Here is a 72,089-nt window from a genome sequence, read left to right on the forward strand (position 1 = left end):
AATGGAGGTTTTATACTTACATAAATTCATTTACTTTATGCATGAAAAAACCAATGGTTATATAAGTTTGGAACCTCTAACCACTACTCATAGATGGGAAAACATCAACTTTTTAACATATATTGGTCCTGATTTAAGGCTACGCATATACCAGTATGAAATATGGGATTTTCTAGAGACTAACAAACAAAAACAAACCATTTCATTTTCATACAAATACTATCATTAAATGCTTATGAAATCAACAGCTTAAATGTTGATCTACTCTTTCAAAACTACTTGTATGTCCCAGGGACTCAGTAATTACAGGTACTAAACAGCTTTTGAAGAAGGAACACTGTGACAATAGTTTAAATTCATATTTTGGCGTCATATTGTAATTGGTTTTGAACATGTACTCTTTTAAACAGTGTAAACTTTCAATTATATATATGATGGTTGTATTACTTTCTTTACTATGTATTCATTTATTACGTTACCACATGAAGTCATCCGCCCCTGAACGTTTCCGCCGTTCCGGTTTGGGGGTGTGACAGATTGCTATCATAGCAATGTTTATAGCGAACTAAGTATATCGAACCTCATAAGATATACAAACTATAAATGCTTAGGGACTCAAAGTCTCTGACAAAAGGTTTTGACACCTAAAATCCTTATTTCATTTAAAATAAATTACTGTTGGTCATGAAAAATACAAAATAGATGCATACAACAACATATTTTCATGATGAGAACTATAGAAAAAGTATTAAGACGAGTTGGAAACTACGATTAGTTCTCGAGATATGTAATCAAATTTGGGACGAATATAGCCTGATCAACTATATTTATCCGAAATTAGACTAACGTATATCGAGGAATGATCGTAGTGAGCAACAAGTCAAAACTTACCAACATGGACACTAGTATCAAACGTACAGTTTAAATACTATAGGAGTATTTGGTGCACACAATAGATTAATTAGTGTTACGTGTTCTCAAGTTTTTGTTCAAATCTTATAACCCTATTCTCGTATAGTCAATTGGCTGGATTTTACCCACAAGGGGACCCCTAATACCCGAACCAGTACAACAGAGGATAGGTAGAGGAGGATCCGGAAGAGGACGAAGAACCTATCGAGTTGGAAGAAGGGGACGACTCTGGTACTGTCACACCCCCGAACCAGACGGTGGAAACGTCCGAGGGCTATTGTGACTCAATTGAATACCATCACAATGAATATACATGAAACATAACATCATACAATACCAAGCATTGGAATAGTACAACTGGTGGTGTTTACATTTAATACATTGTTTCATAACATTACATTCCCAAAAAGTAAATTGTTCGATACTGAATACACAAACAACAAAACATCATTGGGTACATTTTTCCCTTCGATTTACCTGTTACCTGAGAATACAAGTATTTTGAAAAACGTCAACATATGAAATGTTGGTGAGTTCATAGGTAATGTTCGAAATATAGTGGTTTGTATTGTTTTGAAAATCACCAGAAAATCCGATATTTTCTGAAAATAACTTAGTATAAAAAGTGTGAAGATCCGTAAGTATGCTTGTTTGTTTCTATAAATGTAAAAGAGCGATTTGTAAAACTCGGTATGTAACTCGTAGGTGTATTAATTGAAAACCCTAGGAAAACCCGATGTTTTCCTAATACTTTGCATCAAAAAAAATTTGTATCATGTTATTTCGTTACGACAGGTGTATTCGTTGAGTCCCGGTGACATTGGATTAATTATGGATTGTGAATTGTTATAAACACACATTAATGAAAATGACTAGTTTACAACCATACAAACGATCCCTTAGGCATCACTCGCACAATTCACTTAATCCAAACACCCGGACTTCATGTAGCCCCACGACCGAGGAGGAAAAGAGGGTGCGAAGCCTCGATATTTTCCGTAAGTTGTTCAAGGCTATCGTGAATGCGAAGGGCCCTTAGCCCGACCCGCATTTGGTGAATTCTCGACTTTACTAGCAGCACCAGAAGGCCCTTGGGGTCCAACAGCACAAAGCCCGTAAAAGTCCTTTTACACGAAATTAGGTCATGTAAAACCCAACTACATGTAAGCGAGTTTCCTTCGGGCCTAAAGATCATGCCATTGGGCTAGCTAGGCCCAACAAACATGATTTGAAACTTTTGGGCCCAAAGATGGTGTATCGACGTCTAGTGTATTCTCACGTGTATATTGACTTCACGAATTTTCCGCGTGTGTATTGAAATTTCGTCGTGTTAGTAATTTCGGATTCATTATTGATTCGAGACCGAATCAATTTGTTTGATAACGATTTTTGGTGTTGTTGTGTATTGTGATTTGTCGGTAGTCACAATGTCAGTATTTTATCACAATGGATGTATTGATTTAAACATTGAAATTTTTCTGTTTACAACCCCTTTCTTTTGTAAATTTACCTTTTCAACCCTTTGAACAAATTAATTTCCGATTTAGTCCTTAAACCATTTTTCTTGGCATTTTAATATCAAAACTTGTTGAAATTGATATTTTTCAGCACATTTTCATTCGAAAACAGTTTTAGTCCCTCAAAATACAGTTTTCTCGGCTGTAACCTCCCTTTTTCGTAGTTTTTACATTTTTGGCCCAAATTGGAAAATTTTCGCAACTTTCGTCCTTTTTAATTATGAAAAGCATTTTTAACCTTTGAAATGGACTTGGAACACTAGTAGTCCACTGTTTTACAGAAAAACACAGTTTCAGCCCCTTAAATTGGAAAATTTCGCATATTGGGCCTTATTGGGCCGAAAATGTCATTTTTAGCCCATTATGCTTAAAAATTTCACATTTTATCCTCCAGAGAGAATATTTCCAGAAAAATACTTTATTAAGACTATTTTGACTAATTTCATCCATCAGAATTTGTATTTTGTCATTTTGGGCCCTCTAACTTTATATTTTTAGCATTTTGAGTCCAAAAATGGGATTTTTAGCCCAATGAGTTCATTTTAACCAAGTTGATTATTTTTCTAGAAATGATTTGTGTGTAGTAATATGTTTAACACTTGTTTCCTACATCCTAATGCAAATCTCGATTTTTAAGGTCTTTTGACTAGTTTCAGCACCATAATCACATATAAACATGTAAATAAGCATAGAAATCATACAAAGCATACATATACTAAAAGATCTACACATTTGCTTGTATTCCCCCACCCCCACAAAACTTATAAAACCGAAAAATAGGGGTTATGAAGCTCACCTTTGGGTGTGGTTTCGGTTGTGGAGAAGAGATGGAAGAAAATGGGATGATTTTCGGCCTAAGCAACCTTTTCTTGATGATCTCGAGTTTGAGAGGTTCTAAAACACACGATTATGATTTCATATGAGTTAAGAAGAGACTTTTGGATATAAGAAGAAGTCTAAAGTGTGGATCCAAGTTTCAACATACCTAGATGACGATTTTTGTGAAGAATTCTCCTTGTAAGGCTCTTGATTCTCGACATTTTTGATGGAGGAGGGAGGAATGCTATTCAAGACTTAGAGAGATTTGGAATGGATTTTTGTGATGTGTGTGTGTGTGTTCTTGGCCGAAACAAGAGGAGAAGAGAGAGAGAGGAGTTGAAGTGACACTCCTAGATGCATGTTGGTCCATGCCTGGAGGTATGAGGGATATAAGTGAGGTGGCACTCCATAAGTCAACTCTTCACCTTTGGATTTGGGCTTTTGGGCCGAGATTTTAAAAGGAAAGGAATGTTTTGCGCTTTAATGCCCATAAACCCAATATTAGAGTTAGTTTGGATGATTTTTGGCCAAAAAAAATATAGTACGATTTTTACACTTTGTTAGGCTAGTTTAGGTTAATTATGGTTCATAATATTTAATTTATTTCATTCTAGGCCCAATATGGCCCAAAATGTTGAAATAAATGAATGTGGGTCCAATTAGAACCCATTTAAAGGTTCTAAGCCCATGATAGTCAAATTGGAAGTTTATTGGTCCATTGGGTCCAATAAGGAAGTCCTAGTCGTAGATGGACCTAAACAAGAACTTCTAGGGTTTCCAATTGCTTGTTGACTATTTGTAATACTTGTATGGTGTATTTGATTGAAAATTTTAATGTCATAGAGTAAGCATCATACATACTCTTAAGTTTTTGATTCCACATTTTTACTTGAGTGTAGTGATTACAAGACACAAAATTTCTAGTTGTGACATCATCCCCCCGTTAGAGGGAATTTCGTCCCGAAATTCTGTTTGAAAGCTAGATTTGAGAATGCTAAAATAGGTGAGGGTACTTTTGCATCATTTGATCTTCGCGTTCCCACGTGAATTCTGGCCCACGCTTCGCGTTCCACCGTACTTTCACGATCGGGATGCGACTTTGCTTAGTACGCTTCACCTCCTTGTCCATGATTTCAACTGGTTCTTCAACGAACAGGAGATTCTCGTTGATTTCGATCTCGTCAAGGGGAATGACGATTGTTTCATCCGATAGACACTTCTTTAGATTAGAGACATGGAACACGGGGTGTACGTTGTTTAGCTATGCGGGTAGCTGTAGTTTATATGCCACTGGACCTATTCGGGCGACGATGTCAAAAGGTCTGATGTATCGTGTGTTCAGCTTTCCTCATATTCCGAAATGAATAACTCCTTTCCAGGGTGAGACTTTCAGTAGTACTCGATCCCCGACCTGAAATTCTAAGGGCTTTCGCCGTTTATCGGCGTAGCTCTTTTGTCGGTCGCGCGATGCTTGTAATCGAGCTCTGATTTGGACGATCTTTTCCGTGGTTTCATGAATGATATCCGGTCCCGTTAATGTCCTGTCCGATGTATGTGCTGTTGCTAGTTGGGTATCACCCACCTCAGCCCAGCATAACGGTGATCTACATTTATGCCCGTATAGTGCTTCGAAAGGAGCAACCTTGATGCTCGACTGGTAACTGTTGTTATATGAGAATTCTACTAAGGGTAAGTGGGTATCCCAAGACTTCCCAAAGTCTATTGCACATGTGCGGAGCATGTCTTCGAGCGTTTGAATGGTTCGCTCACTTTGACCATCCGATTGTGGATGATAAGCGGTGCTCATGTCGAGATGAGTTCCCAGTGCCTTCTGGAGAGATTGCCAAAAACGTGAAGTGAATCTACTGTCCCTATCCGAGATAATAGACACTGGTACTCCATGGAGTCTCACGATTTCTCGAATGTATAAACATGTCAATCTTTCCATCTTGTGGGATTCCTTTATGGGCAGGAAATGGGCAGATTTCATCAGTCGGTCGACTATTACCCATATGGTGTCCAGTCCATCCGACGTCTTGGGTAGCTTGGTCACGAAATCCATAGAAATCCCCTCCCATTTCCACTAAGGGATTATCGGTTGCTCTAATAATCCTGAGGGTTTCTGGTACTCCACCTTTACCTTGGCACACGTAAGGCACTTACTAACATAGGTAGAAATTTCCGCCTTCATGTTAGGCCACCAATAGTGTTGTTTAATATCCAAATACATCTTGTCTGAACCGGGGTGAATGGAGTATCGCGTCTTGTGGGCTTCCTTCATAACAACTGTAACAGCCCAAAATCTCAAGTATTGTTAAATTGCATTTTGGGGTGTTTTAAAGGAGAGACTCGGCGAGTTGGAGCCAGACTCGCCGAGTAGACTGGACTCGACGAGTCCAGATATGGACTCGGCGGGTCGACGCTGTTCAGCGGAAACCCTAGCCGTTCAGTTTTGGGTCGTATATAAGGGATCTTATGCCGTCATTGCTCGTCTTTTGGTCGATTGAGAAGAACCCTAAGTGGCTGTGGCATCTAGAGCAAGCTTGAAGGCCATTGGTGACCTTGAAGGAATTGTTGTGCAAGAAGGAGGAGGGTTTTGGCTAAAGGAACTGCAAGGAATTCGAGTTCTGAAGTTTGGGGACACAGAAGGTACATCATTCAGGTAATAGTTCGGATTACATTCTTCTGTGATTGATGTGTATATGGATTTAGGGTTTATGGAACCCATTTGATGATTAGATGGATTATTACCTTGTTACCCAAACGAATATAACCCTGTATTAGGACCCTTAGAGGTCCAGAAGATCCCAGGTCTGTGCATTTCGGGAATTGGTGAAGGTTTTGGATTGAAATCCTTATGCCTTAGGTTAACATGGGAATTATGAGTCTTGGGGTGTAGCATGAGCACCTAAATGAAGGACTTTTGTGATGGACCAGCTTAGGAGGACCAGACCTATGATTGGTCGGGACGATTCTGATCTTAGGAAGCAGTTTGATCGACTGCATGGCATGGACTCGCCGAGTCGGATGAGCAGACTCGGCGAGTAGCTTGAAGAATAGCTGGGACTCGTCGAGTTGTTCTTCAGACTCGGCGAGTGGAGTCGGGGTGGCCCCGCAATTCTTCCACGAGGAACTCGTCGAGTCAAGAGAGATACTCGACGAGTAGAAAGGGAACATCCAGGAATTTGTGAGGACGACTAGACTCGCCGAGTCGCCAGGGCACTCGCCGAGTCCAGTCGAGATGACCGTTGACCATAGTTGACCTGTGTGTGATTTCTTAGGGTCAATTAACGTGGAAGATAAAAGTATTAATAAGAGATATATTGTTATAGGGAGCTTGTAGCTCGGCGGTTCAGGTGCAAGTGATTTCAGGAGTTGCTAACTTCCAGCATCCACGAGGTGAGTCTTCTCATTATACTGTACCCGGAAGGGTTTGATTGTGTGACCGGAAGGTCGAATATGTTATGTGTTATGTATATATGCTATAAATGGAAAGTTAGTTGCAACGCGTGATATGCATGTTTATATGGGCCGGAAGGCAACGTGTTATGTGACAGAAAGGTCAGGTATGATATATGATATATGTGCTTTATGTGTTAGAGTAAACGTATTATGTGCTGTATATGTTTTTGGGCCGGAAGGCAATATGTTATGGGCCGGAAGGCAATATGTTATGGGCCGGAAGGCAATATGTTATGGGCCGGAAGGCAATATACTAAGGGCCGGAAGGCAACACGTTATGGGCCGGAAGGCGAATATCTCATGGGCCGGAAGGCATTGTGCAGCGGATCGGAAGGTCAGGGCCTGGAAAGGCGTATGTGCGTAAGGTGTATATTGGGGAACTCACTAAGCTTTGTGCTTACAGTGTTTTATGTATGTTGTTTCAGGTTCTTTTAGTAACGCGGGATGGCATCGGCTCGATTGTACACACCAAAGAAAGAGTTGTATACTGGAGGATCCTGGTTTTCTACTAAGTGAAAATGGAACTATTTTTTTTGTAATTCAAATGTGTTTGAGATTTTAAACAAGTGATTTAATATTAATTTGATTAATTAAATGAAAATTTTGCCTTGAAAATCACGGTGTTACAACAACCTCCCTAAATCCTCCGAATTTAGGGACCCAAATACGGTTCATGAAATAGTATACTCCATTCTCCTTTGCCTCTTGGTTCTTCTCCATTCCGCGCAATGCTTCGCTTGCTCTATTTTCCGTCTTCATGGCCTCTAACTGGGCTACTGCAATTTGAGTAGCTAGGTGAGATTGAATGGTTATTGATAGAGTTTTCATACGATGATTAGAGTACTCCTTCCGACTTAATGCGTCGGCTACCACGTTGGCCTTGCCTGGGTGGTACTTGATCTCACACTCGTAATCGTTTAGTAATTCAACCCATCTTCGTTGCCTCATGTTCAACTCCTTCTGGTTCAAGATGTGATGGAGACTCTTGTGGTCAGTGAAGATGGTGCACTTGGTACCGTAAAGGTAATGCCTCCAAATCTTTAGGGTAAAGACTATGGCTCCCAATTCTAGGTCATGGGTCATATAGTTTACTTCGTGCGTCTTTAGTTGGGGGGATGCGTAAGCTATCACCCTTCCACGCTGCATGAGGAAACAACCTAAGCCCTGATTTGACGCGTCACAGTAGACCACAAAATCTTCCGTTCCCTCCAGTAGTGACAGTACCGGGGCACTACATAGAGCTTGTTTCAGGGTTCGGAATGCGACTTCTTATTTGTCCCTCCATTTGAATGGTACGCTCTTTTGTGTAAGCGAGGTAAGTGGTTTGGCGATCTTAGAGAAGTTTTGAATGAATCTCCTATAGTAGCCTGCTAGACCCAAGAATTGACGGATTTCCGTGGGTGTTGTTGGGATTGCCCATCCTTCAACAGCTTTGACCATAGAGGGATCCACATGAATTCCATCTTGGCTAACTACATGACCTAGGAAGTTCATGTTGGATAAGGTGTCTAAGTCCATAACTATTTCTGGTATGTACTTGAGCCGACCCGGCATGGTCCATTTGGGTTGCATGGCACCATGCAATTGGATAGACTAAATGAGAGAAATAACACTTGGAGATTATTAATATATTATAAGTTCTAATATATTAATAATATTATTTGATTAGTTTGATCAAGAATTAATTTAGAATTAATTAAGTGATCATAAGATAACTAATTAAATATATGGGTTGATTATGTAAATCATCCATATCTTGTATAGTGGGCTTAGAGGCTCCATGGATTATCAAGTTGGGTTCCACCCATAGGATACTCCATGGATGCTCCATGGGAGTTACAAACCCATGGGTCATGGAAATAAAGAGTCATGACACATTAGGGTTTAACCCTAGATGTGTCAACACTATATAAGAAATATATTCTCCACCAAAATCGGTTACACTAGGGAAACAAGAGGGCTTGGCCGATTTCAAGAAGTGTGTGTTCTCTTATAAGTTCTTCCAAGAGCATTTGGTGTTGTGTGAAGCATTTGAGGCATCACACTTGGGGTGCTAGGCTCACAAGGTTTCAAGGAACACAAACAACAACAAGGTAAGTTATTCTATCTATTATTCAAGTTAAAATTGTTCCCCATGTATGCTAGATAGGAATATAACCTTGGAATTCAACTTTGCATGATAATTAGACAAACATGGATCCAAGGTTATTAGGGTTGCATGTACACTTAGGAAGTGTTAGAATGCTCAAAACCCATTAGTGGTATTAGAGCCTAGGCTTGTTTGCTTTTTATTTGTGCTTAAAAGTTGAAAAAAAAAGTCGAAAATCTTGCTGTCTACGAGTGAACTTGTCGAGTCTATGGGGGGACTCGTCGAGTTCACGTGTATCTTCAACCAACTCGGCGAGTAAGTTCATGCACTCGGCGAGTAGGGTCGACGGATTGCAGAATTTCGATTTTAGTTGATGGAAATGGACTAGAAACATTAGCCTAAACTGTTTTGGTACTTGAAAACTTGTTTTCATGGTGTAATGTTCTTTCTAATTCATTTACAACGAGTTATCAAAATTACAAAGTTTTAAGTGTAATTTTGATTTATGAATGTGTTCATATTCATGTTCTTGTTCTTATGATGGTTTAGATGATCATAGGAATTATTCGTAACCTATGTGGTAGATTAATTCTTGATCATAATGTGTTTTAATGGAGTCCATAACTTGTCCTCATGTTATGGAAAACCAAGAGTCACACTTGAATTAAAACCATTAAAAGAACACAAGAGTTAGAAAATGAAGAGTCTTCATTTTATTACTCTATTAAACTCATAAGTTACAAGAAATGAAAAGTTTTGAAAGTTACAAAACTTGCACTCAAGTTTTGGAACAAGTAAAGTTAAGTTAAAACTTTAGTTCCAACCCCTAGAATTTTAAAAGTTAAAATTCAACCCTTATACTTATATTATGATGATTTAATAATTATATATATATATATATATATATATATATATATATATATATATATATATATATATATGTATAAGAATAAAGTCGTCTTACCGCTAGTATGCCTCATTCACGAAGCCGGTCTATAAGGTGGGTATAAGGTTGTTGCCTATAAAATGGTGACTTAATGGGTGTCTACTCTCACCCACCGCTTGCTTGATTGGTGGAGGGTCGTTAGCTGAACGGATAAGACAAGGACTTATAAATTCTCATTCAAAGTATGATGAATATTATAAAGTAACTAAATGTTTTATAAAATTCCCAATCTTAGTTACTTTAGGAAAATGTGAATAAGGTGCTAATCCATGAAATTACACTTTACACCTTGTCTAAGTCGTTGGTGGAGCGTGTGTGGTTAATCGACACACTAACTTGGACTTAACAAGGTAGGTAAAGGGTGACTTAGGGTTTATTATAGTATCGGTGGAGCGTGTGTGGTTTACCGGCACATCGATTGAGTGATAAACTTTAAGGGTACCAAGTGATTTGCATGGTTACTTCACACCTCGTTTTGTGATCCTCGGTATCCCAATCACAAAACTTGGAGGGCACTCTCGAGATTGAAACATGCCTTTGAAAAGTTCATTGAATCTCAAAGAATCTAGGAATTTCTAAGAACCAATAAAAACCTAATATCTAATATTTCGTTTTCATGGTGGAAATTGGTGAATCATCTTTCACCTACCTTTCAAATATGGTATAGCTTAGATTACGGCATACCTCTTCTAAGTTATAATATATTGTGATTGGATCCTAGCCTTAGTATTACATTTGGGTGTTTTATTAAGGACTCTCTTATATGTATACTAAACTTGTTCTCCTCTTTCAGATGTCTTCAAATAATGCTTCTGGCTCGAATCCTAATGGCTCCTTTACTCTTATGAGTTTGTGTGGGAAAGTCACCTTTGATGGATCCAACTTCAATGAATGGATCAGAAACATCAGGATGATTACCCGCTACGAGGACAAAGAATATGTCCTTGACAAGGAGCTTAAGGAAATAGATGAGACCACTGCAACTCCCTAGGAGATCGCTAACTTTCATACACATGAAAGAGATGCTACCAAAGTGGCTTGCATCATGATGGCCACAATGACAGCTGAACTCCAAAAGTCTTATGAAGACTTCTACCCTTATGAAATGCACCAAGATTTGATGGAAAGATACCATCAAAGTGCACGACAAGAAAGGTATGAAATCATTTGCTCCATGATAACAACCATGATGAAGGACGGGGAATCCGTCACGAGCCACATGCAGAGAATGCAAAGGTATGTGGATCGATTGTTGAAGCTTAATGTGAACTTCCCTGAGGAGCTTGCAATAGATATCATTTTGCACTCCTTACCATTGTGCTATGATCAATTCCACATGACATATCACATGAATAAGGAAGAGGTCACTCTCAGCAAACTTCAGGGACTTCTCAAGACTGCAGAATCAGGTCTTAAGGGGAAGTCGGTTGCTATCACTCCTACTCCAAACTCAACTCCGGTTTTGGCAATCGGGAAAAGTCGAGGGAGGAAGAGAAAGAGATCATTGAAGGGTACCAAGGCTCAGAACCTTGATGGCTCTTCTTCAAGTGGAACCAAGAAAGGTTTCATTACTCCTTCTTCTGACCCAAAAGAGGCTGAATGCTTCTATTGCCATGAAAAAGCTCATTGGAAGCGGAACTGCCCAAAGTACCAGCAGGATGTGAAGGATGGGAAAGTCAAACCCAACCATGCAGGTATTTACACTATCATTTCTAATAACTCACCCCATTCTAATTATTGGGTCCTTGATACCGGTTGTGGTATTCATATTTGTTGTGACTTGCAGGGACTAAGAAGAAGTGAGGATGTGGAGCAAGGAAGAATAAACTTGATCATGGGGAACAGGAAGGCTTCACCTGTCACCAAGATTGGAGTTTATACTTTATCGCTAAGTAGTGGGTTTAGCTTAGATTTGAATAAATGTTCTTACTCGCCAGAAATGGCAAGAAATATTATTTCCTTTCATGCATTGTACAAACAAGGTTTCACCTTTTCATTTGATAATGAACTTGGTTCAATTAATACTTTCTTTAATAATGTTCTTTATTTTAAAGCATTACCTTGTGATGGTGTGTATGAAGCTGTGTCTGTTGTAGATAACTTAGGAAGTAATGTTTTGTGTATTGATTCTACTAATAATAATAACTTGGATAAAGCATAATTATGGCATTGTCGTCTTGGACATATAAGCAAGAAACGCATAGGCCAACTCCAAAAGGATGGAGTCTTGGAGTCGTTTGACCTAAAGTCAGATGATAGTTGTGAATCATGCTTACTTGGAAAAATGACAAAGTCACCCTTCACAGGCTCGTGTGAAAGGGGTGAAGGTTTGTTGGACCTTATACACACGGATGTGTGTGGACCATTCAAACATGCCACAAAGGGATGCTAATCGTTATTATTTGACTTTTACTGATGATTACAGTAGATATGGATATGTCTACTTAATGAAGCATAAGTCAGAGACTTTCGAGAAGTTTAAGGAATCTAAACAGGAAGTCGAGAATTAATTGGGCAGGAACATTAAGATGCTTCGATCCGATCGAGGTGGTGAGTATCTTAGTTCAGAGTTCCTCAACTATCTTAGGGAATGTGGGATTGTCTCACAATTGACACCTCCCAGGACACCGCAGTTGAATGGTGTGGCTGAGAGGCGTAATCGAACCTTGTTAGACATGGTTCGTTCCATGATGATTCGAGCTTCGCTACCAATCTCATTCTGGGGGTATGCCTTAGAGACTGCCGCCCATATCCTTAATCTAGTCCCTACAAAGAAAGTTGCCAAAACTCCTCACGAGATGTGGACTGGTAAAGTACCTAAACTAGACCACATCAAGATTTGGGGTTGCGAGGCTTTCGTGAGACATGAGACTCATGATAAGCTCTAACCTCGAAGCGAGAGGTGTATTTTCATCGGCTACCCACAGCAATCCTTTGGTTACCTCTTCTACAGACCTAGTGATAATGTGGTCTTTGTAGCAAGAAGAGGAGTTTTTCGAGAAAGAGAGTTTATAAGCCAAGGAGACAGTGGGAGGCAAATTGATCTTGAAGAAATTCAAGAGTCAAATGGTGATGGAACTTCAAACTCTAGCCCTCAACTTGAGGAGGAAACTATGATTGAGCCAATTGACGAATCTGTACCTCTGAGGCGTTCCACGAGAGTTAGGAGTGCACCTGAGCATTACTATGGATTCCATATTACTGTAGAAGGTGAGACACTTATTAGTGATGGGACACTAGTAACTCAAGATGACCCTAACAGCTACGAGGAAGCCATGGCAGGCCTCGAGTCTGCTAAATGGAAAGAGGCTATGGATAGCGAGATACAATCCATGTATGACAATCAAGTTTGGAACTTGGTTGAGAATGTACCAGGTCGTAAGACTGTAGGGTGCAAATGGGTCTTCAAGAAGAAGACCGACATGGATGGTAAAGTACACACTTATAAGGCTAGACTGGTTGCAAAGGGCTTCTCTCAAATATCTGGAGTGGATTATGATGAGACCTTTTCTCCGGTAGCCAAGATTAAGTCTATTCGGGTTCTGTTAGCCATAGCCACATTTCATGACTATGAAATTTGGCAAATGGATGTCAAAACCGCTTTCCTTAATGGAAAGTTGGCTGAAGATGTTTACATGAGTCAGCCAGAGGGTTTTGTCAGCAACGAGTACCCCAATAGAGTGTGTAAGCTTGAGAAAATCCATTTATGGATTAAAGCAAGCACCTCGCACATGGAATCTTTGCTTTGATGAAAAGTTCAAGGAATTTGGCTTTTCTAGGAGTGAAGATGAATCTTGTGTGTATGTCAAGGCTAGTGGGAGTATAGTTAGCTTCTTGGTATTGTATGTAGATGACATACTACTCATAGGAAACGACATTCCAACCCTGCAGGAAGTAAAGTCCTGGCTTGGAAAGTGTTTTGCTATGAAGGACCTTGGTGAAGCTGCCTATATTTTAGGGATAAGGATGTTGAGAGATTGGAGTAAAAGACTAATTGGACATAGTCAGAGTACCTACTTGGATAAGGTGTTGAAGAGATTTAGCATGCAGGACTCCAAGAAAGGAGAGTTACCCATCCAGAGTAACGCCAAGTTGAGTAAGACACAAAGCCCTAGCACTAAGGCTGAGATAGCAGATATGAGTCGAGTACCTTATGCTTTGGCTATAGGGTCGATCATGTATGCTATGACGTGTACTCGACCTGATGTAGCCTTTGCCTTGAGCATGGTTAGCAAATTTCAGGGGAACCCTGGCAAGGCACACTCGACTGCGGTAAAGAATATTCTCAAGTACCTACGAAGGACTAAGGACTGGGTCCTTACCCTTGGTGGGAGTGATGACTTGAGAGTTGTAGGGTATAGTGATGCTAGCTTCCAGACTGATAGGGATAATTTCCGCTCTCAGTCAGGCTGGATCTTTACCATAAATGGAGGAGCAATTTCTTGGAGGAGTTCCAAGCAAGAGACAGTGGCAGATTCTACTTGTGAATCAGAGTATATTGCAACTAGCGAGGCGGCAAAGGAGGCGTTATGGCTGAGGAACTTCATTGGAGACCTTGGAGTTGTACCAGCTATTAAAGAGCCAATGGAAATTTTCTGTGATAGTGAAAGTGCTGTTGCCTTAGCCAAGGAACCAAGGGATCACGGGAGATCCAGACACATCGACAGAAAATACCATTTCATCAGACATCGGATCGAAGAAGGACTCCTCGTGGCAAAGAGGGTATCATCATATGAGAATCCGGCAGATCCCCTCACGAAGGGATTGACTCGGGTTAAGCATCTCCAGCATGCTCGGAGCATAGGGTTGAAGGATGATATTAGATTTAGTAGTTAGATAACCTCGAAATTTGTAAAGTGTAATTGACATCTGATGATGAATAAAAGTGTTTTATTTATGAGTAAAGTGTTGCTATCTCTTGTCGATCTTTTACTGTATTTCTTTTCCATGTTTTGACTTCCAGAATAATTTTTGTTTGGTATAACATATTATTCAAACCTCCACAGTCGGTCATATGTCGGAAGTAGGTATGAATCAAGATTGTCATGTTTGGTTGTAGAGGTCTTGAACAAGGCTACAACAATCATGAGTGCTCATAAGTTCCGAGCATTGGACTCAACCCACGCTCACTGGAATCACTTCATGGAATTCTATCTCGAGTGATCGTGAGACGGTAATATCGTATAAGTCTTCAAACCTAGAGATATGATTTGTTACTTACAAGTTGGTTATGCATTGATTATACGAAAAACGCATTGGTAACTCGCTGTTATAAATCATGCTCTTGTGTGTAATTCAATGAGTGGTAGAACAAACATATGAGTCAAAGTTTATCTGTTCCTTCTTGGATTAGAAGCTGATATCTGGGCCCCTTGATGATTTTGTTTTGACCTATGTGCCGGGCCCGATCATAACTAAGTTGATGTGTTCAATGAAGTTCTTTTTCAAACAAATCGGAAATCCGGAAACAAACTGTTGGACAATAAGTAAGACATTGTTCTGTGTATTTGTCCGACTGATATCAAAGAACAGAGGATTATATGATCACTTATCTTAAATGGCGTACCATCATCTTCTCAGTTTTGAGAAACCTTGAAAAGAGCTACGATTGCCGATCGGTTCCTGAAGTCATACTTGCAGTAATAGTTATTAGACTTATCCAAGTGGGAGACTGTTGGATAAGGTGTCTAAGTCCATAACTATTTCTGGTATGTACTTGACCCGACCCAGCATAGTCCATTTGGGTTGCATGGCACCATGCAATTGGATAGACTAAATGAGAGAAATAACACTTGGAGATTATTAATATATTATAAGTTCTAATATATTAATAATATTATTTGATTAGTTTGATCAAGAATTAATTTAGAATTAATTAAGTGATCAAAAGATAACTAATTAAATATATGGGTTGATTATGTAAATCATCCATATCTTGTATAGTGGGCTAAGAGGCTCCATGGATTATCAAGCTGGGTTCCACCCATAGGATACTCCATGGATGCTCCATGGGAGTTACAAACCCATGGGTCATGGAAATGAAGAGTCATGACACATTAGGGTTTAACCCTAGATGTGTCAACACTATATAAGAAACATATTCTCCACCAAAATCGGTTACACTAGGGAAACAAGAGGGCTTGTCCGATTTCAAGAAGTGTGTGTTCTCTCATAAGTTCTTCCAAGACCATTTGGTGTTGTGTGAAGCATTTGAGGCATCACACTTGGGGTGCTAGGCTCACAAGGTTTCAAGGAACACAAACAACAACAAGGTAAGTTATTCTATCTATTATTCAAGTTAAAATTGTTCCCCATGTATGCTAGATAGGAATATAACCTTGGAATTCAACTTTGCATGATAATTAGACAAACATAGATCCAAGGTTATTAGGGTTGCATGTACACTTAGGAAGTGTGAGAATGCTCAAAACCCATCAGTTCACACTCCGGAGCCAAAACTCACACTTGGAGAGTTTTGCGTATAGCTTCTCCGATCGCATTGTTTCTAGGATTTGTCGGAGGTGTTGGCCATGCTCTTCTTCGCTTCGGGAATAGACGAGAATGTCATCAATGAAGACGATGACAAAGTTGTCTAGGAATGGTCGACAGATCTGATTCATCATATCCATAAATGCAGCAGGGGCATTTGTTAGACCGAAAGGCATTACGACAAATTCATAATGTACGTAGCGAGTTCGGAAAGTGGTTTTTGGAATATCCTCTTCCCGGACTTTAAGTTGGTGGTATCCAAACCGTAGTTCTATTTTAGAAAAATAACTAGCTCCTTGGAGCTGGTCAAATAGATCATCGATTCGTGGGAGTGGGTAGCGATTTTTAACAGTGAGTTTATTTAACTCTCTGTAATCGATGCACATTCTAAAGGATCCGTCCTTCTTTTTGACAAAGAGAATTGGAGCTCCCCATGGCGAGTAACTAGGGCGGATGAATCCCTTATCCAAGAGTTCACTGAGTTGGCTCGACAATTCCTGCATTTTAGCAGGAGCTAGCCGATAGGGTGATTTAGCGAGAGGAGTTGCTCCTGGAACGAGGTCAAATCAGAACTCCACTTGTCTCTCTGGGGGTACTCCTGGAAGATCTTCTGGAAACACGTCTGGGAACTCACATGCTATGGGAATGTCTTGAACGTTAACCTCTTCCTTGATTTTATCCACTATGTGAGCCAGGAACGCTAAATTGTTCTTTCGTAGATGTTTTTGTGCCTTGATGCACGAGATGAGGCGAAGGTTCATGCTAGGATTGTCTTCGTAAATTACTAGGGTTTCGTGATTGGGAAGGCGAAGGCAAACGGCCTTCTCATGACACATAATTTCAGCATGGTGGGGGCTTAACCAGTCCATGCCGATGATCACATCGAAACTCCTAATTGATACCGGCATTAAGTCTATTCGAAAGACGTGTTGATTAAGGGTTAGGGTACATCCGATGTAGATTTCCCCAGTGGATTTGGTTTTCCCATTGGCCATTTCCACCATAAAGGTTTCATTTAGCTTCTGGGGTTGTTGTCTTAATAAATGTTTAAACTTATTGCTTACGAAACTTCTCTCTGCTCCGGTGTCAAATAAGATGCATGCATAAGTGTGGTTTAGGGGAAACGTACCGGTAACAACAGCGGGGTCCTGAATCGCCTCTCCCTGACCCATGGTCAGCATCCTTCCTGTTCCTCCATTTCCTGGATTGTTGTTGTTAGGGTAGTCTCGGCGAAAATGCCCAGTCCTTCCACACCCATAGCAGGTGTGGCTAGGCCCTGCATTATTGCCGCCAGTGATGACGTTGTTGTTGTTGTGATTGTTGTTGTTGTTGGTTCCCTGTTGTTGGTTCTGGGGAAGGTAGGTCATGCAGTACTTTGCCGTGTGTCCCCTTCGGTTACAACTGGTGCCCTGCAACTCCTTGCATTCTCCATTGTGATGGAAACCGCACTTGTTGCACTTGGGAAGATTACCGGAATAAGGTCTGGGAGCATTTGAAGCAGCTGAGGCTGGAGCATGTGGTGTGGCTGGAACCGGTGCGGTGACGGTGTTAACCACCACTGTCTACTGCTTTTTAGAGGTCTCGGGGCCCTGACTTTCCTTCCTCTTATTGTTCTTCCCCTTCTTGCCATCACCTTCCTTCTTTCTTTTAGCCTCCGCTAGCTTCTCACCCTTCTTGTTGTTATGGTCATACAGCTTCTTTGCCAATCTTTTTGCACTGTCAAATGTTTCGGGGTTTGCAGCTATCACATTTCCTTGGATTGGTGATGTTAGTCCCTAGATGAATCGCTCAATCTTCTTTCCTTCCGAGGTGATCATACCCGGGCACAATAGAGATAGTTCACTAAATCTCGATATGTAGGCATCGATATTCACATTCTGCACAGTGAGGTTCCATAGCTCTTGCTCCATTTTCTAAATCTCACCTCGTGGGCAGTATTCAGCCATTAAAATTTCTTTCATCTCCGCCCACGACATAGAGTTGGCTACAGGGAGTGTCATGGCTTCCACATGTCCGTTCCACCAGGTGAGCGATTGATCGACAAAAGTGCAGGCCGCGAACTTCACTTTCATCTGCTCAGGACAATCGCATATCTCGAATACCGATTCCACCTTCTCGATCCATCGCTTCAGAGTGATCACTCCTCCAGTGCCGTTAAAATTTCGTGGTTTGTAATTTGTAAAGTCCTTGTAGGTACACGTTTTGGTGGGTCCTTGATTCATCCCGTTGTTCGAACTCTCGGCCTCTTCCCCGTTGCCTCCTCCGTTATTCCCTTGGTGAAGTTGTGCCATAGCTGTGGTGACCGCAACAGACACGGCCGCCTGGAATGTAGTGGAGTCAACTTCGGGTGAGGTTAGTCGAGGGTTTCCGCGAGTAGGTCGGCGAGACATCTTTCTGTCATGAAATGGAAAGATGTTGAGTGTTTGGCGTTTCTGAGAGGTTGTGACCCTACTGACTAGGTGCAAGGTACGAACTTAAACACTCCTACCATTTAACATACAATCATAGATTCTGAACACATAGGAATTTGTAATATCATAGCAAAGCAGATAAAAGTTTACTAATATTATCCGCATTTGATATATGAAAATTTTGACCGTATGAGCTTACATGAGTGACACTAGTTCGACAGCATAACGACTTTATGAGTAGTGTAGTCACTTAAATATAGAGTCGGGGTACATAGCATAGTTCCTAACGACCTACTAAGATAAGTCTATCCCTAACCGCGATGATCTGCGTCCTACATAGTGTTGGGTTTTGAGCAATCTAACACTTCCTAAGTGTGCATGCAACCCTAATAAACCTTGGATCTATGTTTTTCTAAATACATGCAAAATAATAATTTTCCAAGGTTTATAACCTATCTAACATGGCATGGGGAACATTTCAACATAAAAGAGTTAGAAGAGATTGCATACCTTTTGGTGAGTTTGGTTCTAAGGAGTTTGAGGGCCAAGCACCAATAGTGTGAATGCCTCAAATGGAATCACAAACACCACAAACTCTTGGAAAACTTTGAGAGAGTATACACCTTGTATAAAATCGGCCACACACATGCACACACACACTAGTTCACTAGCTTTCTCTTAGGCTACATTTCATGCTCCATAAGCATGCTTATATAGTGTGCATGGTTAGGGTGAAACCCTAATAACCCATGTCTTTTCCTTTCCAAGGATCCATGGGTTAAAAGCTCCATGGATCATCCATGGACTTCCACATTAGCCTAGCCCATTAACAAATGAGTATTAGTCGACACTATATAAAACAAATAGCCCATAATTTAATTAGTCTTCCTTTTAATCTCTAAATTAATTCATAATTAATTTAAGACTAAAACTAATTAAATAACGTAACTTCATATTAATATATTATAACTCATAATATATTAATAAACATATGTGTATAACTCTCATAAAATTATCCATAACAGTTTGGATGAGATGCAACCCAAATGGACCATGTCGGTCGGGTCAAGTATATACCAAATAAGTTATGGACTTAGACACCTTATCCAACAGACTCCCACTTGGATAAGTCTAATAACTGTATTTGCCTATAACTTCAGGAACCAACCAGCAATTGTAGCTCTCGAAAACTCCCTTGAACTATGAAGATTCTATTGAACTATGAAGCGCCATTTTAGATAAGTGATCACATAATCCTCTGTTCTCATGATATCAGCCGGACAAACACATGGAACTATGTCTTGCTTATTGTCTAGCAGTTGTTTCTCGATTTTCCGATTTGTTTGACGAAGAACCTCACTGAACACATCGATTTAGTTCTGACCAGGCGTGGTACATGGGTCAACACAAAATCATCGAGGGGCCCAGATATCGCTTCTATTTCTAGAAGGAACAGATAAACTTCGACTGATATGCTTGTTCTACTACTTATTGAATTGTACACAAAGGCACGTTTTATAACATCAAGTTACTGATGCGTTTACGTGCAATCAATGCATAACCAACTCATAGGTAACAACTCATATCTCTAGGTTTGAAGATTTATATGATGTTATCGTCTCACGATCACTCGAGATAAATTCCATGAAGTGATACAAGTGAGCGTGGGTTTATACCAATACTCATAACTTATGATACTCATAAATGTTGCAGCAACCATTGCCATGTCTAAACACCTTTAAGGCATATACAAACCCAATTCATGACAATCTTGATTCATACCTACTTCCGACGTATGATCGATTGTGGAGGTTTGAATAAATTAATTATTCTGGAAGTCAAAACATGCAAAACTGAAACAATAGTAAATAATTGACAATGATAGTAACACTTACTCATAAATAAATCACAAATTTTATTCATCATCAAACGTCGATTACATTTTACAAGTTTTAGGAAAACAATCTAAACTGTAAAACTAATATCGTCCCTCAGCCCGATGCGTCTCGCATGCTGAAAATGCTTAACCCTCGTCAGTCCCTTCGTAAGGGGATCTGCAGGATTTTCATCCGACAATATCTTCCTTGTCACAAGGAGTCCTTCTTCAATCTCGTGTCTTAGGAAGTGATATTTTCTGTCAATGTGTCGGGATCTGCCATGATCTCTTGGTTCCTTGGCTAAGATAACCGCACCATTGTTGTCACAGAAAATCTCTATAGGTTCCTTAATAGCTGGTACAACTCCACGGTCTCCGATGAAGTTCTTTAGCCATATCGCCTCCTTCGCTGCTTCACTCGCTGCTATATACTCTGATTCACAAGTCGAATCAGCCACCATCTCCTGCTTGGAACTCTTCCAAGAAATTGCCCCTCCATTTAAGGTAAAGATCCAGCCCGACTGAGAGCGGAAATTATCCCTATCAGTCTGAAAACCAGCATCACTATACCCTAATACTTTCAAGTCATCACTGCCACCAAGGGTAAGGATCCAATCCTTAGTCCTCCACAGGTACTTGAGAATGTTCTTTACCGCGGTCCAATGAGCCTTGCCAGGGTTCCCCTGATACCTACTGACCATGCTCAAAGCAAATGCCACATCAGGATGGGTACAAGTCATAGCATACATGATTGAGCCAACTGCGGAAGCATATGGTAATTGGCTCATCTCAGCTATGTCTGCCTCTGTACTCGGACTCTGAGTCTTACTCAGTTTGGTATTGCTTTGGATCGGTAAATCTCCTTTCTTGGAATTCTCCATGTTGAACCTTTTCAACACCTTATCCAAGTAGATACTCTGACTAAGTCCAATTAGTCTTCTACTCCTTTCTCTTAATATCCTTATCCCTAGGATATAGGTAGCCTCCCCTAGGTCCTTCATAGTAAAGCACTTCCCAAGCCAGGACTTAACCTCTTGCAAGGTTGGGATGTCATTTCCTACGAGTAGTATGTCATCCACATACAGTACCAAGAAGCTAACTATACTCCCACTAGCTCTGACATACACGCAAGACTCATCTTCGCTTCTCGAGAAGCCAAACTCTTTTACCTTCTCATCAAAACAAAAATTCCAGCTACGAGATGCTTGGTTTAATCCATAAATGGATTTCTCAAGCTTGCATACTCTGTTAGGGTACTCTGCACTGACAAAACCCTCTGGCTGATTCATGTACACATCCTCAGCCAGCTTTCCATTAAGGAAAGCGGTTTTGACATCCATTTGCCATATTTCATAATCATGAAATGCTCCAATGGCTAACATAACCCTAATAGACTTAATCTTTGCTACCGGCGAGAAGGTTTCATCATAATCAATACCTTGAGTTTGATTAAAACCCTTCGCAACCAGTTAAGCCTTATAAGTATGCACTTTTCCTTCCATGTCTGTCTTCTTCTTGAAGATCCATTTGCACCCGACTGTTTTACGGCCTGGTACATTGTCAACCAAGTTCCAAACTTGATTGTCATACATGGACTGTATCTCGCTGTCAATAGCCTCCTTCCATTTAGCAGACTCCGGGCCTGCCATGGCTTCCTTAACACTGCTAGGTTCATCTAAATTTACCAGTGTACAATCACTGATAAACGTATCACCTTCCGTAGTAATATGAAAACCATAATAAAACGAAGGTGTGTTGCTAACCCGTGTGGAACGCCTCGGAGGTACAGACTCGTCAGCTGTATCAACAGGAGTTTCCTCCTCAGGTTGATTGCTAGTGTCTGAGGTTCCTTCACCAATTGATTCTTGAATTTCTTCAAGATCAATCTGCCTCCCACTGTCTCCTTGGCTTATAAATTCTTTCTCGCGAAAGATCCCTCTTCGTGCTACAAAGACCACATTCTCACCGGGTCTGTAGAAGAGGTAACCGAAGGATTTCGGTCGGTAGCCGATGAAAATACACCTTTTACTTCGGGGTTCTATCTTATCATGAGTTTCACACCTCACGAAAGTTTCGAAACCCCAAATTTCGATGTGGTCCAAATTGGGAACCTTCCCAGTCCACATCTCATGAGGTGTTTTGGTAACCTTCTTTGTAGGGACTAGATTAAGGATATGGGCGGCAGTCTCTAAGGCATACCCCCAAAAAGAGATTGGTAACGAAACTCGACTCATCATAGAGCGAACCATGTCCAACAAGGTTCGATTACGCCTCTCAGCTACACCATTACGTTGTGGTGTCCTGGGAGGAGTCAATTGTGAGACAATCCCACACTCCTTAAGATAGTCAAGGAACTCGGTGCTAAGATACTCACCACCTCGATCGGATCGAAGCATCTTAATGTTCCTGCCGAATTGATTTTCTACTTCCTGTTTGAATTCCTTAAACCTTTCAAAGGTTTCTGACTTATGTTTGATTAAGTAGACATACCCATATCTACTAAAATCATCAATAAAAGTCACATAATACCGATTAGCATCCCTTGTGGCGGTTTTGAATGGCCCACATACATCAGTATGTATTAGGTCCAACAAACCCTCACCCCTATCACAAGTTCTAGTGAAGGGTGATTTTTTCATCTTTCCAAGTAGACAAGATTCACAATTATCATTCGATTTAAGGTCAAATGATTCCAAGACTCCACTCTTTTGGAGTTAGCCTATGCGTTTCTTGTTTACATGTCCAAGACGACAATGCCACAATGATGCTTTATCTAGGCTAGTAGAAGAATCAATATACAACACATTATTTCCTAAGTTGTCTACAATCGACACAATTTCATACACAACATCACAAGGTAATGCTTTAAAATAAAACACATTATTAAAGAAAGCATTAATACCACCACATTCATTATCAAACGAAAAGGTAAAACCATGTTTGTACAAAGCATGAAAAGAAATAATATTCCTCGCCATTTCAGACGAGTACACACATTTATTCAAATCTAATTATAACCCATTATTAAGCAACAAAGTATAAACTCCAATCTTGGAAACAGGTGAAGCCTTCCTATTCCCCATGATTAAGTTTATCTTCCCGTGCTCCACATCCTCACTTCTTCTTAGGCCCTGCAAATCAGAACATATGTGAATACCACATCCTGTATCAAGCACCCAAGAGTTAGAATATGTTGAGTAATTAGACAATATAGTGTAAATACCTGCATGGGTGGGTTTCACTTTCCCATCCTTTAGATCCTGCAAGTACTTAGGGCAGTTTCGCTTCCAGTGTGCCTTTTCATGGCAATAAAAGCATTCAGCATCCTTGGGAATGGCAGAAGGAGTGGCATAACCACTCTTGGTCTTTGATGAGGAGCCTTCAAGAGACTTTCCTTTGGTACCCTTCGAAGGGTGCTTCCTCTTCTTCCCTTTGCCTTGCCTAATAGCTAAAACAGGGGTAGATGTTGGAGTAGGAGTAGTAGAGGTAACAACCGCTTTACCCTTAAGACCAGATTTTGCGGTCTTGAAGAGTCCTTGAAGCTTGCTGAGGGTAACTTCCTCCTTGTTCATATGATATGTCATTCGAAAATGGTCATAACAAGAAGGCAAGGAGTGCAAAATGATGTCAATTGCAAACTCCTCGGGGATGTTAACATTCAGCTTCAGCAAACGGTCCACATACCTTTTCATCTTTTGCATGTGGCCCGTGACGGATTCACCGTCCTTCATGCGGGTAGTTATTATGGTGGAGATTATTTCATACCGCTCCTGACGAGCACTCTGATGGTACCTTTCCATCAGGTCTTGGTGCATCTCAAAAGGGTAGAAATCTTCATATGACTTTTGGAGCTCGGCTGTCATCGTGGCCATCATGATACATGCCACCTTAGTAGCATCTCTCTCATGAGTCATGAATTTAGCGATCTCCTCAGGAGTAGGAGTAGACTCATCAAGTTCTTTTAACTGCTTATCGAGGACATATTCTTTGTCCTCATAACGAGTAACCATCCTGATGTTCCTAATCCAATCCATGAAGTTGGAACCATCAAAGATGACCCTCCCACAAAGATTCATGAGAGAGAAAGAACCAGTTGGGTTAGAGCCTGAAGCATTAGTGTTGGAAGACATCTGAAAGAGAGTAAGTTTATATTAGATATATTGAATCCTTAATAAGACACCAAAATTTAGTATTAAGGCTAGGATCCAATCACAATATATTACACTTAGAAGAGGGATGCCGTAATCTAAGTAATAATATATTTGAAAGGTAGGTGAATGACGATTCACCAATTTCCACCATGAAAACGAAATGATTTATTAGGTTTAATTGGATTTGAAATTCCTAGATTCTTTTGAGATTCATTGAACTTTTCAATGGCATGTTTCAATCTCGATTGTGCCCTTCAAGTTTTGTGACTGGGATGCTGAGGATCACAAAACAAGGTGTGAATAACCATGCTAAGTCACTTGGTACCCTCAATATTATCACCTAATCAATGTGTCGGTTAACCACACACACTCCATTGATCTATGACAAACATTAAGTCACCATTCGTGATCGTTACTAGTCCTAGTTAGTGTGCCGGTTAACCACACACGCTCCACCAACGACTTGGTAAGGTACAAAGTGTGAATTCCATGGACTAGCACCATGTTCACATTTTCCTAAAATAACTAAGATTGGGAATTAAAAGAGTTTAGTTATTTTATAATATTCATTATACTTTTAATGATGATTTAAAGTCATTGTTCTACCCGTTCGGCTAACGACCATCCACCGATCAAGCAAGCGGTGGGTGAGAGTATACACCCATTAAGTCGTCATTTTATGGGCAACAACCTTATACCCACCTTATAGACCTGCTTCGTGAATGAGGCCTACTAACGGTTAAACGACTTATTCTTATACATATATATAATAATTAACCATTAATGTTATAAATAGTATAAGGGTTGAATTTTAACTATTAAAACTCTAAGGGTTGGAATTAAAGTTTATTAAAGTGTGTAAAACTTTACAAATTCCAAAACTTGAGGGCAAGTTTTGTAACTTTGCAAAACTCTTCATTTCATAACTTATGAATTAAAGGTTCATAAAAATGAAGACTCTTCATTTTCATGTAACTTATGTGTTTTAAGTTTGTGTTAAATAAAGGTGACCTTTGGAAATCCATAACTTGAGGACAAATTATGGACTCCATTAAAACACATAAATGATCAAGAATTAATCCTAAAGAATTCAGCAAAAAATTCCTATCATTTTCTAAATTCATAAGAACATGAACATGATCATCAAAAATTCAAGAATTATATGAACACATAAAATCATGGAATTTTGATATATGCTATTGTAAATGGATTAGAACAACCATTACACCAACTAAAATAAGTTTTATAACACCAAAACAGTTTAGGGTAATGTTTCTATTCCATTTCCAGCAGCAAAAGTCGAAAAACTGCACTCTTTCGATCCTACTCGTCGAGTGCATGAACTTACTCGACGAGTAGCTTGAAGTTTGCCTTGGACTCGTCGAGTCCCCCCAATGGACTCGACGAGTCCACCATGCAGACATCAACGATTTCGACTTTTTTCACTATTTTGCATCAAGTATCAAACAAGCAAGCCTAGTCTCTGATACCATTGTTGGGTTTTGAGCAATCTAACACTTCCTAAGTGTGCATGCAACCCTAATAAACCTTGGATCTATGTTTGTCTAAATACATGCAAAATAATAATCTTCCAAGGTTTATAACCTATCTAACATGGCATGGGGAACATTTCAACATAAAAGAGTTAGAAGAGATTACATACCTTTTGGTGAGTTTGGTTCTAAGGAGTTTGAGGGCCAAGCACCAATAGTGTGAATGCCTCAAATGGAATCACAAACACCACAAACTCTTGGAAAACTTTGAGAGAGTATACACCTTGTATAAAATCAGCCACACACATGCACACACACACTAGTTCACTAGCTTTCTCTTAGGCTACATTTCATGCTCCATAAGCATGCTTATATAGTGTGCATGGTTAGGGTGAAACCCTAATAACCCATGTATTTTTCCTTTCCAAGGATCCATGGGTTAAAAGCTCCGTGGATCATCCATGGACTTCCAGATTAGCCTAGCCCATTAACAAATGGGTATTAGCCCACACTATATAAAACAAATAGCCCATAATTTAATTAGTCTTCCTTTTAATCTCTAAATTAATTCATAATTAATTTAAGACTAAAACTAATTAAATAATGTAACTTCATATTAATATATTATAACACATAATATATTAATAAACACATGTGTCTAACTCTCATAAAATTATCCATAATAGTTTGGATGAGATGCAACCCAAATGGACCATGCCGGTCGGGTCAAGTATATACCAAATAAGTTATGGACTTAGACACCTTATCCAACACATAGTGGTGGGGTCATATGCCGAAATGTTGCACCAGTAACTAAGCCATCTCCGTCATGTCTCCAATAACCTCATCCCTCTCATGCTCAGCTCGCACTGCTCGAGCCTCCATAGCATACAACTGTTGTCGCAGTGCGGCGATCTCAACTTCGGGGGAACGGTTCTCCCTTGGGGGGTCCAATGGTGGGGCGGGGTGGTCTGGTTGCGCCTCGTTCTCACACGACGGGATGTGATCCTTGTCCCGGTCTGGCCTTCCTCGGCGTCATCGGTCTCTCCAATATCGTAGTCGGTGTCTATGTATTCGTCAGGTAGGACATCATGTGCATCCTCTGGATTCCCTTCCGGTTCGTCTTCAAGCATCCCGTGAGCCACTAGAACTTGATGGAACTGGATACCCGGCTGATCTCCCTCCATGACGACTTGGGGAAAGTATAAACTATCGTCACTCCCACGTCTATGAGGTATACTAAACAGATGTTCTCTTTATGGTGATATAGGGGTATAGTTTTAGGTTCCCTAGCTATCACGACCTGATCGGAACGTGTGTTAGTTATACTTTGAAGAGAATGTAGTTGATCAGGCTACATCCACTCCTTGGTACCACTAAGAACAGTCCTGATTTAACCAAGATAGTAGCATTATCTTGTTTGGTTCGTCGTTATGTTCCTTGTTCCTAATGCAAGCAAAGGTGTTTTATTGTTGTATTCTTACTTGTTTTGTTCAGAGTTATGTTAGTCCCTCTTTTGGTTTATAGTTGCATATCAATGTATGGTTCGATATGCTAGTTCACTATACACAGAGCTCTGATACCAACCTGTCACACCCCCGAACCAGATGGCGGAAACGTCCGAGGGCTATTGTGACTCAATTGAATACCATCACAATGAATATACATGAAACATAACATCATACAATACCAAGCATTGGAATAGTGCAACTCTTAGTGTTTACATTTAATACATTGTTTCATAAGATTACATTCCCAAAAAGTAAATTGTTCGATACTGAATAGACAAACAACAAAACATCACTGGGTAAATTTTTCCCTTCGATTTACCTGTTACCTGAGAATACAAGTATTTTGAAAAACGTCAACATATGAAATGTTGGTGAGTTCATAGGTAATGTTCGAAATATAGTGGTTTGTATTGTTTTGAAAATCACCAGAAAATCCGATATTTTCTGAAAATAACTTAGTATAAAAAGTGTGAAGATCCGTAAGTATGCTTGTTTGTTTCTATAAATGTAAAAGAGCGATTTGTAAAACTCGGTATGTAACTCGTAGGTGTATTAATTGAAAACCCTAGGAAAACCTGATGTTTTCCTAATACTTTGCATCAAATAAAATTTGGATCATGTTATTTCGTTACGACAGGTGTATTCGTTGAGTCCCGTTGACGTTGGATTAATTATGGATTGTGAATTGTTATGAACACACACTAATGAAAATGACTAGTTTACAACCATACAAACGACCCCTTAGGCGTCGCTCGCACTATTCACTTAATCCAAACACCCGGACTTCATGTAGCCCCATGACCGAGGAGGAAAAGAGGGTGTGAAGCCCCGATATTTTCCGTAAGTCGTTCAAGGCTATCGTGAATGCAAAGGGCCCTTAGCCTGACCCGCATTTGGTGAATTCTCGACTTTACTAGCAGCACCAAAAGGCCCTTGGGGTCCAACAGCACAAAGCCCGTAAAAGTCCTTTTACACGAAATTAGGTCATGTAAAACCCACCTACATGTAAGCGAGTTTCCTTCGGGCCTAAAGATCATGCCATTGGGCTAGCTAGACTCAAGAAACATGATTTGAAACTTTTGGGCCCAAAGACGGTGTATCGGCGTCTGGTGTATTCTCATGTGTGTATTGACTTCCCGAATTTTCCGCGTGTGTATTGAAATTTCGTCGTGTTAGTAATTTCGGATTCATTATTGATTCGAGACCGAATCATTTCATTTGATAACGATTTTTGGTGTTGTTGTGTATTGTGATTTGTCGGTAGTCGCAGTGTCAGTATTTTATCGCAATGGATATATTGATTTAAACATTGAAATATTTATGTTTACAGCCCCTTTCTTTTGTAAATTTACCTTTTCAACCCTTTAAACAAATTAATTTCCGATTTAGTCCTTAAACCATTTGTCTTGGCATTTTAATATCAAAACTTGTTGAAATTGATATCTTTCAGCACATTTTTAGTTGAAAACAGTTTTAGTCCCTCAAAATACAGTTTTCTCGGCTGTAACCTCCCTTTTTCGCAGTTTTTACATTTTTGGCCCAAATTGGAAAATTTTCGCAACTTTGGTCCTTTTTAATTATGAAAAGCATTTTTAACCTTTGAAATGGACTTGGAACACTATTAGTCCACTGTTTTACAGAAAAACACAGTTTCAGCCCCTCAAATTGGAAATTTTCGCATATTGGGCCTTATTGGGCCGAAAATGTCATTTTTAGCCCATTATACTTAAAAATTTCACATTTAATCCTCCAAAGAGAATATTTCCCGAAAAATACTTTATTAAGACAGTTTTGACTCATTTCATCCATCAGAATTTGTATTTTGTCAGTTTGGGCCCTTTAACTTTATATTTTTAGCATATTGAGTCCAAAAATAGGATTTTTAGCCCAATGAGTTCATTTTAACCAACTTGGTTATTTTTCTAGAAATGATTTATGTGTAGTAATATGTTTAACACTTGTTTCCTACATCCTAATGCAAATCTCGATTTTTAAGGTCTTTTGACTAGTTTCAACACCATAATCACATATAAACATGTAAATAAGCATAGAAATCATACAAAGCATACATATACTCATAGATCTACACATTTTCTTGTATTCCCGCCCCTCCCCCCCAAAAAAAACTTATAAAACCGAAAAATAGGGGGTATGAAACTCACCTTTGGGTATGGTTTCGGTTGTGGGGAAGAGATGGAAGAAAATGGGATGATTTTCGGCCTAAGCAACCTTTTCTTGATGATCTTGAGTTTGAGAGGTTCTAAGACACAAGATTATGATTTCATATAAGTTAAGAAGATATTTTTGGATATAAGAAGAAGTCTAAGGTGTGGATCCAAGTTTCAACATACCTAGATGATGATTTTTGTGAAGAATTCTTTTTGTAAGGCTCTTGATTCTCGAAATTTTTGAAGGAGGAGGGAGGAATGCTCTTCAAGACTTAGAGTGATTTGGAATGGATTTTTGTGATGTGTGTGTGTGTGTTCTCAGCCGAAACAAGATGTGAAGAGAGAGAGAGGAGTTGAAGTGACACTCCTAGATGCATGTTGGTCCATGCATGGAGGTATGAGGGATATAAGTGAGGTGGCACTCCATAATTCAACTCTTCACCTTTGGATTTGGGCTTTTGGGCCGAGATTTTAAAAGGAAGGGAAAGTTTTGGGCTTTAATGCCCCTAAGCCCAATATTAGAGTTAGTTTGGACGATTTTTGGCCCAAAAAAATATAATATGATTTTTACACTTTGTTGGGTTAGTTTTGGTTAATTATGGTTCATAATATTTAATTTATTTCATTCTAGGCCCAATATGGCCCAAAATGTTGAAATAAATGAATGTGGGTCCAATTAGAGCCCATTTAAAGGTTCTAAGCCCATGATAGTCAAATTGGAAGTTTATTGGTCCGTTGGGTCCAATAAGGAAGTCCTAATCCAAAATGGACCTAAACAAGAACTTCTAGGGTTTCCAATTGCTTGTTGACTATTTGTAATACTTGTATGGTGTATTTGATTGAAAATTTTGATGTCATAGAGTAAGCATCATACATACTCTTAAGTTTTTGATTCTACATTTTTACTTGAGTGTAGTGATTACAAGACACAAAATTTCTAGTTGTGACAGGTACAGACTCAGAACCAGAAGTAGTTGACCCTCCAGCCATTAGGAGAAACTTCCAGGGATCGGCTCCCGTTTGGGGAAGCCACCTCCACCATTGGAGCCAACAACAAGGGATACGCTCTACCTACGATATGTGTCGAAACTTCTACGACATCATGGACAGAGGTTCAGCCGACCGAGCACTTCCGGTCATGGTAGGTAAACTGGCCAACCAGTCCTATCAATCGGGGGTCCAAGCAAATCGAATCCGCGAAGTCAATGTGGAAGTACAAGTTCACAAGCCGACATCCGTCGTCTAGATATGTTGCAGAATGACACCCACCTCCGCGCCGATGTATTCCAAACACAAATGAATGCATCCCTCGCAGAGTTGAGGGAACAACAAGCTGCCTTCGATAGGTGTCTTATGGAATCAAAGCAATCAGATGCAGAGTCAAGCTCCAAGCGCAACGCACATCGCAAGTAGTACTTGTGAAAACCTCAAATTTTGTTATAAGTTAGGACCTCGGCTAAGAGTTTTACTTTCTTAAAATTCTTGTACTCGGAGACCCTTTTAAGGGTCAAATTTTTGTGATCGTTGCATCATCTATTATATAAATATAATTCGCACGCTATTATTACTACGTTGAGTATCTCGTTCAATCTTTAAAATATTATGGAAAAATCGTACACTTGTTCATATATTCAGATTTACGAATAACCTTCGTTCTTCTATCTTTGAGACTCACACTATCATCTGTTGTTGAACTATAGTAATTTAGTTCATGAGACACATACATTTTCTATATTATGGACTTCTTACCATTTTCTTTTCAATCTTTAGTTGAAGGATGCCTCCGCGTAGAAATCCGAGATGAAACAACGGTGGGGAAGCACCGATACCACCACCACCTCCACCTCCTCAATTTGATGTTCTCATTTTCCAGGCAGCAGTCACCGCAGCTGTAGCAGCTGTCATGTCAGGGATCAATACCCCTACTAGTTCAGGAGTTGGGATACATCCTTCAAACCATGGCGATACTCATGGGCAACCCCGAGAGTACACCTATAAAGACTTCACGAATGCTAAACCCTGGATGTTTAATTGAACGGGTGGTGTGATGATTTTAAGGCAGTGGATTGAAAGGACAGAATCAGTCTTTGAAATCTGCTCCTGCCCTGAGCACAACAAAGTTAAGTTTGCAACTTACACACTTACTGATAGGGATTTAACTTGGTGGAATGGCCATGTTAAGGTACTTACCCTGATAGTGGCAAACTCAATAAGCTGGGAGAGCTTGAAAATCATGCTGATGAGGGAGTACTGTCCACGAGGAGAGGTTCAAAAACTCGAGCACGAACTCTGGACTCTAGGAAGGATTGATACCGACATAGCAACTTATACCAATAGATTCTGCGATCTGGCAATCCTTTGCCCAGATATGATTGCTCCCGAGAGCAAGAAAATAGAGCGATACATTTGGGGACTGTCTCCCCAAATTCAGTCAAATGTGGTAGCTTCAAATCCTGACACTTTTGAAAGTGCCAAAGAGCTGGCACAATCGCTTATTGATCATGCAAATCATCAAAACTCAACAACTTCTGCACCAGAACCTCAAAAGGGAAACAATAATAACAACAACAACAAGACGAGAGGGTTGAATAAGGGGAAGGGTGGGTCTTCCCAAGAATCCTCAAAGAAACAACAACTGGTTGCAGTAAACGTTGGGACTGTACCTACTATCGTTCCTACAAATCTCTACCCAACAAAGCCTTATGTGGGCAACCTCCCAAGGTGCACCAAATGTAATTACCACCACCACGGACCTTGTCGGGAAATGTAGTGCTCCAACTGCAATAGAAAGGGACACACTGTCCGTTTTTGCAAGGCCCCCGTAAAGCCGATTACTTAAGTTCCCAATACTGGTGTAGGCCAAGCATGCTACGGTTGTGGCGAGGTGGGCCACTACAAAAGAAACTGCCCAAAGGTAGGGAATACTGGCGGAGTGGGACGAGTATTATCTATTGGTCACGAGGAAGCCGTAGCTAATCCTATAGTAGTTGCTGGTACGTTCCTTCTCAATAATTCATATGCATGCATCCTATTCGTGAGCCAAAACTTTATTCACTTACTTAAACATAAACCTAGCATGTTAGAAGAGTCACTCACTATAGAAATAGCAAATGAAAAAAATGGAAAACACTAACTACATATACATGGGTTGTACATTAACTTTAGACAGTCACTCTTTCCCAATCAACCTCATGCGAGTCCAAATCAAAAGTTTCAACGTCATAGTTGGCATGGATTGGTTAAGTCCTCTTCGCATTGACATCATGTGCTTTGAAAAAGCCATTCGTCTAAATCTTCCTAACACTGAAACATTAGTGATTTATGGCGACAAATCAAGTACAAACCTTCGCATCATTTCGTGCATCCAAGCTCGAAAGTGTTTACGGAAGGATTATCAGGCATTTATTGCACACATCGTCAATATGAGTCGGGAAGTAAAGGATATTAACAGGATTCCAGAGGTACGTGACTTCCCCGATATCTTTCCAGAAGAACTACCGGGATTACCACCACAACGCCAAGTTGAGTTTAGAATCGATTTAGTTCCAGGGGATACCCCTGTAGCAAAATCGCCTTATCGTCTAGTGCCAACAGAGATACAAGAACTTTCCAGTTAGCTTAACGAACTCCACTAAAAAGGATTCATTAGAACAAGTTTCTCACCTTGGGGAGCACTGGTCTTGTTTATGAAGAAAAAGACGGATCGCTTCGGATGTGCATCGACTACCGAGAGCTGAACAAACTCACTATCAAAAATCGTTACCCTCTGATTGACAACCTATTTGATCAACTTCAAGGAGCGAGCTACTTTTCAAAGATAGATCAATGATCTGGATATCACCAATTACAAGTTCTAGAGGAAGACGTTCCCAAGACAACCTTCCGAACCCGTTATGGAGACTACGAAGTTGTAGTGATGGCGTTCGGATTAACCAACGCACTAGCAGTATTCATGGACCTAATGAATAGAGTGTGTTGTCCTTACTTGGATCAGTTCGTCATCGTATTCATTGATGATATACTTATCTACTCTCGAAGTAAGGAAGAACATAGTCAATACCTACGAAGAGTCTTAGAAACAGTACGATCGGAGAAGCTCTATGAGAAGTTCTCTAAATGTGAATTTTGGATTCGAAGAGTTGAATTTTTGGGCCATGTTGTTAGAGAAAAAGGGATACATGTGGACCCCTCCAAAATTAAGGCCATTAAGAACTAGTCGACACCAAAGACACCTACAGAGATTCGTCAATTTCTATGTCTAGCCGGCTACTATCGCAGATTCATAAAGAACTTTTCTAGCATTGCAAAACCTCTTACTACATTAACCCAGAAAGGCATGGTCTTTGACTGGAAAGCAAAACAAGAGAAGGCATTCCAAACACTAAAACAAGCCTTGTGCACCGCACCGATACTATCCCTCCCCAAAGGGATAGAAGATTTTGTAGTGTATTGGGATGCATCAAATCAAGGGCTTGGTTGTTGTCACACCCCCGAACCAGACGGCGGAAACGTCCGGGGGCTATTGTGACTCAATTGAATACCATCACAATGAATATACATGAAACATAACATTATACATCACCAAGCATTGGAATAATACAACTGGTAGCGTTTACATTTAGTACATTGTTCCCTAACATTACATGCCCAAAAAGTAGATTGTTCAGTACTAATTTAACAAGCAGCAAAACGTCACTGAGTACACTTATCCCTTCGACTTATCTATTACCTGAGAATACAAGTATTTTGAAAAACGTCAACATATGAAATGTTGGTGAGTTCATAAGTAATATTTGAAATCCAATGTTTGTATCGTTTCGAAAACCACCAGAAAATCCGATATTTTCTGAAAATAGTATGGTAAAGAAAAAAAATGTGTGGATCCGTAAGTATGCTTGTTTGTTTTCTATAGATGTAAGCGTACGAGTTGTAAAATTCGGCATGAAATTCATAAATGTATTAGTTGAAAACCCTAGGAAAACCCGATGTTTTCCTATCACTTTGCTTTACTTAGTTTGTGTACCGTTGTTTCGTTGCATTAGAGGAAACCGTTGAGCTCCGGAGGCATTGAGAATACAGTGGGTGGTGAAGTGTTGTGACGTGCGTTAATGAAAACGTCCAATCAACAACCTTACAAGCGATCCTTTAGGCGTCACTCGTAATTCTTCACACAACTCAATCCTCCCGGACTTGTGTAGTCCCACGACCGGAGGGAAGAAAAGAAGGTGCGAAACCCTCGGTATTTCCCCGCGTCGTTCAAGACCATTGCAATTGCGAAGGGCCCGAAGCCCAACCCGCAATCGTGAGTTACAGACTTTACTAGCAGCACTGAAGGACCCTTGGGGACCAGCAGCATGTTTTCCATTGAAAGTCCTTTTACGTTATGTCGGATCGGTAAAACCCAACACTTCGTAAGAGAGAGGTCTTCGGGCCTTAAGATCAGGTCATTGGGCTAGCTAGGCTCAACAAACAAGATTTTACACTTTTGGGGCCCAAAGATGGTGCGTAGACGTCTGTGCACACTCGTATGTATAGTGATTTCCCAATCGTTATTAGTTGTGAATCGTAATGTCGTAATGTCATAGTGTCGTCGTGTTAGTAGTTTCGGATTGTTATTGGTTCGAGACCGAACCAATTCGTTTGACAACGAATTTTGGTATTGTAATGTATTGTATTTTGTCGATAAGCGAGGTACTAGTATTTCATTGTGTCGGGTTCGTGTTAGTTATTGTTTTGTTTGTTTTGGTATTGATTATTTACATGATTGAAATCTAAAACCCACTTTTGTAAAATGATGCTCTTGGCCCAATAAGCCAAAAATTTAGGATTAAGGCCCAATTTTTATAAGAATAACACTTTGGTCTCCATTTTGTTCAAAACTTGTTTTGATAACTATTTTGTAGTGAAAACAACATTTTGAAATCCCTTATTGTCAAAAATAACATTCTTAACTTGAGTTATGTGAAAACGCATATTTTCTGATTTTTGAACTTTTTCGACCTAGTTGTTTGAAAATTTGTAGAAAAATCATCGTAAGTCGGAAATTGGATCCGTAAACTATAAAAGTTTAGAAATCTTGTCTATTTTGTTCCAAAATTTTCTCATAATTTTTGATGGCTTCTAACAAGTGTGAAATTGTTCATCTTCACAGGTTGGTCCGAAATTATTTCAAATATGATAGGCAGTTTTGTAAAATTCGCCAAAAACTGTAGAAAAATCGTATGAAAACGTGCGAGTATTCATTTTAAAGGTATAAACCTGAACTTTATCCATGTATAACAGTTTTGAAAAATACTTCCATTTGGATGGTCAAAACAGTCCGAGATTGGACCAAAACTTTCCTGTCAAGGGCTGTTTTGTGAGTTTAGCTTATAGATCTTTGAATACAACACTCATTTTTGCTATTTCAAGTGTACAAATCCCAGATCTAAAAGTTTAAATGCATTATATGTGATAAAACATACTTTTCTCATGATTCATATGGAGATCCTAGTGATACACTTCAAGTTTCTTAACATCTTTTTAGATTAGTGAAGGAATCAACACATAATCACCAAATGTTTCAAGAAAACACACATAGTCAAGCATAAATACATAGATATACATATATGACTTGTATTCTCCCCCCAAAAACAAGTGAAAACAGAAATCAAGGGGGTATGAACTCACCTTGGGGTTTGGATTTCGGTTTTGATGAAGATAAGAAGAAGGTGGTGTAAGTTATGACTCTATTTAGCTTCTTGAAGTGATCTTCGAATCTTGATGAGTTCTAGGGAGCATGGTCACGAATTTGAGGTGGTAAGAGGAGATTTTTGAAGAGATTAAGAAGTTAAATCATAGATCTAAGTAAGAACTTACCAAAGTTAATGATCTAAATGAAGATCCTCTTGAATGTACACACCAAAACTCGAAAATTTAGAGAGGAAATGTAGGAGAGTTCTTAAGAGACTTATTGGGAGAGTTTTAGAAAGTAAGAATAATGGTGAGGAGGCCTTATGGCCATGAGTTTTGAAGAGGGGAGAGGGAGAGAGAAGGATTGCCTAGATATATGAGATATCACCTTGTTATATGTGGGGTTTTGGTGCATGGGTGACCACCATGCAATATTGAGGTGGCACTTGCTCATAATTTCCCATTTCTTCTTTTTTTTTTTTTTGTCTAGTAAACACATTGGGCCAAGAATTTGGGCTAGGAGGAAGGAGTTGAAGTGGTTTGGGCTCAATCTTGGCTTTGCTCGATTTTTATGAAGTTTAAGAATACTTTTCGGCCCATTAGGCCTTTAAGGTAGTTCGTGGCTCGAGTTGTATAACGAAACGGACATTATGGCTCAACAAAGCCTATTAGAGATGAAAATGAATTATTTTAGGCCTACATGGCCCAAAAAATCTAGTTTGATGATTGTGGTCTATTTAGAGCCCAATAAGAGAATCCTAGGCCATAGTAAACTTGAAATGGGATATCTAGGGTTTCAAACCCTTATTTGAGCATATGAGATGTATTTGAATAGGAATGGAGCATAGTATTCACTTAGAGTACAAGTTATCACACTAGGTGAATGATCGCATGAGAGTAGAATCCCCTAGCAAAAATGCTAGTTGTGACATCATCCCCCCGTTAGAGGGAATTTCGTCCCGAAATTCTTTTGAAAGATAGGTTCATGAATGAGAGAATGGGTACTTCATCTGGTCTTTGCACTTCCCATGTGAATTCCGGTCCACGCTTTGTGTTCCATCGAACCTTCACAATCGAAATATGGCTTTGTTTTGTATGCTCTACTTCCCTATCTAAAACAACTCGACTGGTTCTTTGATGAACATGAGATTCTTGTTTATTTTGATCCTTTATAAAGGAATGATAAGAATTTTTCCTGATAGGCACTTTTTCAAATTCGAGACGCTGAACACAGAGTGTACGTTGCTGAGCTCTACTGGTAGCTGCAGCCTATAAGTCTTTGGACCAATCCGAGCAAGGTTCTCGAACTGTCCGATGCATCGCGGGTCTAGTTTTATCGTTTCCTAAAGCGAATCATTCCTTTCCAAGGAGATTCCTTTAATAACACGCGATCCCCGACTTGACATCCTAATGGCTTACGCTGCTTGTCAGAATAACTCTTCGGTCGGTCTCGCGATGCTTGAAGTCAAGCTTCGATTTGGATTATCTTCTCGGTAGTTTCGCAAATGGTTTTTGGCCTCATAAGAATACTGACGAGTGATCCGCATTTATGATTATAGAGAGTTTTGAAACGAACAATCTTGATGCTCGTGCGATAATTGTTATTGTATGAGGGTTCAGCCAAGGGAAACTGGGTATTCCCTGACTTCTTGAATTCAAACACCCAAACTGATAGCATGACTTTAAGTGGTTGAATGGTTCGTTTGCCTTGGCTATTGGTTTGAAGGTGGTAAGAAACGATCATGTCTAGCTATGTTCCCATAGCCCTCGAAAGTGACTGTGAAAGTCTTGAAGTAATCCCGTTATCTCGATTCGAGATAGTAGATACCGATATCTCATGGAGTCTCACGATCTCCTTGATATAGATGCATGTAAACCTTTCTGTCTTGTTTGATTTTAGTATTAGCAGGACATAGGCAGCTTGGGTTAACCTATCGACAATCACCCAGTTAACGCCCAATTTTAACTTGCGTACCTATAAGCTTCGTCTTTCAACTTTGAGAGTTTTATCCATCCATGCAGTGACTTCTTCGCGATATTCTCCGACTTTGATGTTTTCAAGGCTGGTCGTAGATGTTGACAGTGTTTCGTTCTTGCTTCGTGGGCCGACGAGTATGTTATTGATGAGAATAATGAAAAGGCTAACTAGGAATGGTTGGGAAAACTTGGTTTGTAAGGTCCATGAATAGTGTGGGAGCATTCGTTATACCGAAGGGTATCACAATGAATTTGAAATGGCCACGACGAGTTCGGAAGGCAGTTTTTGAAATGTCGCCTTCTCGGACTCGAAGTTGATGATAACCGATGCTTAGATCTATTTTTAAAGAAGTAACGAGCTCCTTTTAGCTGGTCAAATAGATCGTCAGTCCGTGGAAGTAGGTATCGATTTTTAATAGGAAGATTATTCGATTTCCTAAAATCGATGTACCTTCGGAAAGATCTGTCTTCTTGAGAAACAAGACCGGCGCTCTCTAGGATGAGAAGCTTGGCCTAATGAATCGTTTGCGCAACAATTCTACTCAGTTGACAAGATAACTTGTGAATTTTTGGCGGGAGTCAACCTATAGGGTGAATTGGCAATTGATGTGGTTCCCGATATGAGGTTGATTCGAAATTCGACCTGTCTCTCTGGGATATTCCTGAAAAGTTCCTCAGGAAACACATTTGGAAAAATCACATGCTACTGGAATACCTTGTATGTCTACCTCTTCTTCGGTCTTGTCCACAACATGAGTGAGGAGAACATAGTTCTTCTGGTGCAGGCACTTCTGCGCCTTGATGCACGACATAGGAAGAGGATTGGCGTCAGGTTTATATATCCATGGATTATTAGAGTTTTTGTGATTAGGAAGGTGAAGGTAAACGGCCTTCTCGCGACACATAGTATCAGCACGGTGGGGGCTTAACCCAACCATGACGATTATCACATTAAAACTCCTAATATTTACTGGCATGAAACCTACTTGTAATGAATGGTTGTCTAGTGTTAAGGTGTACTTCGCATAAATACCCTAAGTTAAATCGGTTTTCCTTATTGGCCATATTCATTGAAAAGGCTTAGTTTAGCTCTGGGGATGTTGTTTTAGTAAGTGTTTGAATTTGGTACTAATCGGAACTTCGCTCAGATTTACCATTGAATGAGAGGTAAGCGAAAGATTTGTCAAGTGGGAACATACCAGTAACAACCGTTGGGTTTTGGGTTGCTTCGCCTTGACCCAAGGTCAGGACCATTTCTGATCCTTCTTCTCCTCGTTTTTTATCCCTGGGGCAATTGCGCCTGATGTGACCAGTTCTTCCACACCTATAGTAGGTGCGACTGGTCTCATCATTGGTGTTGTTGTTAGGGTTGTTGCGTTTGTTGTCGTTTTCATTTGGCCGACGACTCTGGTATGGATAAGTTCTACAGAATTTGGCGGTGTGATTCTTTCGGTTGCATTTGTTACAATACATCTCCCGGCAGGCTCCATTATGATGGAATTTGCACTGATTGCATTTTGGAAGGATTCCAACGTATAGTCTCCTGGTTGTTGGTGTAATAGGGGTCATGGTCGCATGAACAGCAACAACATGTTGCTCCCTTGAGAACCCGTGAGTGAGTTGTCCCATTCTCTTACCTCCAGACCTCAGCTTCCTGCTCTTAATTTTGGGGTTTGGGGTTCCTTGACAGGTTGTCACTTGTTGGTTTCCATGTTTGTTCCTTTGGCTGGAGTTGTCAATGCTATTCCTGCCTCCATTAGGGTTGTTTGCCTTGATCTGTGCCATAGCAGCGGCTACTGCTGACATTACAGCAACTTGAAATGTAGCAGAGTCCATTTGCAGGAGTGGTGTCTCGCGGGTGCGCTTGTTATTTTTGCGGGATGGCATTTTTCCTGATGCACATTGATAATCCAGATCGTAAGTAATGATCGTCATTCCTGGTTGTACTCTATAAGTTTTGCATCTTGTTGTATAATTCTTACTGCCTCCATCTACATCCCTATGATGTATATGCGGTAGTAGGTAATCACAGATTTGGCACGATTGTTACATCTATCCTTAGATTATATGGGTTGTTTTAGTTTCGAGATCCTTAAGTATCTAGTGGTTTCGAGGGTTCTCTTGTGCATATAATTGAGTCTTTGCAGTAATATGAAATCAATATAGCACATAATTGTTTCAGGGGTAAGTACCATCTCAGTACACGAAAGAGAGTCATGTCAAATAGTAGGGGGGGAACTAGAAAAGGCTGATCCTAATCGTGGCGGGAAGTGTCTGGTAGTGATGCTGATGAAGTGGGTGCACCTCGGAGACGAGCTGCTTGTTGCCCGATACCTCGTAGGCGTACTTCTCACACTAACCGTCTCACTCGGGAATCTCCGCTCACTTCCAATGTTTGCCTCTCATCTCTCAATAGTAAATCGCAGTTGTTCCGTTCGATTTGGGGTGTCCTGAGCTTGGTTATCAATACCTCAGGTGCGTCAGACCAAGACTGGGAGGGCCTGGTCAACGGGTCCTTTATGGCCGATGGTCGGAGAGACCTCGGTTCCTGCCCTAGTGTGGCCGTATCCCCTGCTGGTGACTCTATTTCCAAATTTCGTATGCCCAAGGGGGGGCATGGGGCCACTGGGGCCCACACGATAAGTCGGTACTCTGGCTTTTCATGGATGGTTAATGACATCAGATTCGGCATTCGAGTCATCATCATCTCTGCCCTTGGGCTCTTCCTCTTCGAGGTCCACTTATTGACTTGGCGGGTCCACCGGCGAGTTCTGCTTCGTGTTCCTTCTGCGGTTCTTCCTCTGGATCGAGCCACTCTACTGTTCCTTGACTAGGGAGATAGGGTTTTCCTGACTAATGATACTTGTCTATAGCGTATTGCACGAAGGACTATGAATACCAGGATCAAATAGCATACCAGTTACTCCTATAATCCTACAACTATTGCATAGATTTAGTTGGGGTTCCCTTTTTGGAGATTAAGGGGTATGTTTTTAGATTCCCTAATTATCACGATTTCCTCCAGACATGTGATGGTCCTACCTTGGAGGGAATGTAGTTGATTAGGCTACATCCGCTCCTTGATACAACCAAGAACAGTCTTGGATTAACCGAGATACTAGCATTATCTTGTTTGGTTCGGTGTTAGGTTCTCGTTCCTAATACAAGCAAGGGTGTTTTATTGTTATGTTTTACTTGTTTTGTTCAGAGTTATGTTAGTCCCTCTTTTGGTTTATAGTTGCATATCAATGTATGGTTAGATATGCTAGTTCACTATAAACAGAGCTCTGATACCAACCTGTCACACCCCCGAACCAGACGGCGGAAACGTTCGGGGGCTATTGTGACTCAATTGAATACCATCACAATGAATATACATGAAACATAACATTATACATCACCAAGCATTGGAATAATACAACTGGTAGCGTTTACATTTAGTACATTGTTCCCTAACATTGCATGCCCAAAAAGTAGATTGTTCGGTACTAATTTAACAAGCAGCAAAACGTCACTGAGTACACTTATCCCTTCGACTTATCTGTTACCTGAGAATACAAGTATTTTGAAAAACGTCAACATATGAAATGTTGGTGAGTTCATAAGTAATATTTGAAATCCAATGTTTGTATCGTTTCGAAAACCACCAGAAAATCCGATATTTTCTGAAAATAGTATGGTAAAGAAAAAAAATGTGTGGATCCGTAAGTATGCTTGTTTGTTTTCTATAGATGTAAGCGTACGAGTTGTAAAATTCGGCATGAAATTCGTAAATGTATTAGTTGAAAACCCTAGAAAAACCCGACGTTTTCCTATCACTTTGCTTTACTTAGTTTGTGTACCGTTGTTTCGTTGCATTAGAGGAAACCGTTGAGCTCCGGAGGCATTGAGAATACAGTGGGTGGTGAACTGTTGTGACGTGCGTTAATGAAAACGTCCAATCAACAACCTTACAAGCGATCCTTTAGGCGTCACTCGTAATTCTTCACACAACTCAATCCTCCCGGACTTGTGTAGTCCCACGACCGGAGGGAAGAAAAGAAGGTGCGAAACCCTCGGTATTTCCCCGCGTCGTTCAAGACCATTGCAATTGCGAAGGGCCCGAAGCCCAACCCGCAATCGTGAGTTACAGACTTTACTAGCAGCACTGAAGGACCCTTGGGGACCAGCAGCATGTTTGCCATTGAAAGTCCTTTTACGTTATGTCGGATCGGTAAAACCCAACACTTCGTAAGAGAGAGGTCTTCAGGCCTTAAGATCAGGTCATTGGGCTAGCTAGGCTCAACAAACAAGATTTTACACTTTTGGGGCCCAAAGATGGTGCGTAGACGTCTGTGCACACTCGTATGTATAGTGACTTCCCAATCGTTATTAGTTATGAATCGTAATGTCGTAATGTCATAGTGTCGTCGTGTTAGTAGTTTCGGATTGTTATTGGTTCGAGACAGAACCAATTCGTTTGACAACGACTTTTGGTATTGTAATGTATTGTATTTCGTCGATAAGCGAGGTACTAGTATTTCATCGTGTCGGGTTCGTGTTACTTATTGTTTTGTTTGTTTTGGTATTGATTATTTACATGATTGAAATCTAAAACCCACTTTTGTAAAATGATGCTCTTGGCCCAATAAGCCAAAAATTTAGGATTAAGGCCCAATTTTTATAAGAATAACACTTTGGTCTCCATTTTGTTCAAAACTTGTTTTGATAACTATTTTGTAGTGAAAACAACATTTTGAAATCCCTTATTGTCAAAAATAACATTCTTAACTTGAGTTATGTGAAAACGCATATTTTCTGATTTTTGAACTTTTTCGACCTAGTTGTTTGAAAATTTGTAGAAAAATCATCGTAAGTCGGAAATTGGATCCGTAAACTATAAAAGTTTAGAAATCTTGTCTATTTTGTTCCAAAATTTTCTCATAATTTTTGATGGCTTCTAACAAGTGTGAAATTGTTCATCTTCACAGGTTGGTCCGAAATTATTTCAAATATGATAGGCAGTTTTGTAAAATTCGCGAAAAACTGTAGAAAAATCGTATGAAAACGTGCGAGTAGTCATTTTAAAGGTATAAACCTGAACTTTATCCATGTAAAACAGTTTTGAAAAATACTTCCATTTGGATGGTCAAAACAGTCCGAGATTGGACCAAAACTTTCCTGTCAAGGGCTGTTTTGTGAGTTTAGCTTATAGATCTTTGAATACAACACTCATTTTTGCTATTTCAAGTGTACAAATCCCAGATCTAAAAGTTTAAATGCATTATATGTGATAAAACATACTTTTCTCATGATTCATATGGAGATCCTAGTGATACACTTCAAGTTTCTTAACATCTTTTTAGATTAGTGAAGGAATCAACACATAATCACCAAATGTTTCAAGAAAACACACATAGTCAAGCATAAATACATAGATCTACATATATGACTTGTATTCTCCCCCCAAAAACAAGTGAAAACAGAAATCAAGGGGGTATGAACTCACCTTGGGGTTTGGATTTCGGTTTTGATGAAGATAAGAAGAAGGTGGTGTAAGTTATGACTCTATTTAGCTTCTTGAAGTGATCTTCGAATCTTGATGAGTTCTAGGGAGCATGGTCACGAATTTGAGGTGGTAAGAGGAGATTTTTGAAGAGATTAAGAAGTTAAATCATAGATCTAAGTAAGAACTTACCAAAGTTAATGATCTAAATGAAGATCCTCTTGAATGTACACACCAAAACTCGAAAATTTAGAGAGGAAATGTAGGAGAGTTCTTAAGAGACTTATTGGGAGAGTTTTAGAAAGTAAGAATAATGGTGAGGAGGCCTTATGGCCATGAGTTTTGAAGAGGGGAGAGGGAGAGAGAAGGATTGCCTAGATATATGAGATATCACCTTGTTATATGTGGGGTTTTGGTGCATGGGTGACCACCATGCAATATTGAGGTGGCACTTGCTCATAATTTCCCATTTCTTCTTTTTTTTTTTTTTTTTGTCTAGTAAACACATTGGGCCAAGAATTTGGGCTAGGAGGAAGGAGTTGAAGTGGTTTGGGCTCAATCTTGGCTTTGCTCGATTTTTATGAAGTTTAAGAATACTTTTCGGCCCATTAGGCCTTTAAGGTAGTTCGTGGCTCGAGTTGTATAACGAAACGGACATTATGGCTCAACAAAGCCTATTAGAGATGAAAATGAATTATTTTAGGCCCACATGGCCCAAAAAATCTAGTTTCATGATTGTGGTCTATTTAGAGCCCAATAAGAGAATCCTAGGCCATAGTAAACTTGAAATGGGATATCTAGGGTTTCAAACCCTTATTTGAGCATATGAGATGTATTTGAATAGGAATGGAGCATAGTATTCACTTAGAGTACAAGTTATCACACTAGGTGAATGATCGCATGAGAGTAGAATCCCCTAGCAAAAATGCTAGTTGTGACAGTTGTGTTCTTATGCAACGAGGGAATGGTATTGGTTATGCCTCCCGTCAGCTTAAGACACACGAAGTAAACTATACAACATACGATCTTGAGCTAGGAGCAGTGATATTTTCTTTAAAGATCTGGATTCACTATTTGTACGGAACAAAGAGTACTATTTACACCGACCAAAAGAGCCTTCAACACATTTTCGATTAGAAGGAGCTCAACATATGACAACGAAGATGGGTCAAGTTACTCAATGATTATGAATGCGAGATTCGTTATCATCCTGGGAAGGCCAATGTAGTGGATGATGCCCTCAGTCAAAAAGAATACACTGGCCGGAGAGTCAAATCTCTGAATATGACCATCCATTGCCACTTATCCACACAAATGAAGGAGGCTCAATTGGAAGCTTTACAACCCGAGCATGTTACGGGTGAATCCCTGAGAGGAATGGAAAAGAATCTAGAAATCAAGGGTGAAGGAGCCTATTATCTCATGGACCGTATCTGGACACCGAGACATGGTGGTTTCAGGGTTGTGGTCATGACTGAAGCACACAACACAAGGTATTCCGTTCACCCAGGTTCAGATAAAATGTATTTGGATCTTAAGAAATTGTACTGGTGGCCAAACATGAAAGCAAAGATTGCTACCTTCGTGAGTAAATTTCTTACTCGTGCTAAGGTTAAGGTCGAGTAGCAGAAACCTTCAGTATTACTACAACAACCAGAGATACTGGAATGGAAATGGGAACGTATTACTATGGATTTCATAACCAAGTTGCCCAAGACAATGGGTGGGCTTCATACCATATGGGTCATCGTCGAAAGATTGACCAAATCCGTGCATTTTCTACCAGTCAAGGAGACTGAAAAGATGGAAAGGCTTACAAGAACTTACATAAGGGAAATAGTGCGATTGCATGGAGTTCCGATGTCCATTATCTTTGATAGAGATAGTAGATTTACATCAAGGTTCTGGCAGTCACTACAAAGTTCCCTAGGGACTAGACTAGACATGAGTACAGCCTACCATCCACAAACAGATGGGAAAAGTGAGAGAACGATACAAACTTTGGAAGATATCCTGACAGACCGTGTGATTGACTTTGGAAAGGCATGGGGTATTCATTTACCCCTTGTTGAATTTTCATACAACAATAGTTATCATATGAGCATAAAGGTTGCTCCATTTGAAGCCCTCTATGGCCGCAAGTGCAGATCCCCTATGTGCTGGACTGAAGTTGGCGACACACAATTAGCTAAAGGATGAGATATTGAAAACACTCTCACCGGTCTAGAAATCATACGAGAAACGACAGAGAAGATCGTTCAGATTCGTGAACGGTTGAAAGCATCTAGAGACCGACAAAAAAGCTACACTGACCAATGGAGAAAACCTTTGGAATTCCAAGTAGGAGACCGCGTTCTATTGAAAGTATCGCCGTGGAAAGGCTTAATACGCTTTGGAAAGCGTGGAAAGCTAAATCCAAGGTACATAAGGCCTTTCGATATTCTCGCCAGAATCGGCCCTGTACCTTACAAACTTAATCTACCACGTGAACTTAGTAACATACATCCAACCTGCCACGTATCGAACTTGAAAAAGTGTCTGTCCGATAGAAATCATGGACGTGATCAGATCAACGAGAGCCTCAACTTCGTAGAAGAACCGGTAGAAATCATGGACCGAGAGGTCAAACAAACAAAACAAAGTTACATACCCATCGTGAAATTCTGTTGGAACGCCAGGCGAGGACCCGAATTCACATGGGACCACGAAGATCAGATGAAACAAAAGTACCAACATCTTTTTCTTTGATCCACTTGTATCTTTCTTACTTTAAATTTCAGGACGAAATTCCCTCTAACAGGGGGATGATGTGACAACCCGATATTTCCACTCTATGTAAACGACCTAAAAATTCAAGTATTGTAACCATGTTTGTTATAATGAAATTAACTTCGAAAACAAAATATCAAAAAATCACTAATTAAATTACCTATTATGTTAGATGTCAATAAACCGTGATCGTACGTAAAAAGAGCGCCCACATCTAACTTCGTATAAGGAAGTTATGAATTTTCCAAGTTCGGCTTAGCAAGGGACAACTAAACACTCGAAACAGAGATCGAGCAACTTTTGACCGGAATGACCTAAATGAAAATCGAAGGTCTAGACAATGGTTTTTCAACCGTAAAAAGTCTGGCAAAAACAGACGTCAAATAATGAAGTTATGAATTTTTTAAGAAATTTTCTTACTGCGACCTTTTAAAAATAAATAATAAAAATAACTTCGAAATTTGCCGACAGAATCTAAACGAAAGCTGTAGAGTATAGTCTCACCTAAGCGTGCATATGAAGAACGTCGAAAACGGAGTTCGTATGAATATGATATGAAATTTTGAAGTTTATTAAATATTAAAAATATAAATTTAAATGAAAACTTCGGTATTATCCGAAGGCTGAGTCACGCCCGAGTACACCAAGCATACTCAAAGCCTTGGCCTCGGATCATCCACGTCGTACCCTATGCGAAGCTACATCCAGTCCCATCCGGGGGTCCGAGGCAGTCGAGGATGCGCACATGCGTGACGCACGGGTACGCCCAGTGTACGCCCGTACACCCCGCATACGGAGGCGGTTCACACCCCTATAAAAGGGATCCGAGGGTTCCGAAGAAAAGGGCCATTCTCTCTCATATCTCTTGCGTTTTTGCTTCGTTTTCCGTGCCCGTGCTATACCGAAGTCCCGGTCACATTGCTCAAGTCCCGAGGGTCGTTTGTGCTCTCGAGATGCCCGAGAATCTAGAGAAAATCCGCTTTCTCGAGTCGAAATTATGTCTGGTTTTCATCCCGCCTTCTCCAATCTTTCAAGTGAGTTCATACCCCTATAATTCACACTTTTAAACGTTTTATAAGTACTTTTATATGAAGTTTCATTATTCGCTTTTTATCAAAGGAATCATATGTGATTTATAACTATTATAAGGAAAAGTTTCATATGCAAATTATACCACAATAACATCTTATCTTTTGAAATAAGAAATGATTTATGTATTTATGTAAATCAGACACTCTGCTTATACTATATTTATTTGTGTCGGTTTTGGCACTACAAAAACTATACTTTTCATAACAAGTGAACATTTTCACTAGGAATTACTATACTAACAAAACGCACTTTTAGAAAACTATAATAGGTATAGTTTTACGAGAATACTATGAACTTTTACATACATGGAAATACTATTTCAAGAAGTTACTTTCATATACAAGAACAAACGAAAATTTTCACACATAAATCTGTTTTATACTATGTTTTGTGAGACATTATGTCACACCCCCGAACCAGACGGCGGAAACGTCCGAGGGCTTTCGTGACTCATTGAATACCATTACAATGCATATACATGAAACATAACATAAAACATCACCAACATTTGGAATAATACAACCGATAGTGTTTACATTCGTTACATTGTTCAAACGTTACATTCTCAAAATAACTATTCAACATCACTTAAACCACAGCAAACATCATAGAGTATAAATCATCCGTCAGCTTATCTGTTACCTAAGAATGCAAGTATTTTGAAAAACGTCAACATACGAAATGTTGGTGAGTTCATAAGTAGTGTTTGAAATCTAATGTAATGTTCGAAACCCATCAGAAAATCCGATATTTTCTAATAATAGAATAGTGTAAAAATATGTGTTGATCCATGAGTATACATGTTTGAATTCTATAAATGTAAGCGTAAGAGTTGTGAAAAATTCGACTGGTAATTCATAAGTTGTAATTGTTGAAAACCCTAGGAAAACCCGACGTTTTCCTATCACTTTGTATTACTTAGTTTGTATACCGTTGTTTCGTTTCGTTAGAGGGAAATCATTGAGCTCCCGAGGCATTGAGAATACAATGGGTGGTGAAGTGTTGTGATGTACGTTAATGAAAACGTCCAATCGACAACCTTACAAGCGATCCCCTTAGGTGTCACTCGTAATTCTTCACACAACTCGATCCTCCCGGACTTGTGTAATCCCACGACCGGAGGGAATGAGAGAAGGTGCGAAACCCTCGGTATTTCCCCGCGTCATCCAGGACAAATGCAATTGCGAAGGGCCCGAAGCCCATCCCGCAATCGTGAGTTACCGACTTTACTAGCAGCACTGAAGGACCCTTGGGGACCAGCAGCACATTTGCCATTGAAAGTCCTGTTACGTTATGTCGGATCGGTAAAACCCAACACTTCGTAAGAGAGAGAGAGAGAGATCTTCGGGCCTTAAGATCAGGTCATTGGGCTAGCTAGGCTCAACGAACGAGATTTTACACTTTTTGGGCCCCAAAGATGGTGCATAGACATCTGCGCACACTCGTATGTATAGTGAATTCTCCATCGTTATTAGTTATGAATCGAAATGTCGTAAGGTCGTCGTGTTAGTGGTTTTGGGTTTTTATTGGTTCGAGACCAAACCAATTCGTTTAACAACGTCTTTTGGTATTGTAGTGTATTGTATTTCGTCGACAAGCGTGGTATCGTCAATTGGTCAAATTGCATGTATTAACTAGCCTTAAAGATTTTCTGTTTTCAGCCCCTCCTTAATTGTAGAATTTACCCTTTTCACCCCTTTATTTAAAAACTTTCCGGTTTGGTCCTTAAATCAATTTTCTTGACATTTTTATACCAAAAATTATTGAAATAAGTATTTTCCAGCATATTTATCATAGAAAACAGTTTAAGCCCTTGAAAATACAGTTTTCTCGGTTATAGCCCCTCTTTTTCGCAACTTTTACATTTTTGACCCAATTTGGAAAATTTTTACAACTTTGGTCCCTTTTAGATTTGAAAAGCATTTTAAACCTTTGAAAAGCACATGGAACACTTATAGTCCACTGTTTTACAGAAAAATGCAGTTTTGGTCCTCCAATTTAGAAGATTTCGCATATTGGGCCTTATTGGGCCGAAAATGTCATATTTAGCCCAATAAGCTTGGAATTTATGTTTTTAACCCTCTAAATAGTATATTTTCAGAAAATACATTGTGTAAACTGTTTTGACTCATCTTACCCATCAGATTTCGAAATATTTCACTTTAGGCCCTTTAACTTTGTATTTTCAACATTTTATGTCAAAAAAAATGAGTTTTTAGCCCAAGTTAAGTGTTGTCAAGCTATTTAGCCATTTTCTTAGTATACTTTGCAATGAAGTAGTATATTTTATACCATAATAAGATATAGATCTCGGTTTTTAGCATTTCATACTAAATCTATCATCAAAATCATACAAAGCATACACATAAGCATAGAAATCAACCACAACATACACATAATGATGGATCTACACTTTTTCTTGTATTCTCCCCCACAAAAACTCATAAAAACCGAAAATAAGGGGATATGAAACTCACCTTGGGTGTTGTTTCGGTTTTGGAGAGAAGATGGAAGAAAAATGAAGTGATTTTTGGTCTTAGCACCCTTTGATGAAGATTTCGACCTCTAGGATGCAAGATCACAAGAGTGAACGAATTTAGAAGAGATTTTAATAAAATGAAGTAGCTAGATCATGGATTAGTCATCAACTTACCTTAGATGATGATTTTTGGTGATGGATTTTCCTTGTGAGCCCTTGATTCACGAAATTTTTGAAGAAGGGGGAAGGAGATGTTCTTCAAGATTTAAAGAGAGTAGGATAGATTTTTGTGAGTGTGTGTGTTGTGTTTGGCCGAGAGTGAGAGAGGAGAGAAGAAAGAAGTGATCTTGATATGATGCTTGCTTGGAAACATGAGTTATGTGCATGGAAATCCAACATATAAAAGTGAGGTGGCAACCCAAGGTCAACTCTCCCTTTTTCCTTGGGCTTGGGCCGAGAATAGGGAGAGAAGAAAGGATTTTTGGGCTTTTTGCCCCTAAGCCCAACATTAGAGGTAGTTGGGTGCTTATTGGCCTTATAAAATAAAATTGTGATTTTTATGCTTTATTAAGCTAGGTTAGGTTAAATTATGGATCAAAGCTTGTGATTTATTTCATTCTAGACCCAATATGGCCCAAAATATTGAGATAAATAAGTGTGGGTCCAATTTTTGCCCAATTAGGGTTCTAAGCCCATGATAGTCTATTTGGAAGCTTATTGGTCCATTTGGATCCAATAAGGAAGTTCTAGTCCAAAATAGACTTAACAAGAACTTCTAGGGTTTTCCAATTGTTTGATGACTACTTGTAGTACTTGTATAATGTATTTGATTGAAGTTTTTGATTCACATTAGCTTGAATGTATAGACTACATGACACAAAATTTCCAGTTGTGACATCATCCCCCCGTTAGAGGGAATTTCGTCCCGAAATTCTGTTTGAAAGCTAGATTTGAGAAAGCTAGAATAGGTGAGGGTACTTTTGCTTCATTTGGTCTTCGTTCCACCGTTAGAGTGAATTCTGGCCCACGCTTTGCGTTCCACCGTACTTTTACGATCGGGATGCGACTCTGCTTAGTACGCTTTACCTCCCTGTCCATGATTTCGATTGGTTCTTCAACAAACAGGAGTTTCTCATTGATTTCGATTTCGTCAAGAGGAGTGACGAGTGTTTCATCTGAGAGACACTTCTTCAGATTAGATACGTGAAACACGGGGTGTACACCGTTTAGCTCTGCGGGTAGTTGCAGTCTGTATGCTACTAGACCAATTCGAGCGACGATTTCGAAAGGTCCAATGTATCGCGGGTTCAACTTTCCCCGTTTTCCGAAACGTATAACCCCCTTCCAGGGCGAGACTTTTAATAGTACTCGATCACCGACCTGAAATTCTAAGGGCTTCCGTCGTTTGTCAGCATAGCTCTTTTGTCGTTCACGCGATGCTTGCAATCGAGCTCTGATTTGAATGATCTTTTCCGTGGTTTCACGGATGATCTCCGGTCCCGTTAGTGCTTTGTCCGATGCATGCATTTTTGCTAGCTGGGTGTCACCTACTTCAGCCCAACATAACGGTGATCTACATTTTCGCCCGTAAAGTGCTTCGAATGGAGCCACCTTGATGCTCGAATGGTAACTATTGTTTTATGAGAACTCTATTAAGGGTAGGTGGGTATCCCAAGACTTTCCAAAGTCTATCACGCATGCACAGAGCATATCTTCGAGTGTTTGGATAGTTCGCTCGCTTTGACCATCCGTTTGTGGGTGATAAGCGGTGCTCATATCGAGGTTTGTTCCCATCGCCTTATGGAGTGATTGCCAAAATCAGGACGTAAACCTACTGTCCCTATCCGAGATAATAGATTTTGGCACTCCATGGAGTCTCACGATTTCTCGTAGGTACAATCGCGTCAGTCTCTCCATCTTGTAGGATTCCTTGATTGGCAGGAAATGGGCAGATTTCGTTAGTCGATCGATTATTACCCATATGGTATCCAGTCCGTCCGACGGCTTGGGTAGCTTGGTGACGAAATCCATAGAAATCCCCTCCCATTTCCACTCGGGAATTTCCGGTTGCTGCAACAATCCTGAAGGTTTCTGGTATTCCACCTTTACCTTGGCGCATGTAAGGCACTTACTGACGTAGGTTGCGATTTCCGCCTTCATGTTAGGCCACCAATAGTGTTGTTTAATATCCACATACATCTTATCAAAACTGGGGTGAATGGAGTATCGCGTCTTGTGGGCTTCCATCATGACAACATCTCTAAGCCCTCCAAGTTTAGGGACCCAAATACGGTTCATGAAGTAGTATACCCCATTCTCCCTTGTTTCTAAGTTCTTTTCCATCCCGCGCAACGCCTCACTAGCTCTATTTTCCGTTTTCATGGCCTCCGACTGGACCGATGCGATTTGAGTGGCCAGATGAGATTGAATGGTTATCGAGAGAGTTTTCGTACGGCGGTTAGAGTACTCCTTCCGACTTAATGCATCAGCTACCACGTTGGCCTTGCCTGGGTGGTACTTGATCTCGCACTCATAATCGTTTAGCAACTCAACCCATCTTCGTTGCCTCATGTTTAACTCCTTTTGGTTTAAGATGTGTTGAAGGCTCTTGTGGTCTGTGAAGACGGTGCACTTTGTACCGTAAAGGTAATGCCTCCAAATTTTTAGGGCAAAGACTACAGCTCCCAAATCTAGGTCATGGGTTGTGTAGTTTACTTCATGCGTCTTTAGCTGGCGGGAGGCATAGGCTATCACTCTCCCACGTTGCATGAGAACGCAACCTAAACCCTGATTTGATGTGTTGTAGTAGACTATAAAGTCTTCCGTTCCTTCAGGCAAAGATAGTACAGGTGCGCTACAGAGAGCTTGCTTCAAGGTTCGAAATGCGATTTCTTGTTTGTCTGTCCATTTGAATGGTACGCCCTTTTGCGTAAGCGAGGTAAGTGGCTTGGCGATCTTAGAGAAGTTTTGAATGAATCTCCTATAGTAGCCTGCTAGGCCTAAGAACTGACGAATTTCGGTGGGCGTAGTCGGAGTTGCCCATCCTTCCATAGCTTTAACCTTAGAGGGATCCACATGGATTCCATCTTGGCTGATCACATGACCTAGGAAGTTCACGCTCCGCAGCCAGAACTCACACTTGGAGAGTTTGGCGTAAAGTTTCTCTGACCGTAGAGTTTCTAAGACTTGTCGGAGATGTTGGTCATGCTCTTCCTTGCTTCGAGAATAGACGAGGATGTCATCGATAAAAACAATGACAAAGTTGTCAAGAAACGGTCGGCAGATTCGATTAATTAGGTCCATAAATGCGGCAGGGGCATTCGTTAGACCGAAGGGCATTACGACAAATTCATAATGTCCGTAACGAGTTCGGAAAGCGGTTTTTGGAATATCCTCTTCCTGGACTTTGAGTTGGTGGTACCCGGACCGTAAATCTATTTTAGAAAAATAACTAGCCCCTTGGAACTGGTCAAACAGGTCATCGATTCGTGGGAGTGGGTAGCGGTTCTTGATTGTGAGTTTGTTTAACTCTCTGTAATCGATACACATTCTAAAAGATCCGTCTTTCTTTTTGACAAAGAGCACTGGGGCTCCCCATGGCGAGTAACTAGGTCGAATAAATCCCTTGTCCAAAAGTTCGCTGAGTTGGCTGGATAATTCCTGCATCTCGGCAGGAGCCAACCGATAGGGTGATTTAGCAAGAGGAGTTGCTCCTGGGATAAGGTCAATTCGAAATTCAACCTGTCTCTCTGGGGGCACTCCCGGAAGATCTTCAGGAAATACATCCGGAAATTCACATACTACGGGAATGTCTCGAACGTTAATCTCCTCCTTGGTTTTGTCCACCACATGAGCCAGGAACGCCAGATTGTTCCTTCGTAGATATTTTTGTGCCTTGACACACGAAACGAGGCGAAGGTTCATGCTAGATTTGTCTCCGTAGACCACTAGGGTTTCGTGATTTGGAAGACGAAGACGGACGGCCTTCTCATGACACATAATTTCGGCATGGTGGGGGCTTAACCAGTCCATACCGATGATCACGTCGAAAATCCTAATTGATACTGGCATTAGGTCTATTCGGAAGACGTGTTGATTAAGAGTTAGGGTACATCCGGTGTAGATTTCCCCAGTGGATTCGGTTTTCCCATTGGCCATTTCCACCATATAGGCTTTATTTAGCTTTTGGGGAAGTTGTTTTAATAAGTGTTTAAACTTATTACTTACGAAACTTCGCTCCGCTCCGAAGTCAAATAAGATGCATGCATAAGCGTGATTTAAGAGGAACGTACCGGTAACAACAGAGGGATCCTGAATAGCTTCCCCCTGACCCATGGTCATCATCCTTCCTGTTCCTCCATTTCTTAAATTGTTGTTGTTGGGACAGTGTCGGCGGACGTGTCCAGTCTTCCCGCATCCGTAGCAGGTGTGGCTAGGCCCTGCGCTGTTGCCGCTGGCATGGGCGTTGTTGTTGTTGCGAGGGTTGTTGTTGTTGATTCCCTGATTTTGGTTATGGGGAGGGTAAGCCTTGCAGTACTTTGCAGTGTGACCCCTTCGGTTGCAACTGGTGCACTGAAAATCCTTGCATTCTCCATAGTGATGGAAACCGCACTTGTTGCATTTGGGAAGATTACCGGAATAAGGTTTGGAAGTATTTGAAGTGGCTGAGGTTGGAGCATGTGGTGCGGCTGGAGCCGATGTGGTAACGGCATTAACCGCCACTGTCTGCTGTTTCTTGGAGGTGTCGGGGCCCTGGCGCCCCTTCCTCTTATTGTTCTTTCCCCTTTTGTCATCTCCTTCCTTCTTCTTCTCAGCCTCCACTGGCTTCTCTCCCTTTTTGTTATTATGGTCGTACAACCTTTTTGCCAGTCTCTTTGCACTGTCAAATGTTTCGGGGTTTGCAGCTATCACATTTCCTTGAATTGGTGATGTGAGTCCCCAGATGAATCGCTCAATCTTCTTTCCTTCAGAGGTGATCATACCCGGGCACAGCAGAGATAGTTCGCTAAATCTCGATATGTAGGCATCGATATCCGCGTTCTGCACAGTGAGGTTCCATAACTCTTGTTCCATCTTCTGTATTTCGCCTCGTGGGCAGTACTCTGCCATTAACATTTCTTTCATCTCCGTCCACGGCATAGAGTTGGCTACAGGGAGTGTCATGGATTCTACATGTCCGTTCCACCAGGTGAGTACTTGATCCTCAAAAGTGCATGCTGCGAACTTCACCTTCATGTGCTCAGGGCAGTCGCATATCTCGAATACCGACTCCACTTTTTCGATCCATCGCTTCAGAGTGATCACTCCTCCAGTGCCATTAAAAGTTTGTGGTTTGGCGTTTGTGAAGTCCTTGTAGGTACATGCCTTGGTGGATCCTTGATTCATTCCATTGTTTGAACTTCCGGCTCCTTGCCCATTGACTCCTCCATTGTTCCCTTGTTGAATTTGCGCAATCGCTGCAGTGACTGCTGCAGATACAGCTGCCTGGAAGGCGGCTGAGTCAACTTCAGGTGGGGTTGGTCCTGGGTTTCCGCGAGTAGGTCGGAGAGGCATCTTTCTGTGACAAAACGGAAAGATGTTGAGGGTATGTGGTTTCGGTGAGGTCGTGATCCTACTGACTAGGTGCATAGTACGAACTCAAACACTACTACAATTTACCAATCTATAAGATCTCAAGACATAGCAATTTATAATATCGTAATAAAACACATAGAAATTTACTAATATTATCCGCATTTGATACATGAAAATTTGGCTCATAGGAGCATACATGGATGATACTAGTTCGACAGCATAACGACACTATGAGTAGTGTGGTCACTTAAACATAGAGTCGGAGTACATAGCATATTTCCTAACGACCTACTATGATAAGTCTATCCCTAACCGCGATGATCTGCGTCCTACTATAATGGTGAAATCATATGCCGAAGTGCTGAGCTAGCAGCTGCGCCATCTCTGTCATGTCTACAATGACCTCATCCCTCTCAAGCTTTGCTCGCACGGCTCGCGCTTCCATGACGAATAGTTGTTGTCGTAAGTCGGCAATTACGGCTTCTGGGGAGCGACTCTCCTGCGAGGGATTCACTGGTGGAACGTGGGGATCCCGTTGCACTTCGCTAACAGAAGATGCGATGTGACCCGTGTCCGGGGCCTGATCCTCCTTCATGTCATCGTCGGTCTCCTCGAACTCGTAGTCGGTGTCCATGTACTCGTCTGGTTCAATGCCGTAGGCCCCCTCTTGATTCCCTTCTGGTTCGCCTTCGAGTACCCCGTGTGCCTCAGGGGCTTGGAAGAACTGAATTCCCTGATGCTCTCCCTCCATGACGACTGAGAGGAAGTATGCGAATAAGCTATCACTTTCCTATGATTCTAACGCTATGGCGCAAGCTAAACCGACATCCTCTTCTTGGTGGTAGGGGTATAGTTTTAGGTTCCCTAGCTATCTCGATCTCATCGAGACGTGTATTAGTTTTACTTTGGAGAGAATGTAGTTGATCAGGCTACATTCACTCCTTGGTATTACTAAGAACAGTCCCAATTTAACCGAGACACCAGTATTATTGTGTTTGATTCGGCGTTATGTTCTTACTCCTAATACAAGCAAGTGTATTTTATTTACTTGTTTTGTTCAGAGTTATGTTAGTCCCTCTTTTTGGTTTATAGTTGCATATCCGTGTGTGGCTAGATATGCTAGTTCACTATAAACAATGCTCTGATACCAACCTGTCACACCCCCGAACCAGACGGCGGAAACGTCCGAGGGCTTTCATGACTCATTGAATACCATTACAATGCATATACATGAAACATAACATAAAACATCACCAACATTTGGAATAATACAACCGATAGTGTTTACATTCGTTACATTGTTCAAACGTTACATTCTCAAAATAACTATTCAACATCACTTAAACCACAACAAACATCATAGAGTATAAATCATCCGTCACCTTATCTGTTACCTGAGAATACAAGTATTTTGAAAAACGTCAACATACGAAATGTTGGTGAGTTCATAAGTAGTGTTTGAAATCTAATGTAATGTTTGAAACCCATCAGAAAATCCGATATTTTCTAATAATAGAATAGTGTAAAAATATGTGTTGATCCATGAGTATGCATGTTTGAATTCTATAAATGTAAGCGTAAGAGTTGTGAAAAATTCGACCGGTAATTCATAAGTTGTAATTGTTGAAAACCCTAGGAAAACCCGACGTTTTCCTATCACTTTGTATTACTTAGTTTGTATACCGTTGTTTCGTTTCGTTAGAGGGAAATCATTGAGCTCCGGAGGCATTGAGAATACAATGGGTGGTGAAAGTGTTGTGACGTACGTTAATGAAAACGTCCAATCGACAACCTTACAAGCGATCCCCTTAGGTGTCACTCGTAATTCTTCACACAACTCGATCCTCCCGGACTTGTGTAATCCCACGACCGGAGGGAAGGAGAGAAGGTGCGAAACCCTCGGTATTTCCCCGCGTCGTCCAGGACAAATGCAATTGCGAAGGGCCCGAAGCCTATCCCGCAATCGTGAGTTACCGACTTTACTAGCAGCACTGAAGGACCCTTGGGGACCAGCAGCACGTTTTCCATTGAAAGTCCTGTTACGTTATGTCGGATCGGTAAAACCCAACACTTCGTAAGAGAGAGAGAGAGATCTTCGGGCCTTAAGATCAGGTCATTGGGCTAGCTAGGCTCAACGAACGAGATTTTACACTTTTGGGGCCCAAAGATGGTGCATAGACGTCTGCGCACACTCGTATGTATAGTGAATTCTCCATCGTTATTAGTTATGAATCGAAATGTCGTAAGGTCGTCGTGTTAGTGGTTTTGGGTTTTTATTGGTTCGAGACCGAACCAATTCGTTTAACAACGTCTTTTGGTATTGTAGTGTATTGTATTTCGTCGACAAGCGTGGTATCGTCAATTGGTCAAATTGCATGTATTAACTAGCCTTAAAGATTTTCTGTTTTCAGCCCCTCCTTAATTGTAGAATTTACCCTTTTCACCCCTTTATTTAAAAACTTTCCGGTTTGGTCCTTAAATCAATTTTCTTGACATTTTTATACCAAAAATTATTGAAATAAGTATTTTCCAGCATATTTATCATAGAAAACAGTTTAAGCCCTTGAAAATACAGTTTTCTCGGTTATAGCCCCTCTTTTTCGAAACTTTTACATTTTTGACCCAATTTGGAAAATTTTTACAACTTTGGTCCCTTTTAGATTTGAAAAGCATTTTAAACCTTTGAAAAGCACATGGAACACTTATAGTCCACTGTTTTACAGAAAAATGCGGTTTTGGTCCTCCAATTTAGAAGATTTCGCATATTGGGCCTTATTGGGCCGAAAATGTCATATTTAGCCCAATAAGCTTGGAATTTATGTTTTTAACCCTCTAAATAGTATATTTTCAGAAAATACATTGTGTAAACTGTTTTGACTCATCTTACCCATCAGATTTCGAAATATTTCACTTTAGGCCCTTTAACTTTGTATTTTCAACATTGTATGTCAAAAAAAATGAGTTTTTAGCCCAAGTTAAGTGTTGTCAAGCTATTTAGCCATTTTCTTAGTATACTTTGCAATGAAGTAGTATATTTTATACCATAATAAGATATAGATCTCGGTTTTTAGCATTTCATACTAAATCTATCATCAAAATCATACAAAGCATACACATAAGCATAGAAATCAACCACAACATACACATAATGATGGATCTACACTTTTTCTTGTATTCTCCCCCACAAAAACTCATAAAAACCGAAAATAAGGGGATATGAAACTCACCTTGGGTGTGGTTTCGGTTTTGGAGAGAAGATGGAAGAAAAATGATGTGATTTTTGGTCTTAGCACCCTTTGATGAAGATTTCGACCTCTAGGATGCAAGATCACAAGAGTGAATGAATTTAGAAGAGATTTTAATAAAATGAAGTAGCTAGATCATGGACTAGTCATCAACTTACCTTAGATGATGATTTTTGGTGATGGATTTTCCTTGTGAGCCCTTGATTCACGAAATTTTTGAAGAAGGGGGAAGGAGATGTTCTTCAAGATTTAGAGAGAGTAGGATAGATTTTTGTGAGTGTGTGTGTTGTGTTTGGCCGAGAGTGAGAGAGGAGAGAAGAAAGAAGTGATCTTGATATGATGCTTGCTTGGAAACATGAGTTATGTGCATGGAAATCCAACATATAAAAGTGAGGTGGCAACCCAAGGTCAACTCTCCCTTTTTCCTTGGGCTTGGGCCGAGAATAGGGAGAAAAGAAAGGATTTTTGGGCTTTTTTCCCCTAAGCCCAACATTAGATGTAGTTGGGTACTTATTGGCCTTATAAATTAAAATTGTGATTTTTATGCTTTATTAAGCTAGGTTAGGTTAAATTATGGATCAAAGCTTGTGATTTATTTCATTCTAGACCCAATATGGCCCAAAATATTGAGATAAATAAGTGTGGGTCCAATTTTTGCCCAATTAGGGTTCTAAGCCCATGATAGTCTATTTGGAAGCTTATTGGTCCATTTGGATCCAATAAGGAAGTTCTAGTCCAAAATAGACTTAACAAGAATTTCTAGGGTTTTCCAATTGTTTGATGACTACTTGTAGTACTTGTATAATGTATTTGATTGAAGTTTTTGATTCACATTAGCTTGAATGTATAGACTACATGACACAAAATTTCCAATTGTGACACATTAAACTTCACGTACGCTCGAGTACACATGTCAAGTCTTGTATTATATACCCGAATCCATTGGAGGGGGATTGACAACCCCGCACCCTGACTGTTAGCTACAGTACACCATTTGGGGTGACAAACGTCAGAACATTCCAATGCCTGAAGAACGTTGTGTATAGGCATTCCTTGTCAATAGCATCGTTATAAAACTCACATAGAGTATTAAAAACACATTGATTTACGGGGTTTTTCAGATATAATGGAGGTTTTATACGTACATAAATTTATTTACATTATGCATGAAAAACCTAATTGTTATATAAGTTTGGAACTTCTAACAACTACTCATAGATGGGAAAACATCAACTTTTAAACATATATTGGTCTTGATTTAAAGCTACGCACATACTAGTAGGAAATATGGGATTTTCTTGAGACTAACAAGCAAAAACAAACCATTTCATTTTCATATAAATACTATCATTAAATGCTTATGAAACTCACCGGCTTAAATGCTGATCTTCTCTTTCAAAACTACTTGTATGTCCCACGGACTCAGTAATTACAGGTACTAAACAACTTTTGAAGAAGGAATGCTATGGCACTAGTTTAAATTCATATTTTGGCATCATATTGTAATTGGTTTTGAACATGTACTCTTTTAAACAATGTAAACTTTCAATTATATATATGATGGTTGTATTACTTTCTTTACTATGTATTCATTTGTTACGTTACCACATGAAGTCTGAAGGGCCATGTAAATGGTTTGGGCTCGGCTTAGCATGTGATGTGTTTTGTTTTTTGTCTGTAATTTCACTTTTATGTTAATTTGAACTTTGTTGTGTTTACTACCGTAAACACGTTTATGGCCGTAAACGTGTTTACGGCCGCAAACTCAGTTTGCGGTATAGATGGGTATATATAGTGTAGGAGGTTGTCTTTTGGGGGGTTGGTTGCTCTACAAGTTTACAGTCACTCTTGAGTTGTACCTGATGATTTCTTGTGTTTAATTGTGTGCAAGCTCAATTCATTCATCTTACTGTGTTACTCTTGATTCATGTTTGTTTCATTATCAGTTTTAGATCCAGAATCGGACCTAACAATTGGTATCAGAGCAGTAAACTGGTATCAAACTCATCCGATCGAGATTTTTCATGTTCAAGCTGTTGTTTTCGTTAATTGGTTATTGGATTTTGTGTTCTGAGCTTTGAAGAAACATCTTCCGTCTGAAAAATACGAGTTTTAAAGGCTGATTGACAGTTTACTGCCAACCGTAAACTCTGTTTACTGACCATTTAGAAACCGTAATCACTAAATACTCATACACCGTAAACAAGTTGAAGAACCGTAAATATCAAAACCGCAAATTCCAAAAACTGCAAACTCCAAAAACCGCAATCACCAAAAACCGTAAACCCATAAAATACAGTAAACCCAGAATCGTAAACACCTTACCGTAAACATCTAAACTATAAATCCCATACCGTAAACTCTGTTTCCGGTCACAAACTTTTCAATTAACCCCAACAATAAACTCTTTTGGAACTGTTAAATCACTTTCAAATGGATTCTCAAACTCATTTTCAGGAACTTGATGCTGTTATGGGCACTACTACATGCATTCCAAGATTGATATCTGCTGAAGGTTTTCCCAAGTGGAATTATAGAATCGAAAAATACATCAAAATGAAAGATTTCAAGATCTAGAGAAGTATTCTTAGAGGTCCTATCAGAGTCACGATGACAGTTGGAGGTCAGTTGATTGACAAAGCCATTGAAAATTACACTGATGAAGAGTTTGAACTTCTTGAAGAACAGGTTAGAGCATTGGCTACTCTAACCATGGCATTATCTCTAGATATTTCTCAAGGTTTTCATGAGTACACTTCTGCAAAAAGATCTATGGGAATTCTCATCGGAGGTGATAACACAAGAGATTATTCCCCTTCACTCCAAAGCCAGATTGATGCTATCAAACAGAAGAATGTTGAGCTTGACCAGAGGAACATTGAGCTGGTAATCAAAATCGCAGACCTCCAATCTGAGAATACCGAGCTCAACATTCAAATGGCTGAACTTAAAGAAGAAAATGCTCTGAAGACTAAGCAGATTTCTGATCTTCAGATGCAATATGGTAGTCTGGCTGCAAATCTCCTGGAGTTACAAAAGAAGCTTGAAGACAGGTTTGGTGATAATTTCATGACAACTGTTGATGAACCTCATGTCAATTCCCCCACTCCAGACACTCCAAATGTTGATGCTCCCATTTCCTCTCAACCAATCCGATCCCCCATCGTTGTTGATCGTTTTGACGCGGATCCAGAACAGGCTTACAGAGTTGCAAAGGCAAAAGGAGCTAAACGAAAGAAAGTTGTTGATAAGACGACTGACAAGAACAAATGGCTCTTTAAAAGAAGTCTGGATCATAAATCTCCTTGGGATAGACCTCAAGTAACCTTCACTGACCTAAGCACTCAAACCTTCAGAGACATACATGGTGATAGGTCAGGAATTATTTCATGGGGATTTCACGATACACTAGACATGTTCATGGTTTGAAGGAAGAGTGGAAATAAAGAATTGTACAAGGATGCTCATGATTTCAACTCTTTTACTAAGGTTGATCTCATTGAACTATCTAAAGCTCCCTTCTCGAACCCGTCAAAGAATCCCAAGGCCAGTCAATTCAAATCATTTTTGGAAGATCAAGTTGCTAAAGGATTTCCATCAATGAAAACTACAGAGTCCTTTGTTGCAGTTGACAAGCATGTATTGGATAAAGAAACCAGCGAGCCTATCAGAGCAGTAATGTGGCCAGCAACTGCTCAAGTAAAACACATCCCTGTTCCTCAAAATTGCCCTGATGGATCTCTATACTCTATGCTTTATTGGGTGTATGATGAAACATTAGATGCTGTTGTCATCAAGCTCAAGGAAGATTGTATTCTCTTGTATGACAAAAGGGATCTACTTAAGTTTGGTGAACAAGACATTCATCTGATTGCAAATTGTCAAATTGTTGTTGCTGATGAGCTGTTTGAGCCTGCTGCAAAGGAATATACAAGGATGGTAGCCACAATTACTGACAAGAGAATATGGAATGGAGCATTGGGGAAGTTGGACGTGCTGGTTGTCGACAAAGACTAAATCCAAGCCTGCTCCAAACCAAAGGGAAGATTGAAGGGCCATGTAAATGGTTTGGCCTAGGATTAGCATGTGATGTGTTTTGTTTTGTATCTGTAATTTCACTTTTATGTTACTTTGAACTTTGTTGTGTTTACTACCGTAAACACGTTTACGGCCGTAAACGTGTTTACGGCCGCAAACTCAGTTTGCGGTACAGATGGGTATATATAGTGTAGGAGCTTGTCTTTTGGGGGGTTGCTTGCTCTAGAAGTTTACTGTCACTCTTGAGTTGTACCTGACAATTTCTTGTGTTTAATCGTGTGCAAGCTCAATTCATTCATCTTACTGTGTTACTCTTGATTCATGTTTGTTTGATTATCAGTTTTAGATCCGGAATCGGACCTAACAAAGTCATCCGCCCCCGAACGTTTCTGCCGTTCCGGTTTGGGGTTGTGACATGAATCCTTTGTTGATAAGTTCATTGAGCTGGCTAGATAACTCTTGCATTTCAGCCGGCTCTAGATGGTAAGGGGATTTGGCTACAGGAGTGGCTCTAGGGAATAAGTCGATTCTGAACTTGACTTGGTGTTTGGGAGGGATTCCGAGAAGATATTAGGAAAACTACAAACCTCGGGGATGCTCTTAAGATCTTTAACTTCTTTCTTTTCATTAATGACATGGGCTAAGAACGCTTGACTCTCTTTTCGAATATATTTTTGGGCTTTGATGCATGAAATGATAGGACGGTCTTTGCTGAGTTTATCACCATAAATGATGAGGGCTTCGCCATTAGGCAGATTGAGGCGAATGGCTTTCTAGAAAAAAAGGATATCAGCATGATGGAGACTTTACCAGTCCATGCCGATAATGACATCAAATCTTTTAATGGAGATCGGCATAAGATTGATAGGAAAGCAATAATCATTTAGGGTAAGGGTACAACCCATGAATATGTCGTCAGTTCTCTCTTTTTTACCGTTAGCCATCTCGACGGTAAAGTTTTCGGTTAGATATTGGGATTTATTCTTGAATAGATGCTTGAATGCATGAATAACATAATTTGTCTCCGCACTAGAATAAAAAAGAATGCATGCATAAGAGTTGTCGAGGAGGAACGTACCCGTTACTATGATGGGATCTGCGACAGCCTCCTCCTGGCCCATAGCTAGCACTCTCCCTGTATTGCCAACTTTTTCCTTACGGTAATTCCTCTTGTAATGCCCAATATCAATGCATCCATAACAGGCTTGGCTAACTCCAGCTCCAGAAGCCTGATTGGTTGGTTGGACTTGTGACTTGTAAAACGAGCTGTGTGCCCTTTCTAGCCATAGCTGTTGCACAACATTTCACGACACGGTCTTTGATAGTGGAAGTTACACTTGTCACACCTTTGGAGGGTTCCAAAATATCTACTTCCAGGTTTTGGAGGTGTAGGGGAAGCGGTAGGAGTAGTAGTGGCATGTATAGCCACTGCTTGTTGCTTCTTCAAGGGATCCTGTGAAGAATTTCCCTTGCACGTGTTACAGAACTTTTTCCTTCTACCACTCTCCTTGGGTGGTTCGTGTGTAGCTGGCTAGGGATCCCAGTGACCTACATGATCAATCAAAGTCTGAGCCAACTGTTTGGCACTATCAAACGTCAGTGGTCTTGCAGCCAGGACATTCCCCTGAGTTGGGGTTGTTAATCCCTAAATGTATCTTTCTACTTTCTTGTTCTCTGGGGTGACCATTCTCGGGAAGAGAAGAGCAAGATCACTAAATCTCTCAGTGTAAGTAGCAATGTATGAGCCTTTCATCATTAAATTCCATAGCTCCTCCTCCATCATCTGCATTTCACCTTGTGGGTAGTACTCAATGAGCATTAGTTCTTTTAGATCTTCCTAACTCATGGCATTAGCCACCAGAAGAGTTCGAGATTTGACTTGGCCATTCCACCATGTTAGTGCTCTGTCGGTGAAGGTGCACAATGTAAACTTCATCTTGCTAGATTTTGGGCAAACACATATCTCAAAGATTGACTCGGTCTTCTCGAACCATCGAGTCAGGGCAATGACACATCCAGTGCCATCAAAAGACTGCGGCTTGGCATTTGAAAACTCTTTGTATTTACATTACCGTGTGTGAACATGATTGTTACTGAGATTGGACGTTAGGGAACCACTACCTGCCCCACTTGTACCAATGGCATTAATCTGGTTTGTACTAAGGAGGTGGAGATGTCAGGTCTATCGGAGGATTGTTGTTCTTCCTGGTGGGTCTCTTCCTCGAAGGTATCTTATTCTAAGAGAATCAACAAGAAGATGATGGAAAGTACACTAGAATCAAGAGATATGAAACAAGATATATCTCAACCAAATAGACAAAGTGTTCTACTAAGCGATATACAAAGAAAGGTTACCAATGCAAGACAACTATAGATAGAAAAGAAATAAGTAGCAACACTCGGATATATCTTATGAATTCACCAACTTAATTGTTGACACTTTTTTGAAACTAATTATATTCTCAGAAAATCAACGAGTCTAGGTAACCAAAAGCTTTTGAGAATGGAACGCTACGACGTTGAACAACTATTTTTACCTCATGTTGTAATAAATCACTTGGAAATATGTCACACTTGAAACCATTTAATTCTTTTCCAATTATATTTATGATTGGTTGTATCGCTTTGATCACTACTGTACTCATTGTTATGATACTACACATGAAGTCCGCCACCCCCAGATGTTTTCGCCATCCTAGGTTTATGAGTGTGACAACGTCATCGCGATATTTGGATATGGAAATTTCCCTCGTTAGAACATATCAACGTTTGGGGTTGTGAAACTTTCGTTAGGTGAGAGACTCATGACAAGCTACAACTTAGAAGTGAGAGATGTATTTTCATTGGTTATCCACAAAAGTCCTTTGGATACTTATTTTATAGACCTAGTGAGATTGTGGTCTTTGTAGCTTGAAGATGAGCCTTTCATGAGAGAGAGATCACATTCAAAGAGGATAGCAGGTGTGCTATTAATCTGGATGAAACTCCAGAATCAACTAATAAATGAACCTTAGAAGGCACTTGGTCTTAACCAAGGATGAGACTCTTGTTGAGCCTATTGACAAATTCATTGCCTTTTCTTCGATCCAGTAGAGTTAGCATGCGGCTTGAGTTCTATGGTTTCCATATAATATCATATGGTGACATGGTTATCAGTGATGGTATACTGGTAAATTTGGATGAGACATCTAACTACAAGGAAGTAATGGTCAGACATGAGGCTACCAAATGGAAAGAGACAATGGATAGTGAGATTCAGTTCATGTATGATAACCAAGTTTGGAATTTGGTTAATCATGAAATGGCTCGAAGATAGTAGGTTGAAAATGGATCTTCAAGAAAAAGACTAACATGGATGGGAAAGTACACACATATAAAGTAGAACTGGTTATGAAGGGATTTACTCAAACCTATGGGGTTGAATATGATGAGACTTTTTCACTAGTGGCTAAGATAAAGTCTATTAGGATAATGCTTTCCATAACTTCTTTTCATAATTATGAAATATGGCAGATGGATGTCAAAAATGCTTTCCTTAATGGGAAGTTGACTTAGGATGTTTACATGAGCCATCCAGAGGGTTTTATACATGCAAAGTTTCCTAATAGAGTGTGTAAGCTTGAAAAATCCATTTATCGATTGAAACAAATGTCTAACAGTTGGAATCTTTGTTTCATGAGAAATTCAAAGAATTTGGTTTCTCTAGGAGCGAGGATGAGTCCTATGTACATGTCAAAGCTAGTACGAGTATAGTAGCTTACATTATTGGCTTGGGAAGTGTTTTGCCATGAAGGATCTAAGGGAGGCATCCTACATTTTTAGGATAAGGATTCTAAGAGATAAAAAGAAAAGACTTATTGGTCTTAGTTAGAGTATATACTTGGATAAAATACAAAAGCATTTTACTACGGAAAACTCCATGAAAGGGAAAGTACTTATACTTAATATTGTCAAGTTGAATAAGACTCAAATCTCTAGTACAAATGAAGAGATAGCTGACATGAGTAGAGTCCTAAATGCTCCAGCTATAGGTTTGATCACGGAGCAATAACTTGGAAAAGTTCCAATAAGAGGTGATTAGGTTAACTCATGTAGATGATGTTTATGATTGGATCTTCAAGAAAAAGACTGATGTGGATGGGAAAGTACCCACTTATAAAGCACGGCTGCTTTCGAAGGGATTTGCTCAAACCTCTGGGGATGAATATGATGAGAAACTTTCACTAGTGGCCAAGATAAAGTCTATTAGGATAATGCTTGTCATAGCTTCTTTTCATACTTATTAAATATGCCAGATGTATGTGAAAAATGCTTTCCATAATGGGAAGTTGACTTAGGATGTTTACATGAGCCATCCAGAGGGTTTTATACATGAAACGTTTCCTAATAGACCGTGTAAACTTGAGAAATCCATTTATCGATTGAAACAAATGTCTCACAGTTGGAATCTTTTTTTTCCATGAGAAATTCAAAGAATTTTGTTTCACTACGAGCGAGGATTAGTTCTATGTATATGTCAAAGCTAGTATAAGTATAGTAGCCTACATTATTGGCTTCGAAAGTATTTTGCCATGAAGTATCTAAGGGAGGCATCCTAATTATTGGGATAAGGATTCTAAGCGATAAAAAGTAAAGACTTATTGGTCTTAGTCAGAGTATATACTTGGATAAAATACAAAAGCATTTTTCTATGGAAAACTCCGTGAAAGGAAAACTACCTATACATAATACTATCAAGTTGAATAAGACTCAAATCTCTAGTACAAATGAAGAGATTGCTGACATGAGTCGAGTCCTAAATGCTCCAGCTATAGGGTCGATCATGGACCAATAACTTGGAAAAGTTCAATGCAGGATAACATGGCTGATTCTACTTGTGAATCAAAGTACCTCACAGTGAGTGAGGCATCAAAGGTGATGGCTTACTTCAAGAACTTCATCAGCTATCTCAGAGTAGTCCCGGCAATTCAAGATCCCTTCGAACTTTTTCTATGATGATGAAGGAGTTGTTTCTTTGACATAATAATCCAAGGATCATGGTAGATCCAAGCATATCAATAGAAACTACCATTACATCTAACAAAGGTTTGAAAAATATCATATCCTCGTAAAGAGAGTATCCTCAATAGATAATCTTGTAGATCCTTTCACAAAGGCTCTGGGTAGGGTTAAGCATAACCAACATGCTAGAAACATAGGCTCTACAGATGATATTAGTTTTAGTAGTTAGTTGATATTTTTGAAACTTGTAAAAAAATAAATGTAATTAACTTTGGTGATTATATAATGCAGATTATTTATTGGTATGGTTACTGCTTTTTTCAATTATTTTTTCTTGTGTTTCATTTAGTATGTTTTACTTCCTGGTTGATTTAATTATTCTAAATTCCAAAATCACTCATACTTTTAGAAGTAAGTAGTAAATCAAGACTGTCATTAATAGATTGTAGATTTTCTATGGAGATTAGAAATTGGAATGGTAGCTACAATATTAATGAGTACATAGAAAAATGGGGATTTTGAGTATTTGAAAAACCCACGCTCATAGAATTACTTCATGGATTTTATAATGAGTAATTCTAAGGCGATAATATCATATATTAGTGAAATGGAGATACATGAGTCGTAATTTACAATTCGGTTGTGCATTGGTGTTCCAAAAATGTATTAGTAATGTGATGTTACATAGCGATATGTATGATTACTTTAGTAAAAGATACAAGCATATGAGTCAAAATTTATTCTTTCCTTTTTCCTAACCGGAAAAGCGATATCTTTGGGCCCCTCAGTGATTTCATGTTGTCACTATAGTGTTAGGCCTAGCCATGACTAAATTGTTGAGTATAATTAGTAGTCTTGAAAGCTTATCACAAATCTAGAAATCAAGAAACAAAATTTTGGACAAGAGATTGATTGTAATCCACGTCTTATATGAATATGATTTCTTATAGAATGAAGTAATATTTAATCACCTATCTTACAACTGATGTCTGATCAGATCAGAGTCTTGTATTTGTTTTGGAAAGCACACATTGATATTTGATTTAGAAGTTATACTTGCAATTGTAGTTATAGACTTATGCAACTAAGAGACTATTGGATTAGGGGTCTAATCTAATAAATAAATTGGTATATATACTTAAATTCCTTTTTAACTTGCCCTCAAAACTAGCAATTGACATAATGACTTTTTAGAGAGCGGTTGATTTATTGGCTTAATATGAGATTAAATAATAGCAATAAATAATTTATTAATATATTATGAGATTAATATATTAAATATAAATACTATTATTCAATTAATAATTAATTAAAAATGAATTAGAATTAATTTTAGGTTTAATTAGACTAATTAAAAGTGTAATGACCTAAGCTATAACTTTTCCATAGTTGAAGAAGATCCCGATTTTGGAACCTTCCTAGGGTTGATAAATTAGGGTGCCTCCCTAGGGCTCTAGATTAATCCTTCAGGATAATAAGGAATATGGATGATTACATAATTTGAGTTAATAGTATTATTGTCACATCCCCAAACCGAAACAGCGGAAACGTTCGGGGGTAGAGGACATCATGTACAGTATCACAACAATTGCATCATAGTCATCAAAGTAAACACAACCATTACATGGAAATATTCGTATATACATCTGTTTGTTACATAGTTTGTTTGCATCAAAAGTATAAAAAACATAAAAACCATGTCTCCATACGCTGCGTCTTCTCAAAAGCCTACTGGAGTACCTATCTAGTGATTTCCTGAGAATATAAGCGATTAATTAAAGAGTGTCAACATTAAGCTGGTGAGTTCATAAGATGTTTCTGTAATGAAAACCTATCATTGAATCAATATAAAAATGTTTGTATGTTTCCGAAGAAAATCAATTATTTTCTATCATATGTATTTGTTACTGTATTCGATAAGGTATAGTTTGCATGCATGATCACTTCCAGTTGTATTGTATATCATTGTTTTTAATGAAAACCCTTTGTATGAAAAACTTGGCTACAACCAGAAATGTATAGAATGTTCAGTTGAAAACCCTGGTTACCTTCCAGTAGGTATAGTTGTTTTATTACTTAAAATAAAACCATGTATTGTATCCCTTGGAATCCTCCAATGTAATGTATAGTAATTCTATTAATTATAATAAAACTAATAAAATCCCATAAAAAAAGGTAAGTTTATACTATTGTGAGTCGTATAACAATGCTTGATATGACTAGTGACCTCTACAACGTTCTTCAGGCATCGGATGGTATGATATTTGTCACCCAAGGCATGACTGCCTAACTGTAGCTAGTAGTTAAGATGTGGGATTGTCAGTCCTGGATAAATCTATTCACAAATTTGACGCTCTCCCTCCAGGAGACTCTGGTTACAATAAATGATACGACTTAACATGTGCCCTGAAAGGTACAATTAAACATTTGTCTCACAATCCTGTATTAACTAGTTTACGTGTAGTTTTGTATTGTTCTTTTGTATCTGAAACTGTTTATATACTTTGTAGAGTATTAATAACAATACTTAAATAATTATTTAGTATTCTACTCTTGAAATCTGAATGTAGTAATGTATCTCATAAACTAAGTTTTCCATACTTTCCACGTTTGTTAATGTATGAGATTTGAATTTGTAAAACTGTGCATTGAAATCCCAATCCATACCAATTATAGTTTATGTGTAAGTTGCGTACTTGCTTCATGAATTGGTCTAAAAAAAATTCAATTATGATGATAAGTTGAAAACGTCCCTCATGCTCAGCATGTTACAAAAGGATAAAATACTTAAATATTTTATAAAATGTGGAAATCTTTTGGTTGTCTCAATTGCATGAGTTTTAAACATGTGAAATTCTTTTGTATAATTTCACAAAAATCGTTTGTGTTTGGCTTGTATTCCCCCTGAAAATGTTAAAAATCATAAAAACGTAGGAGTATCAACTCACTGTTAGTTACATGAAAGTGTCGGATAATGAAACTGGAATGAAGACCCTCGTGTTGATGTACGCGGAACTTAATGGGAACTTAATAACAGTTAAATACATATATGCATGTTATTACAGAAACCATTATTTATAGCGTTGGAAAAACACTTTCTTTTGGTTTAGGAATGTTACCGGGGAATCGATTTTATCAGAAAAAGCGGGTTTTCTGCCAAGATAACGAGTTTGGAGGGGTTTGCGGCCGTGAATTGTTCTTGACCGTGAACTTCCTCTTTAATGGTTTACGTCCGTGAACGGTGTTCTAGAAGAAAATATGAAGGTTTGAAGGGTTCACGGCTGTGAACTGATTCCGGCCCTTAAAAATTTGGAGGGTTTGTGGCCGTGAACTCAAGAACAACAGCACCGAATTTGATGAAAAACACATTTTAGAGGCTCCACAACAACACTCAAAGGTGATTTTTGATGATTTTCGAAGAAAGAGGTGGTATTTTTGTGTGTGCGGTTGACAGGTTAGAGAGAGAATGAGGGTGTTTTCGGCCAGAAGTGTGTAAATGAGGGGTAGGAGCACATATTTATAGGTTGGGTTCATGGTTAGTGGTGGGGGCCACCATCTGTGAACAAGTTTAAGGCCGTGATTGGTTTAAGGCCGTGATTGGGGTTCACAACCGTGAACACCAGTCAAGTCGGATTCGCTGATTTTCTTTGTAACTCGGGTTTTCGCGCAATTTTTGGTTCTGACTCTTATATAAAATTTCTTTATATAACTTAAACGATTTTCCAAACCATAAGAATTTCAACGGAACAAAATAAAATTTTGAATTTATTAATAAAATCGGGATAATGTTAATGGATAAAGGTTCAGGTTGTCACAATTATATTCAAATTAAGATTTCTAGGGTTTCCTAGTTCAGATATAAAAGGAGCCTTAGACCTACAATTTTTGGCCACTCCTTTTACAAGAAGAATAC

The sequence above is a fragment of the Lactuca saligna genome, chromosome 7 (genome assembly GCF_052625555.1).
Source record: "Lactuca saligna cultivar CGN05327 chromosome 7, ASM5262555v1, whole genome shotgun sequence".
Taxonomy (NCBI): Eukaryota; Viridiplantae; Streptophyta; class Magnoliopsida; order Asterales; family Asteraceae; genus Lactuca; species Lactuca saligna.